The following is a 72089-nucleotide window of genomic DNA, read 5'->3' as shown; positions in this document are numbered from 1 at the left end:
TGAGTTTCTCTGGCAAAGAAAAACAATGGCATTCTCAGTTTTCTAGGATTTTCTCTTAGTTTGTTCCTTCTTTTGGGCAGAGGCTGATGTGTGCTCTGCAGTGTAAGTCCCAGACTGAGAACAGCACTTGAAAGCATGGGACAACCTTCAGAAGATGCCATGGCTCTTGTGTTTTTAGGTGAGAGCATGTGTGTGTCTGTACTGTACCACAACCATAATGATTTTGTGACATGTATTTCTGTGGGAAAGAACTTTAAAAATCAGACTCCCAAGTACTTCAGGTGAAATGCTGATATTTCCTTCCTTAGATAAAAGGATTCCTTTGTATGCATACAGAAGCAAGTCAGTCTCCAGTTGGGCAGTCAAATACTGAATGTTGTTTTATTTCTACTAATATATTTAGAATGTAACTGTTCTGTTTCACAAAGCTGTGAGATTGCTTGATTTTGAAGTGCTTGCTCATAACATGATAACTTTAAAACTTTTTTATTTTTCCCTAAACTCGATTCCAATGAGACTAGTGATTAATCAGAGGGCCCCTCAGTAGGAGCAATGACAGCGTCTTCATATGAGATTCCAAAATGGTACCTGGCAAGGCAGTAATTCTCATATGTGCAAACAGAAGCAGTTCACAGTCTCTGTTAGTCAAAGAGAGAATTTGTTTCTGAATGACAGACAATGAATTTATGTAGCAAAACATGTTCAGTACAGCTCAATACAAGATAGGATGTTCCACAATTATTTAAATAATTGTATTGTTGGTGCTGTGCCGTTTGCTTCAAAGTTACCTGTTCTGCCAGGGATATGCAGGGCCTGCTACATAAAACTGAATCATAGCACCGTGTCTCAACTCGCGACAGAGAGAACCACCAAAATAGAAAGCAGACGCTGTTCACACCTCATTACCTGAAGTGTTTGCAATGAGCTATGCCTAGTTTCTGTTTATCTTAGGGTAACTCACCTAAGCGTTGCTGACCAACGTCTATTTTGAGCCACGCTGAGTTCTGTCATGCTAAATAGGAGGTGAGGTTACAGAAAAAGGACACTATCTAAACTGTAAAATCTCTTGCTGCAGTAGAAAGGTGTACTGGAAGCTCATGACCACTAGGAAACAGTGTTATAGAATTCCATAAAAAAAACACAAACAAACAACATTTCAACTGCCCAAAGTGCACTGTACTAGATGCAGTAATGTCAGCTTTAATCTAGTGATGCAGTAATGATATGATGGAAATCATGTGCCTTAATGTGACTGCACTTGGTATCCTTTCTGAATTTGAGGCACAGCTCAGACATGCAGACTCCTTTTGATTTGCTAGGCACAGCACAATCACATACTGTTTTGGAAAGTACACAAAACATCTTTAAAGTACATTTCAATAATATGGATGAATATCAAGTCAGATTTTCTACAAGGTCTCTAAAAGGAAACTTGAGAAGATGGCACTGAAACTGATAATGGAAACTGTACGAATGTCTAGAACCAGTCAACAGAAGAATTTGCTGTGCTAAAGCTTCCCATGACTGTGGAGGTTTTGGATTTGCCAAATTTATCAGCCATTTGTATTGGTTAGAGCACGTCATGATCACTGTCCTCTGCTGTGGTTACAGCAATGACTTGTGACTTCTGTCTTGCCCTCAACATGTTCCTTAGGTTAAGCATTTTAAGTAAGGAGACAGAGAAGCTGCATTTAAGGAAGTAATGCAGAGCTCTGGAACTCCCCTGGAAGACTGCAGGTTAGGCAGAAGTCAACTTACAGTCATCTGTGTAATTTACATGCACTGCTACAAGTGGGCTGTTCATTTTTCTATGTAGGACAAAGGCAAAAGTAAAAATAGGCTCTGAATTTATGACCTAGAAAACCAGGATAGTTAGTAATGCAATCTTTGAAGCAATTGTATACATGTTAAGTGGGTCATATAAATTTGTGGTATGACAGTTCATACAAGGAAGTTATAAACAGATGGCAGGAGGAAGTAACATAAGAACTGACAAATCAGAGGCAATGTAGACAGAAAGATGACCTTTCGATTTTGTTTTTCCTTTTATTTCTCTCTTTCTCACTCTTTCTCTCTCTCTCTCTCTAACTTCTTTTTCTTTTATATATATGTGTGTGTGTATATATATATGTATATATATATATATTTTGGTAGAAAAATAATTCCAAATCCCATACTTTGATTTCATTAATGGAGAAAATGGAAAATGCAGTGACTGTGACTTTCACAACGTCTTACAGTAGATTCATTTCAGTCATAGGAAGCTTAGCAGGGAAATAGGAATTTCATCTGGTTGGTAGGAAGAATACCTACCAGGTATTCAGGGGAGTTCAGGTTCAGGGAGTTTAATGGGAGCAGCCCATTCAGCAGGAAAGTAATCTTTGATGTGTAGGTACAGTAGTTCAGTGCTCTGAACTACATTTGCTGGACTGGAGACAGGGAATGTGAGTTGTGCTGAGCTCTTGGATGTTCCTGATACTTCAAAGTGGCTTACAAAAAAGAAAATAGATGGTATGACCCTGTATCTTCTTTAATCTTCAGGAACGGTTAAATCTGTAGGAATGTTTATTCCTACACACCTAAGAACAAAAATCGGGCTTTGAGTTGTATTCGCACTGTGATGCTATAGAAGGGACTGATTTTAACATCATGTAAATACACCAAAATATCTAGTCATTATGTTATAAAATTTCTGTCTCAACTAATGGAATTAATTACAGCCAGCAAATTGCTATTTGATCTCCATCTCCAATGGTGAGAGGATTTTAATTCTTCCTCTTGTATGGAACGATGAACTAATATTCCTAATAGTTTTGTCGCAGAGGCAGCTGCACTTTTTTTTTTTTAATTATTATTTTTTTTTACAAAGCATTCCATCATTCATCGGCATTCATTTCCATAAAGATGTACCATAATCTAAATGCGGCTTTAATCTGTTTGGAAAATCACACCAGCCAGTGGATTTATCTTCTGCCACAGCATTTTACAGCAGGCTTTTGTAAGATTTCTCAGGTTTTACAAAAACAAGATACTCATCATTGCACAGGAAATAATTAGGAGTTCGAAGATGCCTGAAACTTTTGAAATGCTATTTAAAAATTTAGATCTTTCATATGAGGCATTTTAAAGCATTTTTTTAGAAGTAGCATTGAAAATACTTTATTTGAGAATAAGCAATAAGGAAGGGAATAAAAGAGCCCCAATTTCTCATAGGGGTTGAATTGTGATGTCCTAAAACAGTCTGAGGTATTGATGATTTCACTTAATTGTTCTTTGAGCATGAAGCTCACCCTGCTGAAAAGAGCCAGTGCAAGACCATATCTTACTTAGCTTCTATATATGTGCACACATTTTGTGCTGGCTTATTGCTGAGTAGAATTATGTCCCCATCCTAAGACTTCTATTAACCTATTAACCTTTTATCACTGGCTTCCCTTGTCCAAAGTAACCTATTTGTCCTTTTCTACCAATACTAGATCGGTTGCGTTTCTTGAATCAGTCAGAGGCTCCATTTTGTGCTTGGCCCAAAGCTCCACATAACTCAGGTCTTATCCCTACTGCACATTGCAGCACATTGCGTGTGCACCTGAGCTAATGAAGCTCTGGAATCAGTAGCAGGACGGCCATGTCAGCACCGTGCTGCCAAGCTCATTACCTGGGTGTGGTATCACACGGATGCTGCTATCCTGTTTCCAAGACACGAGCTGGTAACCTGGCACTCTGCTGTGCCATGCAGACAGACCAGTTTGGATATGTGCTAGCTCAGGATCTCTGCTTTGCACACACTTGCACAATACGGACATGCTTTCTGATTCTGTTCAAAGGGCTCTGCCCATCCCTACCTCTACACAACCCTTACAGTTAAAATCACGCTGATGTTACCATTTGCTAATTATGACACTGTTCACTTAGGTGCAAATAAGAATTGGAATACAGTATGTTGTTTTTACTTGTGCACATTCTCAGTTGAGCATAATACACTGAGGTGTCATGGACATTCAGTCCTCACGGTGTTCCTGGCTTAGCCATGCCTCATAAAAGCTTTTATATAACACAACTTCAAAAAGAGAGAACGTTACTAGATTACGCACCGAAGTGATTCATCTCAGGTGCAGATCTTTGTGCAAAAGCCAAGCCAATTGTGTTATGACATAATTTCTTATTTGCAGAACTATTTATGTGTTATTACAAATCTTGTTACAGCACTGACAATTATCCTGGCCAGTCTGTCCGGGCTGTTTGGTACTATGAAGTGCCAAGCAGAGACCTGCAAGAAGCATTTATTTTCATATGAACAATGTTACCCTTAGGTAGAGAATCTGTATTATTGTTTCTCATGTTAACAGAAAGCAAGCAAGATAGGAAAGTGAAATTTTCAAAAACAGCAGAAAGTCATCTTGATAACTCCTACAGCCTGAGTCCTGTGAGCTGAATCTGCTGAACAACTTCTGGCAACCAACCCTTTCTTGCTTCAAATGCAATGAAATACATCTGATGGGACAGATTGGGTGGTATAGTTGTAGATGTGGAGATAAATCCAGACTTCACCAGTTTACTCCTTCAGAGTGCACGATCATGTGCCTGTGTGATTTATTGTCTACTGTAATATATGAAGCAGGATGATTGTGTCCTTGCCTCTCTCCTTGTCTAGGCTGTATGGAATTGCAGGGAGTGGAAGAAAGGATTGCAGTGATATATAGAAGGTGTACAGTGGAACAAGGGAGGGAAAATCACTTGAAACTGAAGAACTTAACCCACATCTGGGATGACCATGGCTGCGAAAGGCAGTTTGAAACCTGAGTAGTAGGGAACCTCTGTTTCCTCTGAAGCAAATATGTATCTCCGTGATCTAGATCTACATATTTTATTGACTTTGTTAACCCCAAGTAGTTCAACTTTTTCTCCTTCTCTTTATCCTGCATTCTTTCTTCCATTTTCCTACTCTGTTCTCCACCACCCACTCACTCACTACACAGTTAAATCAGTTAAGGAGAGGCCTGTGCTATTGCTTGGAGTGTAATTTAGAACTGACTTTAAAGATATCCACTCGAACAGGCTCTGTTATAGAACATATCTATTCACAGGAACAGAGGCTTAGGTACAGGCTAATTTCCCTGCAAAGAAAGGGTAAAAGCAGCGAGTGAATTTGTGGTGAGCTTTGCCAGTTCCCTTCAGGTATGACAATCAAGTCTTTTAAATATAACACACCCAACCCTAGGGCAAAACTCTTGAGCATAATGATTACAACTGATTAAATGGATGGCAGTCACTCCTTATGTATAGTAAAAGATTTGGGTAAGCATACCATATATTTCACAAGGTCATTCATGACCTATTCCTATGATGTAAATCTAAAGGAGGAACAACAATGTCCTAAAGCTAGCCCAGAGAAGCCTGACTGCACAGTGTCCCAGAATGCAAGCAGTCGGAGAGCAAAGTCATCAGCACAAGTCTGGGGACTTCCCCACCCAGAAGGCAAACGTTGCAGCAGAAATTACGACTTTCACTTCTTATGTGCAACACGCACTTTAGGACAAGCACATGACTAGGTATCATGTGAGCTTTTCACACAGGCACAGAAAAAAATAGACATCTCACTAAAATGGACCTTAATCTACCAGTGTTTTATTTATCTGATTATTTTTTCTCAAATCCCTTTCTGTGCTGCTAGATTACTTCAAAATTTAGAAAACGTGAGCAAATTTTTTTTTATTTTTATTTTTTTCTGTTTTGCAGCATAGAGATGGTGAAAGTTAGCCCTTGGCTGAGTCCTTGTGCCAGCCATGACTCTAGGGAGGCATTTCAAGAATGCCAGAACTGACTTGGCAAGTGGACCATGCAGTTTTCACTGCATAAAACTGATAAAAACATAGTCATTGTTCCACAAAGTATAAGATATGAAAGAAACTATGTTTAAAAACAAAGAAATGGGAAGGGGAAGAAATAAATATTGGAAAAGAATAAATATATTGAAATTTTAATGATGGTGTTAAATAATAGAGTGGAAAAGGGTCTCCATAAGTACCCCTGACAATAATCTTTGCACATAATTTGCAATTCAAGGTCTGTTGAATTCAATGGAATCTGAAAGCTCTAGATGTTACATTATAACATTTGGACCAGTTCTGTAGCCAGCGTTGATCAGTTTAAGTTTTCTAGCTTTAACTGTGCTATGTCCTTTTTCTGCAGCTGAGAATTTTGGGTTAGATCCAGTATGAAATTAAGGTACCCACAGATACGGTGCCAAAGGAGCTAACTTAATCATCTGGGTCCCACAAGCCCCATAAACCACTGATAGCTAGCCAAAAGAAAATATTTAAGCACAAGGACATGCTCCCTGTGTGTGTGTGGCAGGGGTGGGTGTGTTCATGGTAAAACTGGACTTAATGTTTCATTTCTTCCCCAGTTTTTCTTCTGACACTGAAGCCTTTCACTGGACAATGTGCTTGATTTATTTTTTATTATACATGCACCACATTGAGCTTAAATAAGCTTTAAAAGTTTAGAGATCTTCTTTTATTTAAAAAGAAAGCCTTGTTGATAGTACAGAAACAATTAGGAATAAAGTATTGTAAAGAATTGAGTCCAGGGATTCTTACAGGTAAATATACCCCTTGAGAGGCTTAGGATGAGAGAAAACTGCATGAAAATGTTAACTGGTGACTCAGTACTTTCTGTGTGTCTTCCATCCTTTGCCATCGTAGTTGAAATTCCAGCTAAATGACAAATAGAAAGTACTTCAGTTGTGTGACACAATCTTCAGCATTAGCCCACACCCTGGAATAGCATGTACGCTTGCAGACATCTATATGCATACGGGCAGAAGTATGCCAGTCAAGCATGATAGGTACCGGCACTGTGCCTGGCTTAAACCAGTACTAATATTAAATTGGTGATAATTTTTTTTTTTTAATCTCCTAACAGCAGTGTGGGATGGATGTGGCATGCAGGAAGAAGAGCTAACAGCATGGCAAACAAGGATATTGCGAGTGCATTCCACACCTGGATTCATGGAGTCACAGGGTTCCTGTCCTTAATCCTCTTGCTTTATAAGGTGGTCATGGGAAGGTTCACACATGAATCATGCATGGCCTCATCCTTACTTATCTGTAGGTGGCCTCTCTGAGGGCATTAAGGTTATTGCAGCAAAGGCCTCACCTGAGAAGGAAGAGGATTCTTTGGCTGTGTGAATCCTACCATACAACCCAGTATACTGACTTTTATGGAGACAGGAAAAGGAGCCTGTCTGACAAGTAGAACATATAGCCAAGTGTGCATCATGCTGGATTCAAATCAATTGGCTTGACTGGAAAAAAGGATTATTTTGCAATATGGTAAAACAGCTGTCAGGGTTTATGGTCGCTTTTCTTCATGGTACTGCAGAAATGCAAGCTGCACTGCAACGCCCTTGAGGTCTCCCCTAGGTGTACTCTAGTTTTATATATACGGCAAAAAAACATTCTGATTACTCCTTAAATTTATGGGCCTAGCCTGTTCTAATGTCACTTGTTTAAGACCTCCTGCAGTGGCCTTATGCAAAAGTGCTATTTTGCAGTGAATATGTGCTCCCTAGAATCTGGCTATAGACTCCTACTTCTTCAGAATCCTGTTGTGTGATGGTAGCAGCATTATCTCCCATAGGTTCCTGGGAACAGCACATTTCAGAATTTACAAGCAATTGGTCTGACTGGGACATGACACTTATTAATGCATTTGCTGTGGGTTGAACTGTAATGCTACATAATGCTCAGGGCAACAAATGAGCTAGAAACCATGAATTCATTAAAAATGAACAAGATATTAGAAGATCACCCTCCTGATGCTCAGTGTAAATGCTGCAAGACTGAAAAAGACTTCCTTTATAGGGAAGGCTATGCAGACTAGCACTGCCTTAGCTGCATTTTGAAGGGTGATACTTAACACTGACCACTAATAACTGCCAATCCACGTCTAAATGCAGGTGTAATTCTACAGACCGTCTTTTATTTGGAATTGTACTATTGAAACTGGAACTGTTTTTAAGGCCTTACTATCTATGCAAGATCTTGAACACGGAGGTAATTAATTAATTTATTATTATTGTTGTTATCATTGTTATTATTATTATTTTGATGTTTAGTAATATATATCTTTTGCTTCAGTCAAGAGGCTCTATAAAAACCCAACATTTTGGCACTTCCCTATCTGCACTGTTGCTCACAACAGAGTTTAGGAGGGTGTTAGACACCCAGCCCCAAGAAGGAGCATGCTTCTCACCATGCACTGATACTTCATTTTGATGTTGTATGAACTAGAAAAGGTTCCAGGCTTGGTCAGTGCTGGAAAGGATGCTGCCTGGATGCTTTCTTGGAAGTAGGTGCCCAAATGCTGCCTAAAGGAATTCTTGGTCTGTTGTAGGTAGCTCTGATCTTGCCCATTCAGTGTGTAGGACTTGACCCAAGGTGAGGTTACAGTGATCAAAATATACTAGCCCAAGGTATGGCTTCTAGTTTTCTGTGCCTGGGTGGGAAATCCAGAGCTTGGAGAAGGGCACTCAGTCACCATTTGTCACAGGCCAGGTAGGTAGCTGCAAAAGGTAGCAACCTACTGGTGGTTCGTCAGTGCCTTCCTTACCTACCCTGTGCAGTATGGGTTACTTCCAACATAGGTTTTCTACAGGGGCAACAACATTGTTGATTTTGTGAATAGCACCTGTGTTTCTTTCTGCCTGGATCATACCTGTAAATCTCATCAGCATTGTTTCATCACTAATCCTTCTTAGGGTGTAGAAGTGTTGCTGGAAGACCTCTGAGCATCATTCCCTAAATGCCTGAGCTGAAATGCCCATATTAAAGCAAATATGCAAAATACTTCAGCTTGACCTTTGAAAACCAGAGTAGCAGGCTTCATTGCTAGAGGCTACAGGAGATACTACTGTGCAGGTTAGCAGGGAGCTTGAGTTACGGTTACGAGATAAATATAGCTGCAAAGCAAACCAGTTCAGATGGTTTTCCTTCGTTCACAGGCTTGTTTGCAAGTTCAGAGAATCTCTTCAAAAGCAACAAAAAATGGAAATACAATAGGAAAATACCCACCCAAACTATCACTGAGAGCTTTCTTATTTTTCCTATGCAGATGTAAAATATCCTGTAAAATATGAATTACTTTAGATTAAGTGAAATATTATCCTGGTTATGCTTATTAAAACTAACAAACCACCACAACCACAACCACCAACAAAAAACAGCTCTTGAATTTTTCACCTGAAAAATATAGATTTCAAATATAATTTTGGTTTTCAAAACATTTCAAAACCTGAAGTATTGGCTTTCTTGTCCATTCTCTGACTTTCAGCCTTGAATTAGGTTTTCTTCATCCCCATAACCACAAAAACTACAAATAAAATATCTATGAACTGTGGCACTTCTGGTTTGCCACTCCTCTTTAGATTCCACAGCTTTCTTCCTAGTCTTCCTAGTGACTCTCTTCACTGACTCTGTGAATATATACATCTCCTAAACTCATTCATTTGCTCAGGATAGTTGTCTTGCACATGAAAAAATAGATTTTCACTATGTCTCACAGTCATAACTAGACCCAAGTGTTCAAGAGAACAAAGCACACAGGGAGTCTTCAGCCTTTTTTCTTTCTTTTTTTTTTTTTTTGTGAAAAGGGAACTGAATTCTTGGAGTGCTGTGACCCTGACTGGTGCTGGGGGATAGAGGAAGATGTAGGTACCTTTGAAGATAGGATCTAGATGGGACTTACCCACATTACAACGATACAAACATACAATGCATAGTTGCTGCATAATAATGTCAACAAAGGCAGTGAAATGATTCAGGCTTACTGACACTGTAAAAATCAAGGTGCCACAACTGGTTCTGCTATAGACACTGTCTGTAATTTTGGCCAGGTCACCTCTGGTCATGCCTTTGTGGGCAGGTGGTTATGGACAGTAGGAGTTATACACAAATATGCATTTACAAATCCAAGCAGGTTGTTTATCATTCCAAGCAGGTTGTTTATCATTACGTTTTAGGGCCTAAAAATATTTAGAAAGTCTTTTCCCTTAACCTATCAGTAATAATATCACTTCTTTCTCCTTAGCCTTGGTCCATGCCCAAAGAAGGGCAACGAAGGTGGTGAAGAGCCTAGAGAACAAGTTGTACAAGGATCAATTTAGTGAGCTGAGATTGTTTAGCCTGGAGAAAAGAAAGCTCAGGGGAGACCTTATCATGCTTTATAATTATCTTAAAGGAAGCTATATCAAGGTGGGAATTGGGCTCCTCTCCCAAGCACCAATTGATAAGGTGAGGGGAAATGGCCTCAAGTTTTGCCAGGGGAGGTTTAGGTTGACTATTAGGAGAAATTTCTTTACTGAAAGAGTTGTGGGGCATTGGAATAGGCTGCCCAGGGAAGTGGTTGAGTCACCATCCCTGGAGGTCTTAAAGAAATGTGTAGATGTAGAACTTAGTAGCATGGTTTAGTGGTGGACTTGTCAGTACGAAAGGTTGTACTAGATGATCTTAGAGGTCTTTTCTGACCTGAATGATTCTGTGATTCTATGTCATCTGCTTAGACTGACAGTTCCTCAAGGCCTGAACTGCTGCTTGAATTGCAACAAAAGCCAAGGGATTTCAGTTAACGACTTTAAGCCTTTTGATAATATAAAATATTGCAAGCAGTAGTAAAGAGTTACAAACTGCTGTGAAAAAAGTATAGGGCTTTCTTGCTGCAGGGATCTTTTTATTGTATTTTTCATTCCTATCTTTGAAGAAATGACCTTTTACCTTTTCAGAGATATGGAAATAGGGCCTTGTCAATAGCAATAGTAGTGATATTTTATACTGCTTTACATTTTCAATGGTGTTTCATTGCTCTACATTTTAAACAAAAGCAGCAATTCCTATATGGAGTTGCTGATAAGGCAGATCTATTTTCAGTAAATGCATTGATCTTATATATGTCCTTTCTTTCAAAATCTTTTGAACTTTTATGGAAACTCTTGTGCGTTAATCATTACTTGATTCTTTTTTTTTGTTTTGTTTCATTTGCCTTTCAGATAGCTTCAATGCCGGCGATGGGTTCTCCCCACAATGGTAAAACTGCTCCCTGTTACACTGTGAAGGCTGATAAGACTGAACAGGGTAGCAGCAGAAACACCCTTGGCGTGGCATCTCAGTAACCCTTAAGGAATTTCGCGATATTCAAGATGGACAAGATAAGTCACCAGTGAAGTGTTGACGACCCTGAAATATTTGGGGTTATTAAGTCAAGTCTAGAAAGCACAGGTCGTGGAAAATATTTGTAAGCTGAAGGAGCCATGTGAAACACAGAACTACGGGCTATATTGCTCTTTTATATTCTAATATTTTGAAATGTCTCCCTTCAGTAATTTTTGTAAACTGTAAAATTTGACTAAAAAATAGCTGCAAGGCATAATAAAATAAATTATTTTATTTTATTTTATTTTATTTACTTTTTTAAAGTAGTTTTCATGAAACAAATTAAAAATGCAGGTGTTGCATGCAAATACTAGCTTGGTGAAATTGCTGGTTTGTATGTCACAATCCTATACAAGTTTTTGAAAGACTTTTGCTGTTAAGTCTATTCTAGGAATATGGGGTGAGGTTAGAGAAAGATTAACTAACTAAACCTCAAATTAAGCCTAATATAGACACAGTTTATTGCTATTTACCTTGACTTAGTAAGAGACAGGGTTTGCTGTCAATTATGAGTGACCTTACAGCTGCTTAGTATTGTAATCAAACTTGATTGTAGCAACTTGCAGGATTTCTGTAAAACTGCCTTTACAGCAGATGAATATCCTGGCTTTTGCCAACTACTGCAAAAGCTGACATACTGTGCTGCTGTCTCCTGCAGATTTCCCTGAAGTTTGGCAAATGATTCTTACAGTTGCAGGGGATAAAACAATACAAAAAAAAAAAATCCGTGCTGTTTTAATTGCCAGTCAACCATTAAGTAAGCTTATAGACGAACTGTGGAAGGTTCTGAAGCTGATTGTGAGCTGCAAAATGTGAAAACTTTAGCTCATATTAACCACACCTGAGCCCAGCTCTGAAGTGTGCAATACTTCTCAAATACTCTGCAATTCCCAACACATAGTTTTATGGTTACCAGGAAGGATATGTTATAAAATAAGAAGACTTTGGAATTTAAGTATCCTTTGCTGCATCTATTTTTCTTTCAAATAGGTGCATAAACAAGTTAAATTTCTAAGGGCATGTCTGAAGATGCATATAGATAAATGTATCAAGGTTTAATTTGGGAAGGATCTTCACAGTTTTATTGTGATTTCCTTTCTAGATTTTCCTGTCAGAGAGCCTTCAGAACAGTTGCCATTTTAGGTGTCCCAACTGAGAAACATTTTGTTTCTCACTGGGGACAGGAAAATACTCTTTGACATTATTTATCTTCACAAAGATCTTACCAAAAACATGTGCAAAGTGATAACTCTGACTGAAATTTTTAAGACAGGCACCATTTTTAAAATCATTGCGTATGATCATTGTGTGTGAAACAAAGATTTTAAACAAGCCGTTTAGCATGTACCTGTGTATGTCTGGCTGTTCATGGACTTCTGACACAGGTGCTACTGCTTAAAACTATCTGCCAGAAATGCTGTGTATAGTCCAAGTAATGGAGAAAAAAAATACCTCTTTGCATTGAGCCAGACTTTCGCTCTTGTCCCAATATTTTGTGTGACGTTGCTCTTCTTGTCCTGATCTGCTGTCACCTATGAATTTCATTTAAAAGCTTGTATTAATCATTCTTGGGGTAAAAAAACATTTCTGATACTCTGATGTAAAGAACTCCTCACAGAAGTATTGTTTATAACCCAGATTTTCTCTTTTGTAGAGTATTCAACTATGCTACCAGAAAAAAACAACAACAAAAAAAAAAGTTAAAACCCCCAAATACTTGTATTTTTAACAACAGCTTTGAAATGTTGTAAGTGGAAAACCTTATTTCTTCTTCCTCTATGCATACTTCTCTTTTCATGTGGCAAGAAGCTGTGAATCATCCTGGGTGTAGATTACAATCACTTCGTTTTCCTCTACTTACCTTAACATGGATGGCAAATAAGAATCAACGCACAGTATGTGCAGGGAAACATAACACACATAAGAATCAGGATGGAAATTTACTCCTGTTCTAGCATCGCTTTCCCAATCCTCAGATTTCCCCAGCTTTATGAATGTGATGACACAAACTTTTCTTTGGAAAGGTCTTTAAGATTTCCATGTCTGAAAACCTAGTTAACTGTTACCCTACTCAAAAGGGGAAAAAAAAACCAACAACCCCACAAACAAACATAAAAAGCTATGCACCGTATTATCACACCATTGTCAGATACAGTGGCAGTACTAACAATTTTTCCAAGACAAGTGGGAAAGTTGTTTTTTCTTGAAGGCATTCAATGACAAACATACTACTGGTGTCAGCTGAGATCAAAGGTTATCCTGGAATTCATGGGCATGTTTATGTTTTGTACCTTTAAACTTTGATGTCTTCCTACAAAACTGGTTTACAGCTTAGCAATGTAAAAATCTCAGATTTCCTTGTTTATGGGCTTTCATTTAAAGTAGGTTGTATTTGATCCATCTGTTTGATGGACTGTTGTACTTTTCTCTTACTTGTAATAAAAATTCCATGTATTGCATGTTCTTCCAGTCTCAGGAAACTTTATCCCTAACTCCTGAACAATAGGTCTTTCTGAGGACTGCATGAATTGTTCTTTGCAGATCACATGAAATAAGACTTAGGATAGTCATAAACAGTAAATAAAAAGGGAAGTTTGGGGTGAAAGGGCAAAAAAGATGACTAAGATTTCTCTTCATCATGGTCAAGAAAAGATAAACAAGCTACAGATCAAAATAATTGGGTTTTCCTTCAGAGTAAGTATGCCATTTTCTAAAGTATACCATCTTCTATGGAACACAGACCTTGGAGCATTCCTCTGCCTCCTTTAGCCTCTGAGAACTTGTCTATGTAACCAAAGGGCTTTGAGTTGCAAAGCTAGCTTATTTGACCTAATAGGACTTTAACACTAGTCAGCATCTGGTGCAGACAAGAATAATCTTTTACTTAACAATGTCCAAGCTGGAGCAGTAATATGGGACTGGAAGTGGCCCCAGCAGCAGAAGAGTTCATGCCTTGTGCTCAGGCAACAGAAAAGTCACTTGTTCATCACAGCCTTATGCATAAAACATTTTATGCGTAAAACATTTTGTGAAGCCTTTAACAAGCTGAGATCTTTAGTATTAACTTCCAAAAGTCATAGCAAAGCAATTTGCCAACAGAGGAGAGTAGAAAAGATAACTGCCAAGCCAGTGTTCCCAGTCCTGCAGGAGCAAAGTGTTTGTTAGGTGGAAACACCCGCAGGAATTTAGGAAATTAGTAAGTACACTTGTGCAGAATGATGCATCACCACCTTCTCCTGTGTTGCCTACTGGACTTGGTAGAATAATTCATCCGGGGTTAGCACTGATAATATGAAAAAATGCTCCAAACACACAGCAGAGAAACTTTCAAAAAGTTTTGACTTTTCTTTTCAATGAGGAGCATTTGCCTGCTCTACCCAATACCTCTTTCTGTGACCAGTCTCTTATGCTTCAGATCACAGTGGAGATGATAACTTCACATCTACTTCACCGGAATCTAAGCTATCCTTCAAAGTGAAACAAATTTGTAAGGTCCTACTGGGTGTTCTACAGCATTGCTGAAGCATAGCAAGATATAAATATTTTGAAATATCCATTCTTAACACACTCTTTCTAAGATTTCTTAGGTATCAGGTATTTCTTAGGTATCTGTCCTGCATAAGCCTTGATTCTCACTCTGTGAAAGTCATTCTGGACATCCTAACATTTTTTCATTTTTTTTTTTCTAACAGTACTACTGCTTTTGGTAGCACTCCTTGATAATCACAATCGTTGGGGCAACAATAATAACTGGTACCAAGACTAAAACTTCTACAAGATATTTGCAAGAAGTATTGTTGCCTTACATTTTACTGGAAAAAAAAAAAGTGTGTTAAAACAATAGTGAACATTTGTCAAAAAAAAATCTTTGTTTGGACCATAGTGCTGCAAATTCTATATGTAAAGATCAGGAGACAGTATAATGGAGCTCAGTCTATGGAGGAACATGTTTTCTTGATGCTTCTGATGCATTTCATTTTCAGGCTAGCCTGCTTCAGAAAGCATCTGTCCATGTAGAATTATCCTCTGGGAAGCCAAATTACATTAAAAGCATTTCTATTATCTTCTTGAGAACTTTTCTGAGTGAGCTAATTGTTCATCACATTGTGCTGTTTTTAGGATATGATGCATGGGAAGGAGATGAAGATTGTTTTGAGAAAGCTGGAAAAAACATTTTTTTTCTTCCTATGAGAAAACGTATTAAACACACAAACACATATATGCAAACACATTTACTCTTTGCAAGTATTTGGGATGGACGAGTTTATAAAATGGGATAGGATGAGGTGAATTCCCTTGAGAATAAACCTCCCAACCCTGCATTAGCCAAGAAACTTCCAAGAAGGGCTTTCTAGTGCATCTCTGCCAGGGAGGTTTGGACAAATCCTAGACTTTCTCTTCCCAGACTTAATGGCAAATTCCACTCCTCCTTCTCTCTCCCTTCCCTCCCCCCCCCCCCCCCCCCCCCCCAAACTTATTACCAAGGACTAGTGAAAGCTGGAAGAGAAGGAGACACATGGGATTTGGGAAAGAGAGAAAACATACAAGTTTTAGGCTTGTTTGCAGAGTAGATGACACCAGGGCTGGTTTTGACTCTACATTACTCCCTTAAAAATATTTCCTTTAATGTTGAGATACCTATCAGCATGCTACAAATACCACAGATACTGTTGATATTGCTGACAGTGGTGGATCCAGGGAGACCCACAGGTTTGCAACATGCCATACCACTGACAGAGGGCTAAGTGGAAACTTTGTCATTTTTTCCTCATGCCTCCTTTTTGGCTTTGGATTTTTCCATAACAGTTGGAGATTCCAAAGGAAATAAAAGCGTAAGCAAATAAATGAATGGACTGTGGTTAGAAAAGGAAATGTTTATTCAAACACAAGAATAATGCCAGTTGTAAATTTCTGGATGCTTTTTATATGTTACTGTTTCTAAGGACATCCAAATGGATAATATTTACAAATGGTGGGCAGTATCCAAGAAGCCTTCAGTTTCATACCATATTAATTTATCTACTCTCAATATTCTCTGTAGGCTTATCTATACGTGGATATTTACATGGATATATACGTGGATATACATGGATATGGTAAGGCCGCACCTCGAGTACTGTGTTCAATTTTGGGCCCCTCGGTACGAGAAGGACATTGAGGTACCGGAGTGTGTCCAGAGAAAGGCTATGAAGCTACACAAGTCCTGTGAGGAGCAGCTGAGAGAACTGGGGTTGTTTAGTCTGGAGAAGAGGAGGCTCAAGGGAGACCTTATTGCTCTCTACAACTGCCTGAAAGGAAGGTGTGGGAAGCTGGGGGGGTCGGCCTCTTTTTGCAGTGAACTAGTGACAGGACTAGAGGGAATGGCTTCACGTTGCACCAGGGAGGTTTAGGTTAGAAATTAGGAGACATTTCTTCTCAGAAAGAGCAGTCAGGCATTGGAACGGGTTGCCCAGGGAGGTGGTGGAGTCACCGTCCCCGGGGGTGTTTAAGGAAAGGTTTGATGTGGTGCTTAGGGACATGGTTTAGTGGGTGATAGTGGTACTAGGGTTGGACCAGATGATCTTGAAGATCTTTTCCAGCCTTGATGATTCTATGACTCCATGTTTCTATATTTGCATTCTAGCTTTTCAGCTACTGACCATGTTTCAATTACAGTAACTTGAAATCAATATAGCATACATAATACATAGCATATTAGAGAACTGTGCAGGAATGAAGATGAAATTAATCTGCTTGTTTTAAATATATATGTGTACAATGTATGACTTTAAAAATGCTACTGTCATTATTGTAAATGATGTGGCACGTGCAATGTGGATATGCTGTGACCTAAATGTGCTGTAAGATTCTTCTGTTTTATACATTGGAAAGTAATCCATGGCCATTTCATTTTCAAGGAATAGCTAGAGATCATCTTGGAACACAGCAACAGATAAGGAGTTTTTAAAAGAAAACAGTTAATAAGTTACTTTCCCGAATCTAATACTGTGCCAATTTCTGTCGCTTACATTGGCCTTAGAAATGATGAGATTGACGTACACAGCCTGAGATTATTAATAAAAATAACAAAGCTGAAAATGATAACGTATAATAGGAACTCAAGAAATGTTACCATTAACTACATGAAGCTGGGAGCAGGACTGCCATTCTTCCTGAGTGGTTAGGGAGAACCAGTCACCCATTGATTTATGTACAGGTCTTTTTGAGGTTCAAGATTCAGCTTTGAACATGTACACAAAAATATTTTTCTTCCTGTTAACTGACTAAAGATAATTCCTCTTTTCCTTGCTTTGAGATGAATCTACTGCAATTTTGTAATCATTTTGTTGTCCCCTATATTTATTTTTATTATTTCTTTTCCCTTCTTTACCGTGGATAGAGCTGGAAAAAATTTTGCTGTAAAAAAAATCTGTGTAATTTCCATAGTCTCATTTGATGCTGGAAAAGGAGAGGAACTCAATGTCTTCCTGATCTGCAAGACACTTCTGATGCAGTTTAGTTTGAAGCTCTGTAGCAGATACTACCTGTGCTGGATGAGGCCAGGAATGATGTCAGGTCTGGGCCTTCCAGCACTGCAAGTAGCACCTGAACCATCACACAGCTGCCTCTCTGTCAAAGCTTTGTTAAACATTTGCTCTTATGTGAATGGGAAAAAAAAAAGTTTTATATATATATATATTTTTTTGGTTCTGACTCCTTTTTCTAGATTAACATGAATCAACCTACCAGATGCACATACTCCAGGCTCAGCAAGAACACATTGCCAGTTCTAGATTCAATGTGCTACAAATTTGTTCCATAATTTTTAATGATTTTCTGCATAAAATGGTAAAGTGATACAAATCCATTCTGGCAGTGAGATTATGTGGGCCTATGAAGTCAATATTGGATTACTGACATTGTCTCTAGCTCTTACTCCTTAGACTTGACTTTTTTACCCCTATTTTTGCATACCCACAAAGCAGATGAGGTAGGTGGTGGTGGTTTTTTTTTTTTTCTGTTTTCTTGTTTTTTGTTTTTGACTTCAGAGAATCTTAACTCATTTTAACGAGTTAATTAAATGCCAGTCTTCTTGAGAAAATATAATTTCTTTGTCAGGCCCATGGAAGATAACAAATCATGTTAGTTATTTTAGATAATGACAAACATTTGCAACATCCAGAAGTAAAAAACAGCTATTTAAAACAAATCACAAAATGTTATGACACCCTTTTCAAGACCTATTGTATTCTGCTGTCTTTGTGAGCATGACAAGTCAGTACAACATATTTTTAACATATGAAATGGGAAGAGGTCTGTTTCAATATTAAAATGATGAACACTGATGTGATCATATGTTCTACTGTATAGCCGAGTAATATCAGATTTGTACAGTACGGCAGAAGTCAATCGTCCTTTTTTTTTTTTTTTTAGTAATAATAATAAACATTCAAAAGTTTATAGGTAAAGCTTTGTCCTGAAACATTTTAAATGATGTGGCCAAAATTGTGTAGAAGAATATTTCAGCTAGGTTCCTAAATCTCTGCTTAGACATATACTTTATGTTCGGTTACCAACAGCCAGCATTGACTTCACAGCCCCAAAAAAATCCCATTACCAGAATGGAAATGATTTATGTTAGTTTACATTTTTGTACAGAAAAATCATTAAAAATTATGGAACAAGTTTGTAACACATTGAATCTAGAACTGGCAATGTGTTCTTGCTGAGCCTGGAGTATGTGCATCTGGTAGATTGACTCATGCTAATCTAGAAAAAGGAGTCAGAATCAAAATGCCCCACCCTTAATGCTGGCTATGCCAAAAAAACAAGGATTTTAGCTCTGTATTTAACTTTTCTCTGCCTATTCATAATAATCTATCTGTGATTTTAAAGTAAAATGGATAATTTTGTTTTGAGATTTTGAGTTCCTCTGACTTTGAATTTCAGGAGTGGAATGAAGACGAGCAAGAATAGCCAAATACCAAGTCGGTGTCTCATATTCTCTGAGATTTGACCCCCAAGGACACACTGTCTGTCAGGTTAACTCTTCCACTCCTGGATCTTCATGACAACATGGTGGCAGTGAGTGGCAAGAAGTAGCTGCAGCACTCTCCAGAAAGCACCACTATTACTTATTGATGAGTCAAAGATCTGTAAACTCCTTGGATCACCAAAGGAGCAGGGAAAGTGCAACCGAGCAAACCCAGAAAAACGAACAAGAATTACAAGTCCTGTGAACACACACAGGAACCTGTCACACTGGTTGGGCACAGTGTAATACCAGAGGAATAATGTTTAAAACACTGACACTGAAATCAAGTTATTAAATGCATGACAAAAGCTTTTAAGCTGTACATAGGCCACCTAATCTTATTAGGAAACAGTAGTCATTGGAAACAACAGCAGCTACATTTTTAGGTAGTTTTGCAAAGTTTCTCAGAAATGAAAAATATTCAGATATTCAGATATTTTTAAATATAACAAAATTATGGATACAGAATAAATCCCCCAGATGCTCTGAATGGAGGTACGCACCCTAGGCTGGCAGGTGGAACATAAGAGGAAATTCTGTCTCACAAATGTTAATTTCAAAGCATGAAAGACAAGGTTAAAATAAAAGGTTTGATGGTTTATCTGGCAGCACAGCAGAAAAAAAGGTATATATATGCCAGTTAGTGTAGCTGAAGTTAGAAAAAATCAAAGTTCCAGTTGGTGTTAAAATGTAATTTCTTCCCATGAAAGCCTCTCTTGGTCTGAAGGATCAGAGAAACAGAGTGTTCTGATGCAGGTTTGGATGCTTGGCTGGTGCAGGCTGCGGGACTGGGGTTCCTGGGGTGGGCAGGGGCACAGAGACTCTTCTAGAATGAAAGGAAAACTATTCCATTTAGCACTTGCTGAGCCACTTTGAGCTCCTGCCTCCTCCCTGATGTGTTTCACAAGTGGGTGCCGTGCAGATGATTGTGCCTCAGACCATAAAAGGGAGTTTCTAACCTGGCGTGCACCTACGTGTCCTCGCTGGAAAAGAGCTCCTTGTGCATCCGCCCAGTTTGCATGGCTGCATTTGCATACAGGGCTGACACAGTTAAATAAGAACTGTAGTTTGGATGAAATTAAATCATCTGATAAATAAGTACTTCCATAAAAGCACATGCATGGGGTTGGAGATGAGCAGGTCTCAGAGTGTTATTGCCTTGCTGCTAAAGAGCTGCGCACTCCCACACATATTTTTTTTCTATTGTTCAGGAACAAAAGCCAAAGGAAAAAGTAAAGTCTCTGCAGATCCCAAGAATTTTGATAAAACGTATCTGATTCCAAACACTTCAGTTATAAACAACAACACCACATGAAAAGCATTTCCACCATAGAAGGACATAATTATGTACACGACTGTTGCGTGACGCTTCCTGAACTGCACAAACATTTATACATTTTTGGGTGCAAAACTCTGAACATAAGTTATTAAGAAGGAATGCTTATAAATTCTAGGTTTCCCAAGTCAGAGCCTACAATAAAAGCAGGCCGTCTCACCAACTTGTGAACAACAAGCGAACATTTTCATTCAGTTGCTCCCAGCTAAGGAGACTTTAGCTACATTAAAAAGCTTTAGAAGAAAGCTTGACTTGTTTTTGTTCTGTTGACATTAAAAAGAGGCATGTGATATTTTAGAACTGTAACAGTCCTCAGAAATTCATAGTAAATGCTGATTTAATTTTTATTTTTATTTATCTGGTATAGGGTAACGTAGTACTTACAATCAGTATTGTATGAAGTCAGCAGGAAAGATTTGATAGAAAGACTACACTGCAGTCCACATGGCCATGGGCTGGAATTGGTGTCAACACTGTCCATCATTTGGAAATGTACATTGAGTGTAGGCACACTGGCTACTGAGCAAGTAAATTGGGAGTTGGACTTCACTCTCATTTGTAATTCACAGCTACTATTTTGTTTAGCTGAAGGGTCAGTAATCCATTACATAAATTTTCAAAGACTTTAATGAGAAAGCCCTCACTTCAAATTCACGTGCTTCAGCATATTAAGGAAAAATTCCCTTTAACTGTCTGCTATATAGCACACATAAAATCTTCAGGTGTTAATACTCCTGAGGGAACATTAATTCACCTTCCTTGCACAACGTCTATATTCATTAACATACACTATTCTCTAACAGTAGCATCTTAAGGAATTCATTTTAGTTAACAGAGTAAGTTAATATTCCCAGAATAAAAGCAACAGTGCCTAAGAAATTAGATTTACAGTCCCTCACTGGACGTCTGAGTAAGTTAAGCCATAAACTGCTATTTGCTAATGACTTTATGTGCACTTTCATGTATCGTCTTTTATGATTTATATTGTATTTTAAAATTTAGGCTGTCTACAGGATGGAGGTATTCGATCTCTGTCTTTTTGCCCTCCTAACTGAGAAGGTGGGGATTACAGTGTCAAACTTGCAGGCAGGGAGAGCAAAAGCTAGATACAACTGTGTTAGTACAGGGTGGGAGCAGGGTAACAGGACAGGGATGAATGGGGTTAGGTGGAAGAGAAACACTGCAGAGGGACTGAGCACTTTCTGAAGACTGCAAAAGCCTGACCAGAGCATTTCCAAGCTGTTTCCATCTCTTGATTTTTGCTTTTATTAATGCTGCACCTGACTTCTAGTTGCACTGGAGTAAATCTGGAGTAACTCCACTGAAGTTATGTTATTGTGAATTAGCTGGAAGGGACAATGGTACCAAAGCCAGCTCTGTAAAGGGATTAGATGAACTCTGTTTATGGCAGATGCTGAACACGCATAACGAAGTACAAGCCTTAGATACTGGCTGTATGTGCTAAACATTGTGCACTCAAGTTTAATTTAAACATATGCTTAAAAAGAGGCAAACACTTAACTGCTTTAATGAGAAAGAGTTTTGCAGCTGCAGTTTTCTATCTAAAGTTAATTATCTAAATCCCTTTAAATTAAGTGGCCTTGTTTCCATAGTTACTGACTACCAACCTATGCTCGTTGACTTTATACGGAGATGAAGCAGCTTATTATTTAAGTGTATACATATCTAATGCCCAAATTAAAACTACTTATCTCTTTTATAACAATTATAAATGTTTTATTATCTTTATTTCATTGAACTCTGATGTGTTGATGTCATAAGATTAGTCTTGTAGTTAAAGGAAAAATATCAACATGCTGTAAACATCAGTGGAGCAACACTGTTGAAGACTAGCATGCTGTTCTAATACTGCTGAAGAGAGGACGTTGCTAGCTCCTCTGTATAATTTAGTTCATGACGTTAGCATGTTCTGGAGTAGCCAAAACCAATTTCTTTATGTGTTTCTATTTGTTTTTATTATGACAACTTATATTGCTTGTATTTTTAATTATTATTATAACTTTATTATGACAAATTATATTGCAACTTTACTTTTCTAAAATAGAAATCTTCCTTTAAAGTAATAGTGGCTTCTTAAGAAAAGAAGCAAAATGAGACACAGACAAGTCTTAATGGAGGCAGACTGTAAACCTACATATCTTAGGTTTGTACCAGAAAGCATTGGTGGAAAATAACAGTGGGTTCCTAAGTTAAAGACTGCAGTTTCAGTTGCAGGATGCTACGTGTTGTGAAGCGAAGACTTTTAAACTCTAACCACTTCCTGTATTATGAAAGCATTAACTCCTTGTTGCATAGGCACTTCAGGAAGCTAGAGTACAAGAGAAATTTCCTTTTTTTTAAAAAAAAAAAAAAGTAGAGCTACTCCACCCTGCTGAATTGAAGAGAATTGCATTTTATTTTTTTTTTCCCAAAGACGCCAAAAATTTGATCTGATGCATCTCATGCAGCTTTATCTTGTAAAATCATTTGCAGCCTGGCCTCATTTTGCCTGGATATTTGCCAGTTTGCTTAGACGGTAATCTTTTGAGTCTTTGACTGTATTTGTATACTGACTTGTGCAATAATGTTCTGACAGCTGTCTGAGATTTCTTTGAATTACTGCACAGCAGAGATTTCTAAAAAGTTTCTGAAGATAAAGCCCAAATGAAGATGTAGGATATCATGATAGTTGGGAATTATGCAAGAGTAGTAGAGATGCAGTTAGATATTTGGTAAGACGCAAATGCATGTATTATTGACTACTGGGAGATTTGAATATCAAAAAACATTCAGCTATTTAGATTTCTTGTGCAACTTGTATTTTCTTTCATGTATTTACATGGCTGAAATGGAACAGACTTTTGGCTCTTTTACTGTGGAGTTCAAGGCAAGAAAAAAAAAAACCAAAACCTTCTTAATTACCAAAAACTCAATTGGTATTGGGCTAACACAAAGAAGAGAAGTAGCTACAGGACAGTGAAAAGAGCAGACAACTGCTAGCATGTGCTTTTACAGAGAACCTGAGCTCAAATCGAGTGTCAGAAAGATGGGCTGGTTAGCAAATGATCAGTTAGTAAGTTCTTTAATTAGCTAAATGCTTACTGCGCTGCTAAGTCCATGAGAGTCTCAGATACCTTCAGTGAGACTGGGAGACTTGGTTTATGACTGCTCAGTCGAGCATATTCTCTGTTTTTCTATTGGACTTTTCTCACCTTATTTATCCATTTTCTTTATGTTGTTACTCTCTCCTCCATTCTCCTCTATTTCTCCTTGTTGCCTTGGTCTGACAAGCTCAGTTCTTCAAATCCTTCTTGTGTTTCTGGCAATTTGCAATTTGAGTATTGTCTGCTGTGGACACAGAGAAAAGCTCTTTGAGAGAAACACCAGAGCCAGGCAATAAAGGGCATTAATTATCCTTCTTTTAACAGTCTTACCTGCACTCTTTCCTCTGGTATACCTCCCATAGTAAAAACTGCAGGCATTCCAAGATCCTAATTGCTTCAGTCAGATCTGCAACTCATGTCAGTCCATCTTTCCCTCCAGAATTACACTGCCTTGGCCTACGATAGGCAGAATTCAGCTTTGGATCAGTAGCAGTTCTGGTAGATCTTGGTTTATATTTTAAAGGCATGTAAGATAGGACCTGGAAGAGTGCTTCCTTTCCAGGAAGGCACATGAGTGTCTCTCTAATGGACACCAGTCACTATGGTATCTCACTTTACTGGCTGGAGAAGTACAAATACAATACCTTTAACAGTGCTTGTAATAATGTGCCATTGCTGACTTTAACCCTACATTAATACTAACCCTATTTTTTTACAGAAGAAAAAAAAAAGAAAATTTCACTGTAATAAAAAAATAGAAATATATCTTACACCAGAGGAATTACAAGGTATATCCACAACTTCACTTGCCCCCTATGACCCTGTAGCCCTGTGAAGGGCCGTTCTCTATCACTTTCCGTGAGGGAGTACAATTCTCATGTTCATGTTTTTATTAAGCACCGTGTTTGTAGGTGGCTTTTCCTGTCTCTGTGGTTTAATTAAACAGTGCTTTCTGACAATGTGCAGCAGCTTTTGTGGTGTCAATTGGAAAGGAAAAAACACTGAGCAGTGATGTTCAATTGACATCGTAAATAGCACATGCATACGTCAATTAGATGCTAATTTGAGGAATGGCAGGTTGTTGACTTCAGGACTGCAAAATATGTTCTTATTTTCTTTCTTTTGATGTAGAGTTCCAGTAAACAAAATAAAAACAATGCAGAGGAAATATGCTGCAAATATTACTGTTGCACCAGAAGTAGTGCAGAAGGAATTCACTGTGTACTCCCTTTCAGTATCATTTGTGGTCTCCAAAGAGCAAGGAAGTTATCTAATCAAAGGGCAGGTGAAATTATGCTCTTATGTCATTATGGTAGCAAAATGATTTACACAGCATTGATTTGGACAGACTGTCAAATAAAACAATGCAGAAAGGCATTGTGGCTATGCTGAGGACATGTACAGACACTTGTCTAACCAGTTAATGTCCAGATGCATCCACTCTGGGTTTGTGAGGATGCCCGGTTTAAAAACTCTTATTAGCAGGCATTCACTTTGTCCAGAGATTCACCCTAAATGTCACATTTCAGAAGTTTATGTATTCATGGTAGTTTACTGTAATATGAGATCTTTGGTCATTCCTTACCCAAATGAGGAAAGGGCCCTACCCAGATTTCCAGTCCTAGCTGTTCCCACTGTACTGGGCAATAATCTGCCTACTGTTTTTAGATATCAAACTTTCAAACATTTGGGGTGACACCTTGGTGACAGTGATGCTGTTAAGGCTGTGAAATTCTTGCACGAAGAGTAGAGCAAAAATTTTGAAAACTTCAGGCCTCGTGGCTCTTCTTTTATGCCGCTGGGCATAGAAGAGCTGGAAAGCAAGTCAGACTGGCTGCTGAGTTACTGGAGAAATCTGCACGTGGGCAGACCTGGCATAGTGACTTGCTGACAAGCTTCCATTTGCCTTAGGTGTAGAATGCATAGCTGAGAGAAGTCTTGGGTGTCTGATAACCCCAGATGCTGGAAAGCCTCTTGTATAAGTCAAGATGAGCTAAGGTGAGAGTAATTATACCCCTGGGACTGTATGGGATTGCTGTATGGGATTCTGGCATTTGTTCTTGCATGGGGAGATGGCAGAAATATAAAATTTGCAAAGATACGTAGGAAAACATCAGATAGACAGACTAACTTGTCTGCAATGACTCGCCTCTTTTTGCCATCAGAGAAAAATTTAATTGCCAAGCTAATTTGTCTTTTTAACTCATTTTAAGAGGTCATAAATGAAGTCATTGCTGAGGATACAGCCATCCTAGAGGAACCAGTGCCAGGATCCTTTTATCTATCTGTTAACTGTGTGCTTCTGAAATAGCTGTCCAGGCCTTGCGCCAGGTCTGCCTATGTGTGGGTGTGTGAACGAGCACGTTCTTACTTCAGTGACTGGCTGGCACGGGTGAGGAGGCTTTTCCTCCCTCTGTGTCCAAAGGTGTTCACCTCGAAGGACTCATTTAGTGGAAATCATACACACACATATATAAACATGCAAACATGCAAACACAAGCAAACACTGACATATAACTACAATTCTGTGTAAAGAAATTTTTATGTAAGTGAGTTTTTTGTGTTCAAAGGATTTTTTGCAGAAGGTGTTAGACTTTTATGAAACTCTCACAGTATTCTGGTGGTTCTACATCCACTGTAAGATCCATTCCCATATCTATTCCCATATGTGCTAATCTGGCAATAAGTAAATGAATAAGGCTGAAGCAGCTCTCCTTTTAAAGAGAGATGTATAATGGATGTGTAAAGTAATAATGTATAATTTAATAAAGGCTGTATAATGTAATCTAATCTTGCACAAAATGTCAACGGAGTGATTTGATTTGAATGATATGTTCACAAACTGTACATAAAGTCCCTAAATAGCTGTATGATTAGCACTGTTCTTATTTTTAAGTACTAGTAAACAATGGATATCAGAAGATCTTGCCTTGCTTTAGAGGTCTGTTTTCTGTATACAAGAGCATGGAGGGGCAGAAGGACAAAAATCCTAAGGATGAGAACACAGCCCCAGGTGACAAAGTATCATGTGGAAAAGCTAGCCTATATGCTGTTCAGCATGAAGAATAATATCCTAAAAATACATTCTAAAATTATGTAGTAAATCCTGTTATCTGTAGGCTACCTAGATTTTGTGTTTAAGAGTAGGAATACACTCTTAACCTAACACCTTATCCTGATCCTACAATACCATTAGCTTCCACTGGGATGTGAAAATTATTAATCTTTAAGAGCCACCAGAAACAAACATGTACTGTATAAATCAATCACAATTGTAATTTGTCAGGTGGAAATAACTAGAATGTCATTTTTAACTTGTCTGTAACTAGCGTGTAGGTACTAGTTTTTAGATTACTGAAGGAAAGTGAAAAATAATCTTGTTCACAGAAGAGAATCACAAAATCATCTAGGTTGGAAGAGACCTCCAAGTCCAACCTTTGACCTAACAATAACAAGTCCTCCACTAAACCATATCACTAAGCTCTACATCTAAACGTCTCTTAAAGACCTCCAGGGATGGTGACTCAACCACTTCCCTGGGCAGCCCATTCCAATGCCCAACAACCCCTTAAGTAGAGAAGTTCTTTCTAATATCCAACCTAAACCTCCCCTGGCACAACTTTAGCCCATTCCCCCTCGTCCTGTCACCAGGCACGTGGGAGAACAGACCAACCCCCACCTCGCTACAGCCTCCTTTAAGGTACCTATAGAGTGCAATAAGGTCGCCCCTGAGCCTCCTCTTTTCCAGGCTCAACAATCCCAGCTCCCTCAGTTGCTCCTCGTAAGACTTGTTCTCCAGACCCCTCACCAGCTTTGTTGCCCTTCTCTGGACTCACTCGAGTATCTCCATGTCCTTCTTGTAGCAAGGGGCCCAAAACTGAACACAGTACTTGATCACTTCAGCATAAAAGGTACATGAGAATGCATCTGTTGAGCAATGTCTGCTTTTCAAAATCAATATTTTACAATGTATACAATGAAAATGGATTCTATAAATGTATTTTTTCAAAATGTGTATTTGTGTATTGACGGATGAAACCTTTGTAAAAATGAGGCATTCAGATTTCCGAGCCTCTCAGCTCTTCCCCACAGAAAAGATTCAAGCAGACTACTGTCTGTACTGTCTGCTTCCCATGCAACTGCATATGTCTGTCCCTTTCATCCAGTGTGACTGTAGCTTTAATCAGAGGCCAGACAGAACTATTGTCTGAATTCTGGGAGGAGGGAAATAAAAATAAGCTTTTACAGTTTGAGCAAAGATCTGAAGTTTACCCCTACACTTCAAAATTGCAGCAGACTTCTACACACACACACAAAAAAATAATTAAAAATGATATTTTCCTCCAAACTACTTCATGAACAATTTAATCTGCTGCAGCACATCATGATGAGATGCATTGCATAATGAGTAGGAGGAATTTATAATCACAGGTGAAGATGTTATGTATGTATGTGCTATTAATAATATGAAGCTTGTTTATCTGTTTTGTATTAAAGGATATCAAAATTTCTGTCCCATACCTTCATTTGAAGTGTCTGTACACTAGAAAACCTATGCATAGGAATAATTGCATGGCAGTCCATGCAGATTTCATATTTCTCTCTCATTGCAGAAATGTTATCTGTTCAGACAGTGTACTCAGAAGAGTTGCTATCAGGAGACTGACTGATTTATCCCATATACTTTATATATATCTCCAAGGTTGCTCTAAATCACTCACAGGAGATGATAGCCACTTATCTTCTTTGTAGCAGAAGACTTGTCAGCTACCTCGATCAGATGATTGGCCACCAGTGCAGCTCAGACAGCATTAAGTGGGGTGCACCTCATTTCAAATGATCAGAAATTAATGAGAAAAAGTAGTAAAATCTACAAAACTGGTGTGAAAGAAGGAGAGACTATTCCATGTTTCCATAGGTGTGTAAAAAAATAAAGTTTTAAATTCCATATATATTCCACTAGTGGAAAACATTAACAAACGTATCTGCAGAAGAGTAAAGGGCGAAATTGAATTTAACACTAGTCCTTTTAGACAGGAAACACAGTATAAGAGAATTTTAAAAGCAGAAGACTGTTCAACATGTCCACTTTTGTGGATCTCCTGTTGATAGCAGGGTGAGCACCACGTAGCTGGGGGGGCTGGATAGAGGGAAGCTGAGGCACACTGAATGTTCTAATTATAAAGTCTTGGTGTGTCTTTCCACTTTGATGCATAGTCTCCTTTGTGGTACTTCCTTCTGTATTGCCTGTGGAGTACGTTTTGTCATAATCATGTGGAAACAAAGAGCAATGTTTGGAAAATCAAAGCAAATACACTGTGTGAACCTGTAGCATTTTATAAATAAGAAAGCAAACATCATGTGCCAAAATAACTTAGGAAAGTTGGAAGCAATTCCATTCTAGGAAGCATAGTCTAACAGTTAAGAGAAGGTGGAAGTGCATGGTTTTCAGGATGTTACTCTGGGTGCAAAAAGTATTTAGGTTTCCCAACTGATCTCCAGTTTCTGTTCTTCTTAATAAGAAGCTCCCATGTTGTATACAGTCACACAGGTTCTGTGAAACTGTCATAAGATTCTGTTTACAAAATGTTAACTACATTTTCCAGGAGAAAAAGCTTCTTTAGTGTTTTGTCACCTTTATTATTATTATTATTATTAATTATTATTTTTACTGCTACGTCTCCTTGTACTTGTAAATGAAATTATTCGAACAGATTCAAGCATCGTGATCACCCATTTTGACCTTTGATGTGTTTCTGTAGTGTGGTGGTTTTACTCAGCTGTGCAAAGTAAAACAACTGCTCCGTCACTCCCCCTCCTCAAAGGGAAAGGGCAGAAAATATAATGAAAAGGGCTCAAGGGTTGAGATAAGGTCAGGGACATCACTCAGCAATTATTGCCACGGGCAAAATATCCTCAGAGTAGGGAGATTAATGTAATTTATTGCCTATCAAGGTAGAGCAGTGAGAAATGAAAAGCAAAACAAAAACACCTTCCCCCATCCACCTTCTTCTACCTCCTCCCCCTGAGCGATGCAGGGGAACGGGGAATGGGGGCTGCGGTCACTCCCCGACACTTCGTCTCCACTGGCTTCCCACAGGCAGCAGCTCTTTAAGAACTGCTCTCACATGGCTCCGTACCACCGGTTCCGTCCATCCCCCAGGAGCAAACTGCTCCAGCACGGGTCCCCCACGGGTGGGCAGCAGCTCCCCCCAGACCCCTGCTCCTGCGTGGGCTCCTCTCCACGGGCTGCAGCTCCGGCCCGGGGCCTGCTCCTGCGGGGGCTCTCCATGGGCCGCAGCCTCCTCCAGGCCACATCCCCCTGCTCCACCGGGGGCTCCTCCACGGGCTGCAGCGTGGAGATCTGCTCCCTGTGGGACCCATGGGCTGCAGGGGGACAGCCTGCTCCACCAGGGGCCTCTCCACAGGCCCCAGGGGAACTGCTGCTGCATGCCTGGAGCACCTCCGGCCCTCCTGCTGCACTGACCTGGGGGGCTGCAGGGCTGGTTCTCACTCCTCTCTCCCAGCTGCTGTTGTGCTGCAGGTTTTTTTTTTTTTTTTTTTTTTTTTTTTTTGCCTTTCTTCAATCTGCTCTCACAGAGGTGTAAGCAACATCGTTCATTGGCTCAGGTCTGGGCAGCAGTGGGTCCTTTTGGAGCCGGCTGAAACTGGCCTTTGTCAAACATTGTGCAGCTTCTGGATTCTTCTCACAGACATAACCCCTACAGCCCCCTGCTACCAAAACCTTGCCATGTAAATCCAATACATATAGTCACATTTGTTATTCGGGGCAGCAGCTGATATTATCAGCATAATTTCTCCATTATTTTTATTAAAAAAATTAGGAAAATCACAGGATGTTATGGCCAGCATTTTCAAAGTAGCCAACACTTAGCTATTTCTATATGATTTGCAATAAGTCTCTTACATAAAAAATTTGGAAGCATCTTATTATATTGAGTGTTTGAGTCTCTAGATCCAGCTGTTGATTCCTCTTACTTTCAAATCATCTTATTTTCAAATACATCCACCATGACTACTGAAAATGTAGCAGGTCAGTGCTTCTAAAATTGTACTGAAAGTAGTTGCATAATAGAGATTTAAATAAGTTCTTCCAAACCAGGATGCTTCTAAAATGGATTTAGCTGTGCAACTTGAAATCAGCCAGTGAAAGAAATCAGGTGTCTTTCTTCTCTGGTCTAGTACTAAACCCACTGGCCTGTTCGTCAGAAGTTCAGAACAGCTTTCAGTTTGACAGTAGATGGAAATGGTGGTTTTTCACCTGTTAGAGATTTTCACTCAGCTAAGCAGCAGCCTTCAAACTGTAAAAACTTCTCTCTCTCTGTTGGTCTAGAAAACAATGCCAAATAATGAACTGAGTAATCATGTTTTATCCAGTTACCTTGTTCAATGGACATCCTGGAACTAGTGAACCAATGTTAATTTAAAAAATGTTTTTTTCTGCAAGTGGCTTCTCTCCAGCAAATCAGTTCTGTATCATAAAGAAGCCTTTTTTTTTTTTTTTTTTGTTCTGTTTGTTTGGTTTTGTTTCATTTTCATAATAGATAGTGTTGTACTTAGCTATCCAAAATGCACTTTCTTGTCTATGCTGTACAACACTGTTCAAGTCTGGGATACAAATTAAAGCAAAATAAAGCTGATGGACATTTTAATTGTAGTGGTGGTAAATTAAGTTCCCAAGACTCATGTTAACATGGCTTTGTTTTTATTATTCATCCTGCGTTTGTTTAAGGGTTTTCTCACATGCCTTTCAAAAACAGTGCAAAGCAGTCAGATCATGGGACAGGGGGGTTAGAATCCAAATGGAACTTGAAAAAATGAAGATAGAGTCAGAGAGATCAGGAAAGGATTTTCTCAGTAAAAATGCAAAGCTTAGTCTTAAAGAATTGCATAAATAAAGGATGAGGCCAGCTGTTGAAATTGCATTTCTTGCATCTTGGGGTTATGGTGGATCCTCAGCTGGACAGGAGTGTCAGTATCATATCACTGTGGAAAAATAAGCACGAGACTATACTGTATAAAGCAAGACATGAATTGTACTTGTGTTCTACCCAACAGTAGAAGATTTAGAATTACTGAAAACATTACACATGAAATAAATGAGAGTGATCAGGTTTCTACAAGATAAAATGAATGAACTGAGGGGTTTAACTTGAAGAAGGCAAGATAGTGGTGGTTGGGAGAAAGAAGGAAGCAGAAAGGCACCACATTTTAAGCACAGAAAAAAATGGTGGGAAGATGAACAACATAATTATTCAACAATTCTATAGATATTAGGAAGAAATTATTTCCTATGAGGGAGGTGAGGCACTGAACCAGGTTTCCTAGAGAAGCTGTGGATGATGCATTCCTGGAAGGGCTTAAGACCAGGCTGGATGGGGCTTTGGGCAATTCGTTCTAATGAGAGTTGTCCCTGCCCATGGCAGGAGACTTAGAACTAGATGATCTATAAGGTCCCTACCAACCCAAACCATTCGGTGATTCTATAGATTCTATGTTTCTATATTTTTCCTCCCTCTTCCCATGGCACAGATGCTTTCCATGTCTGTAGTTCTTACAGTGTCTGTTTAATCAAGATATTGAATGGAGAAATTATCAAATTGTCCTTAGCAGCTCTCTGACTTGCCTTCTTACTGGCCATTCTACCTGACCGTTGCCTCGGAAGAATAGGATGCCTGGGGGGTCTAAATGTGAGGGTATTTTCTAGATATATTAGAAAACACCATGAGTGAGGCCTAAAGAATGAAATCCTTTCCTTAGCCACAAAATGGATATAGAAAAATAGTAACATATACATATATATATATTTTTTTTTTTTCTGTGATAGGAGTGAGACATTAAATCTAGTCTTCATTTGTAATAAACCCCTGACATTGCTCCTGACATTATCATCATGTCAGCTCCAGCAGGATAACCTAAAACTACCAAGCTCATATTTGCAGATATTAAAAGAAAAAGAACCAAAATACTGTCCCACTTTTCTTCCTAAAAGGATCTAGAGATACCTTGTGACTTCACTGATCATCACTTACGGCTCAGCATAAACAAGCACTGAGCTAAATTTGAACCAGGGAGTTAGAGTAAAGATTTATCATTCCCATAATCATCCTAACCTTCTCTGAATTATTTAATTTCTGTGTTCTAGTCTAATTGGTATGAGTATGCATTAAGTTATTGTGCCTGAATGAAGAAGCAATGTAGAGAGCAACCAGCAATATTTTGTGCCATGAATGGTTTCAATTAAAATAATGATTTCAGTGCCAATAATATGTAATTTTTAGCAAGTTTTTCAGTCTTTCATATCGTTAAAGCATAAAGGAAAGTGCATTTTGCAACAGAAAACAGTGTCGTGCAAAATAATATGACACAGATATGGGAGTCCGAAATCCTTAGAGGCAGTTAAAACAGTCACACAGTTAAGGTAACAGTTATATGTGCTTCAGAGAAAGAGGGACTGCAGCAGCTCATGAAAGTACATCCCACTTTCTTAAGAGAATTTAGTTCAGTTGTGCCATGCTGCTATTGTTATTTCCACTTCCAGTGACTTTTTTAGCCATTTTTACAGGTCCAACAACATTTGATAGAGCTGTGAGTTATAACCTTTGTTACCTGGCCTTTTTCAGCTCACAGTGCTTTTGTAGCTGTGCAGACATCACGTGTCCTGCTTTGGATTCAGCTTCACCACACTGGTGGCTGCATCTTGCATCAGGAGGCAAAATGGTTGTAAATACAATCTATGGAGAAGAGCCAGAGTCAGGACATTACTGAGCAACCCCAGGACAAAAAGCTGTAGGGAATCAGGTTTCGTCTGTACTTGCTGCTCATGAAACTATTTGTTTTTCAAAGATCAGTCAGTGTGCCACAAAGGTCACAGATAGCCTTTTTTTGTGGGCAATTTCTATCTTTCCAGAGGTATTAAAAAAAAAAAAAAAAAAAAGTCATTTGTTTCGCTCTCTGTAACAAATGAGCTGATGCACATCTGGACTTCAACTCAGAGGCCGCCCAGCAGTTTATTCTAACATTGTCTAGAGCCAAACAAATGGGACTAATTCTCCTTCCCACTGTGGCCAAGCCCAGATTGCTGAGCTTGGTGCCAGAAGACTCCTGAGGGAGGCAGAGTCAACTTCCCCTGGGTCACAGACAGTGCTTGTCTATGGCATGGTGTGATACCAAGGCTGTCACAGCCCTTCCTGTCATTCTGCCTCTTCTGTGGTGAAAAACAGCAAGAAGACCATGCAGCATCAGAGCCTTACTCCGTTTTTCCTTAGCTTGTCTGTTCCCCATCAATCAATAAACTCCCCAAGTCATTATTCTTCACTGATTTGACTGGTGACGACCCTTTCTGTGAATGTCTAGAAAAGGGGAGGACTGATTGCTCAGGCATAAACATATCCATCATGGCAAGAAGGCTTAGGAGAGTGTGGAAGCTAACTTGGAGCTAAGGGTGATCTTGTGGTTGTGGAAATGTAAAAATGGAAAAAAAGTGAGTAAGGTGATGGAGACTGTTCAGGTATCAATAGTCTCTGTGTTACGGTGTTTCTGACCTTGCAGCTGTGGTAATGGCATGTCTCTACCTCACATATCCTAGGCAAGAAATATTTCATTAGACTAAGATAGTGTGGCAAACGGGGTGTATGTTTCTGGATGAGCCAAACATGCAGGAACATAACTCCAGTTTTTTTTTTTTTTTTTATCTGCATTATTAGAAATTGGAGTAATCTGAAGCTCACACTTGGGCCCTGATTTGGACTGTTTCTCTATGAGAAACAGAGCAGCTTTTATGGCTCTTTCACTCAGCAGAGTAGAAGTCTGAATGCTGTCCCCTGATAATCAATTTATCTGGTTTTAATTTGCAGTTAGCAAATCCCCACTTTTTTTTTGTGGATGATTTGCATCCTGCAGGGACCATTTGCCACCCCCGCTCCCTCCCCCCACCCTCAAACTGATGTTGCAACTGGAATAATGCTTAGAACATTTATAGGGCTTTTTTTTTTTTTTTTTTTTTTTTTTCCCCATGCTTTTTATAAACAGTCTGTGAACAGCTTTTCCTTTTCCTGTTTCACTGTCTGTATTTCCAGGCCACCCAAAGGGACACTTCTTATTAGTTAGGTCTATTTAGCTTCCTCTGAAACCTGGCAGTGTGCTAACCTTGATTTCTTTACTCAAAAACAAATAATTTTTTTAAAGGAAATCCACTATTCTGAAAATCAGTTCAAAACCAGGCTGCAATGAACCAAAGCTGTAAATTGTATTCACTTTAGTATTTAATTAGGTTTAGAATATCACTGTTCAGTGGCCACTAATACACTTCTTTAATATTACCTCTTCTTATTGTGTGGTATTCATTGCTACACTGTTACAGTCACGGCTACTACCTATTACCATTATTTGATCAATAACTTTGCAAAAATGTGGCCAGAGTCCTCATAAAGGTATTGTGCAGATCATACCTTTAATGACCATATATATAGGTATACATAAAATATTTGAAATTGGTGAAATACTCTGAAATAGTCTTGAAAAACCTCATAAACACTTATAAATCAAACACAGTGGAAAATATAGCATGAGATGTTGGTGTTTGCTGAATTGACTGTAACTGGTCTCATAGTTCCAGTGCTGAATTTGACATTGCCCTTTTCTAGACTTTGTCACTTTATCACTGTAAAGAAGTATTTGTAAAGGGGTTTTAGCTGCAAATGTTCTTGTAAGAAATAAAGATGGTGACAGTTGCCAGCAACTTCATTCCAGACAAGAAAACAAGTTTCACAATGGAATGAAATATTATATGAGCAATAATACAGTTAGGATGAAGGAAAGAACTGGAAAACATTATGAGAAGATTAACTGCAGTTATGATATACTGTAGATGATTTTGTAAGCCTTTCACATTAATGTTCTGTGATCTCTGAATTCCATTTTTTTTTCTCGGTGTGAATGTATGAAGGAAATATATTCTCATCTGATATAACTACTTACTATGAGATTATTTTAAATATCAAATTGACTAAGTCTGTTAGCTTTGTGTTGCTTTGTTAAGTAAATCAGACAGAACTTGATAAATTAATGTTATATAGCTATGTAAGTGAATGAAATACAGCTGCAACTTGACTGGCAGTGTGTATGTATATGTAGATATATGTGTATATATATGGTATATATATGTATATGTAGATATATACATTCACCTGCAAATCTAGTAGACGTGATTTCTCTCTTACACACACAGACACAGATTTAACACACTTGGTTTTCTTCTTCTTTTTGGCTATGTCTGCCCTGGCAACTTTTGGCTTTCTCAGAGACTAGTATGGACCTAACCCTGTAGGGTATTTTACGTCATTACTTCTTGTTGAAAAAGACATATAATAGGATGGATAACATCTTTTTCTTGAGCTTCAATTCACCTTTCCCAACTCGTTGCCTAGCCTCAGTGAAATTTCATAGGACAAAAAAAGAGACTTCTCTAGCTTATGTGGTTTTACCCATAGACTAGTGAAGTCATTTTGCAAATAATTGAATTGCTTTATAGAGAAAACACATAAAATCTTATCTAATAGAAAATGTCGGGCAGCTGAAGCCTATAGGTTAGTACCAGCTCTCCAGTACCAAAATTATCTGAATAACAAATAGAACAATAATGAATAACCATTCAAATGCTTACCTCAACTGCTGCTGAGTCACTGTACAAATACTTTGGACATATATCCTGTCTCTGAAGCTGCCCTATTTATCTACAACTTGTTTTCCAAGTGTCTTGGCTGGAGGGATATCAAGAGATCCACTAAAGACATTGTCTCACGTGGAAGAGGAATGACTATACTGGACCATTTATAACAGATGGCTGTCTTAAAATCTTCTAGTAAAGGTCTTTCTCCAACATCCATAGGTAGCTTTATCCAGTGCTAGATTTTCTCTATTTTTAAAAGTTTACTCTTTGCAGCAGCATTTTTTTTTTTCAGAACAAATTAATTGAATTCTTCTTTTCCTATCCCCAGTGGGCATGAAGAACTGTTGAATGCCATCATGACAGTGCTTGGATTTCTTCTTTTTACTCTCTGCATTCCTAACCTAAGCAGTCCATGTCTTTCAGGCTACTCATTTTACCCTGAGGAAAGACCTTGGAAAGCAGACCAGATATTTTTTCTTAGTCCCTGTCCAGTTGCTGGTGTGATGGGTATTAAGCCTAAAGCTCTCTTTACAACAGAAATACATTAAATAGAGCAACAACTGATTTTCAGGACTGTTGCAGAACTAGCTTCATTACTCATTAATATGAAGCACACATATTTTCATGGCATGTGAGTATCCTTGCTTAGCTATTTCTGAACTGATGTGTGCAGGCTTCAGATGGACTCCTCATGAGGTCTCCTTGGGAGACCTCATTGTCACCTTTCAATGCTTAAAGGTGTCTTACAAAAAAGATGGAGAAGGATTCTTTATGTGGGTAGATAATGATAGGACAAGGGGGAATGGTCTTACACTAAAAGAAGATAGATTTAGACTAGGCATTAGGAGGAAATTCTTCACTGTAGAAGGTTGGTGAGGCACTGGAACAAGTTGCCAAGAGAAGCTGTGGATGCCCCATTGCTGGAGGTGTTCAAGACCAGGCTGGATGGGGTTTGGCCAACCTGATCTAGTGGGTGGCATCCCTGCCTATGGCAGGGGATCTGGAGTTAGATTATCTTTAAGGGTTTCCAACCCAAGCCATTCTATGATTCTATGATATCCTGTTTCTTTCTACTTTCCAGAAATTTTACAAAGACTACCACGGAGTTCTTCAGTTACCCCAGAGCCTCAGTAATCAGCTGGGTCCTCACCTTCCATCATTTCATGGATATAACAAAGAAACATCTATTTAGTGACTTTTACATTCTGTTTAAGACAGTGCTGTGAATTTTCTCCCTTTTCTGTAGAATTTTGATTATTAATATATATTTGAAAAGTGTCAGAAATAAAAGATTATTTAAGGGGAAAACATCCTTATAGGTCGAACATCTTTGACTTTCTTTCCAGCTGAAATTACACATAAGAAGAAAAATGTTAAAATAATCAGTAGTAAATACATCATGAGATAAGTATTTTTATTTGTAGGGAGAGTAATTTTGTATTTTATGCCAGCTGGTGTGAAGGAGAAACTCCTATTGACTTCTCTGATATTGGAATATGACTTCAGGGGATACACAATCGTTTCAGGTAACATAGGCCAAGAGCCACAGAAAAACAATATTCCTTCTAGAAAGATGTTCATTTTTGTATCTGATTTCAGTTCAGGCTTCCCCTGTTGTGCTGCAGAGTCTGTGCAACCAGTCCAGTGTCTCAGCAGAGGATGGTGTGTGCCTGGTCCCCATTGCTGGAGAGGACTAGCAAGATGCAGGGGCTGCACACCGAGGAGTGATGGGGTATGTGGAAAGGCCCCACAGTGGTCTAAGCACCCTCAGTCCCTACCCCACTCTAGTCTCACCAGAGTATGAAAAGCAGCAGGAGGGCTAGAACATAAAACAGTAACAGTATTCCTTAAATTCATTAATTTCATATCCTTTTGATATATCCTTTCTTTCTCCTTCACAGCTCTCTATGTAGTCAAGTCCCGCTGAAGTGGTTTGCATCTCTAGGAGATTAGTTGCATACTGTCTGGTTCAGTAATCCCCAGGCATGTCTTTATCTAACATAATCTCTCTTCTTCTTCTGCAGAAGAGACATTACGAATGATCCTTTAAATAAGGAATTTCTAATATTAAAAAGTGCTTTTATGGCATACCTTGTGAAGTTGCAGTTCAAATAAGAAACTGGTACTTGGAGCCAAACAGCTGCGAGAAATAGGCCAAATATATTTAGCCTGAAAGATGCAGCAAATTTAAATGTAAAGCTATAACACACACAAGATTTATAACTCCCCCTCCTCTCTGAATCAGGAAATTCAGCCAGCAAAGTTGACAGCTTCACACTGATTTAATTAAACTTTTAAAAAGGTATCCCTTTCTCTCTGAGCATTATGTGTAGATGTCAGCCATCTTCCTTTTAGCTCATAATTTATAGTCATAACGAACATAAATATAATGAACCTATTAGCTGATTTATTCCTGTAAATATTTTTACTGTGTTATAAACAGAATTATTTTTTTATCCTAAACATTGATTTCTCCTTGTAAAGTGTGAAATAAACTATTAGTCTTATTTGTATCAACCTTAATAATAGCATCTATGCCATGCTTGCCAGAAGCCCCATTAAAGACATGTGTCTTTTGACTCGGTAGTTCCAGTGATAGAACGAGTACCAGTTCCTAGCAGCTGGAGTTAAATTGGTTTCTGAAAATTAAACAAAACAAGCTAAGAACTACTTCCAAAGAACATTTTTTGTAGTCTATCTAGAGTTTAGCAAAGTATTAAAGTTTCAGGCTTGAGCTTAAAAATAACTCTCCCTAAGACTTATTCCAATCAGATAGTACCCACAGCTTGCTAATTTGTGCATGAAGGACACATTATTTGAATGTGGCTTGTATCAGTGATTATGTGCTCACTTGATTCACCCAGCAATATATAATAAATGTAAATGATTCTTATCTAGAAGCAACACTATTCTTGGAACAGAGTGCAAAATGATTCATGAATGGAAATGAGAAGAGAGGAGCAATTGCTCTTTTTTCCAGTAGTAGCCTCACTATTTTATTTACCCACCTCAACATCACGAGGTTGAGAGACTGGATTTTTGAGTGGATGAAAACTCTGGCCATATATTTAACGTTTGCATCTTTAATTTAGAAAACGATTTACCAAGCAAGCTGATGGAGTCTTGATTTATACCAAAATTTCAATGTGTCTAGTAAAGTTATTCAAAAGTGTAGGGGAGCCTTTGAAAAGGTGGGCTGAAATGAACAGGAATTTACTTCATGAGCAGTCTGGATCACAGCTTACACAGGACAAAGAAAGGAGTGCACTACAGTGACTACAATGATTTATAAACAGGAATGAAAAACATTGTGCTGCTCTGAGGGCAACCCTGGTAATATCATGAATAAAGAAGAATGTACTTCAGACTATATGCCTTATTTCTTCCCCTCCTAATCATTACAGTTTACATTCTTACTATTACCTGCAGTATATGCATCAATAACTTTTTCCCAAATCCTAACAGAACTGCACAGAGCATAAAACCAGAAATGGGCACATTTTACTCAGTTTGTGTCTGGGGTCATGAAATTTTTAAAACAGATGCTCATCAGAGGGAGGGAAGAAAGAAAACTGATGCAGCCAGATCACAAAATGTCTGCTAATACAGATATATTGCAAAATGCTCGCTTATTTGTCATCTTGAAAAATATTGTGATAAAAGGAATATATCAGCAGCAAATGTCTGGAAATATCAGAAGAGGCTCACAAGAATTAGGAACTTATATTCCATTAAATCAAATAAAAGCTAGGTGTCTAGCTCATTTTGCCTCCAGTCCTACCTTTTATATCTAGTATTATAGACAAAGATCATTTCCCTGTGATGGTTAGCATGCAGCACTGCTTTCATTGAGGAGGTGCAATCATTCATAAACCTGAGAGCATGACTTTCTTAGCAGGGTGTAATTTTAAAAAACTGCACCACTAATGAAAATAAAATTAGATGCTTGAACTATAAGTAGTGGAGTTCAGTACAATGTTACCATTTTTCAGAACACAGCTACACAATTTGAATTTCCAAAGTAAAGAATGGTAAGCACCAAGGAAAATCTAGCTGAAGTTTGTTGTGATTTATAGGTTGATAAAAGATAAAATCTTTATTTACCTCTCTCTCTCTCTTTCTCTGTCTTTATTATTTTATTTATTTTATTTCATTTATTTTATTTTATTTTATTTTATTATTATTTTATTTTGATTTTATTTTATTATTTTATTTTATTTTTATTTTTATTTTATTTTATTATTTATTTTATTTTATTTTTTTAATTGTATGTGCCCACATCATATAAAGAGAATGTGCTGTGGAAATAAACTCTGTGGGTTAGTGAGAAACAACATGTTCATCCTGCTCCCAGCTGCTTGGTGAAGTGGAAATGCTGAGAGGACTGTTCCCTATCATCCCCTGTGGAAGAATGGGGTTGCTGCTACATGGCCTACATTGTGTATTCCAAACAGCCAAAAATAAAGATAGAATGTAGTCAGTATGAACCGGGAACAAGAAAAGAGGTGCCTGACTTGCTCCAGAGAATTGTTTTGGCTTGCTTTATCTACTGCCTGAAATGCGAAGAGTAAAATCTCATCTCACCAAAACTTCCTGCATTTTCTTCTTAAAGAAGGATTAAGGAAATTAAGATTCTGTGAAAAGTCCTCTTCAGTTACGTCCTTCAGAAAAGTCAAGTATATTTTTCTATTTTGTTGTTTTGAGACAGTCTGATAGTGAGTCACTCTGGACATCTGGGTACATCTTACAACCCAAGAAGCTGTTGTAAATGAATCATTGTGTGATGGCATCTTAATACCACATCCATCCCAGGAAATCTCAAGACAAAGTGAGATTGTTTAGCAGAATACTAGTGGGAACTATGTACTTCTAATATTTTTTTACAACTTTTTTTTTTTTTTTAAGGAAAAAATGAATGATAGTTGCAATTGAATTTCTACTTTCTGTGGATGCTCTTCACCCTATTTCAATTGTTCATAACACTGAGAAGTCCCTTTGGAGCTGAAAATTAGTAGGCTTACTCCAATTCAGACTTGTTTCTTCTTTCAGATTTCTCTTCTTAGAAGTAGGTATAAAAATGGTCTCCTTATGATCCAAGAGGCCTAAAAGAGCAAACCTTTCTTGAGTGGATGTTTCATCCATGGGTCCTGCTCTGGGAAGCATTTGCAATCCAACCCTTTAAAAGCAGCTAATGAACCCTGGATGCTTTTTAGAGCTGGAGAAGCCTTCCCAGATGTCAGCTGGTGGTAACACCTCCAGGACCAAGGTAGCATCACTGAGGTGTAAGCAAGATCCTGTTGTGCTCCCATGTGTGATGCTCACCTCTTCTGCACTCGCAACCAGGTTGAGGAAAATATAAGTTATTTTCCCAAGCCCTCTAAGGGACAGATCAAGTGCATTTGCTGCAGTCTATACTACTGGTAAGCTCTGCAATCTATACTGTTGTCAGTGCCCTTTCATTGACCATGTTCAGTGCAGTGTAATTCATGAGCAGCTCATGTTTCCTCAGGCATAGCACCATTCTTCAGAGGAGCAAAGCAAAAGGCAGGGCCAACAGCAGCTTCATTTGCTTGATTTTAATTTGCCTCTGTGTATCCATCTTACCCTGAAGGTCATTTGAAACAGCCTGGCTACACTGAAGGGCTGACCTAAACTCAACAAACCTTTTCATTTTCCTGAGATTCCTAAGGGAATTTCTCAGCAGTGGCTTCTGTGCATGCAGCATTGTGTGGAGTAAAGGACTAATGCATAAAGTCACTTCTGACTTTTGGTGCCATATCTGTCAGTGGCTGGCCTTAATTAAAATTTATGTATCTTACACAAGCAAAGCTATGTTACAAAAGCAGCACTGCCAGGATTTTTAATATGAGCAAAACAATGTATTTTTTTTTCTTTGTCTTGTGCTTGGAAATGACTGAATCATGTTGGCTACATTTTCACAAAAGTTTTTCTACAAAGGTTTTTCACTAGAGGCAGATATCCAGATGAGAAAAATTTACTGCAGAAGTTTTATGACAACATGATAAGCAATGAAAAGAAAAAAAAGTCTTTTAAGGCAGGCAGGCGGGCGTCAGATGCTGCAGGAACCTGGTCTCCAAGGAGGCATGTTTACCTGTAATACTAGAGTAATAAAACAAAATATTATTTAAATCTGATAATGATGCAAGGGAATAACTTTTTTCATATGCCCAATTTACAGGTGGGACAAAGATCCCCTGAATCCTTGTCCCAGCACTAAGAGTCCAAAGCACTTGCACCTGGATGACAGTCTGCTGTGATTTATGATTGCCTGCAGAAGATTCAACTCTTCAGCTGAGCTTTTACTCCTGGATCCTAATGTTGTCCATCCCCCCATTTTAGCATGATGCACCCTGGCTGCATGGTATCATTCAGTGCATCTCAGCAGGCGAATCTTAGCTGATTTTATAGAAGAAGCCATAGACAATTGGCCTCAGTGACTCTCAGACACAGCTGAGGTGTGACTCATGCCCTAAACAGAAGCCTGGAAGTGGCTTCTTCGCTAAGATAGGATGTTCTCTACAGCAAGATTTTTCTGTGCACTACTCATTTGGCTTCTGAATAAAATTAGTTCCCCATATTTTCCAACTTCTACTTTCTAGTGAACATTCTAGGAAAATAACATATTGGCACAAATACTTTCAAAACTGGGTTGTTTTAAATAGACAAAAGGACTGAAAATGGTAGATGAAAGATTTGTACTGAAATCACACAACTTTTTTCACTCTTATCAGGTCACTTAAGGCATTAGCTATGTCATACCACTGGAAAGTGATGGAAGAACTGACCTCAAAGTGACAGTGTTCTGTCTCTATACCTGTGCCTGTCCTCAGAGATGTTTTCCTAATCTGTTCCTAAAGACACCTGGTGGTAATGATTCTCTAGCACGCACAGGTATTTAACACAATTTAGGATTAGACAGTATTTTTTTTTTTTTTGTGAGTTTTCATGGCAGTAAAAGTATGGCACTGTTTTGTCCTTATTGCTGAAGATAAGAACTATTGTCCCCCTCGTTTCTTGAGGAATCTTTTGGGCACCTGAAGGGGTATAACTGCCCAAACAACCTAATTTCATTCAGCTGGTTCCTCCGGCTAATGTTTTCTGATTCTCTGAGTATCTGACCATTCTCTTCACTCTTCATTTTGTTCACACAAAGGTAGTGCAGCACCTCAAATGGGGCAAGGGTTGGGGCTCTGACGGTGCTAAGTAGGGCAGAGAGATTGCTTCTCATCTGGTGGCCTATACTACTCCAGCTTGGAGTATGCATTTTCTTTGCAATATTATGATGTGATTCTTGTCCTGCCTGTGCTTCATAGTGATCTTTAGATCCTTTTCTTCAAAGCTGCTGCCCTGACTGATTGTTCCCAGGTCCATGCAGTTGACACTTCTTGCCTGCTTATGGTACCCTGCAGCTTTTTCGTTTTGTCAGAGGTGTTTTTATTTATCATCATCAACTCTAACACAGTGGAGATCTCTGTCAATGTGTGACAGTGCACTTGTAATAAACTTGTTCTCTGTTCTTCCCAGTCATCACTAGGAATATTCAACAGGACTGGGCCTTGGGCAACAGTCTTCTAATCATCTTGCTGTTATCTTCTTGAGGAATATATATATAAATCCTGTAACTGAAATTAAATTTTATGTTCTGCAATGCCTTCATTCTTCCTTTTACAAAAGAAAGAGTCCAGTATCACCCTTTTCCAAATGTTTTGGTCCAAGAATTTTCAAAATTAATCACTAACCAGTTCTGAGATTGCTTTGGCCAGTTATTTTTTCCATCTTATTTTGTCAGGTTCACTTTTTTTTTTTTTTTTTTTTAATACTTTTTGAAGGACATGATCTAATCTGTAATTTGTTTTTAATGATTTAAGTCTGAAATTTTATTTTTGTCACTGGCATTAGTCAGCTCTTCTGTTGATATTTTAGTGAAGATTGATACCAAGGAGACATTAAGAATTTTTTTCTCACTCAGCATCATTTGGCAATACTTTTCCCTCCTGCTAAATATCCAGCCAGTGCTCCTCCCTGTCTTCTTTCTACTTCCAGAATAAATGTGTTCATTTTGTTGTTATCTCTCTCTATCCCCTTTAGTGTCTTGCCTTTTCTGGTCTCAAACCTGCATTATTTTTATGCATGTCCTTAGAAATCTGTCCTAATTTTCACTTTCTGCATGTTTACTTTTGTGTTTTATTTCAGTGTAAAGAAGACTCCTCTGCTCCTGCATCCATCCTGTATAATTGGGGATTTAATTCAGCTTCCACTTCTTCAAAGTACTAATAGATGTTTTAAATTTCTTTATTCCCTTACACTCGTTTCTCTGGGCATTTGAAAGTATTTCTTGGAGACCAATGCTTATCTTGTTTTTTAATTTTCCTAAAATTAGTGTTTTATTCTTTTTCACCCCCATTTTTTTAACCTTGTCATTCTTTATTGGTTCCCACCCTGCTAGGTTATAACCCAGAAAAGTTTCCCGACCAGCCTCCACTTTTTCCAGTCATGAAAAAACACTCTTGCTTGTTCCAAGTACTTTTTGAATAGTTCATTATTTTTTTTTTTGATATCTCTTGTTATATCTAATACCTGTATGACCGTACAACAAGGAAAGTATCAGGGTTACATGCGGCAGCATCTGTTACACTTGGCAGCCATGATATACAGTGCAAATTGGACTGATTTCTTGTGAAGAGTGCCACAAGTTCTGACTTCTCATAGGCAAACTGGCTGGAAATATCAACACTCTTTAAGTAAATATTGCCTAATAATGCTGGACTGAGTAATAAAAATTACAAAATGAGACAGCCTGAACAGAGTGGGAATAGGATCAAACACATTGCTTTTCATAACATTTCATGCTCAGCACCTTTTAGAATAAACTTGCTGATCCTCTGAAATATAGGTCATAGGAAAAAGGAAACCAAGTGGTAATTTTGCACATCTTCACTGAGTAATTATGGGGAAGTTCTTAATAGAGGGCATGAATTTGTCTGATATCACATGCCTGTTATTAAATTCTAGCGTACCAGAGGGCTAAAAATAGAAAAGAAAGTCATTTTGTGATACTTTAGAAGCTCATGTGTTTGTTATCATATGTTGACTGACACAATACGGTTAGCGGTGTGTGACTGCTACTGGTTTCTAGTCTCATAGCTAACTCTATCGAGGAAGCACTGTATAATTCAATTAGTATAACCTGTGAACCTCAAATTCTTTGCTTTTAGGATTTAGACTCCTTAAAACCTAGCAATAGAAAAGAATGATTATATTTGAGGAAAGTCTGTGAGGAAAGTTTGGAGGAATTAGGTCTTTTCACCCTGCAGAAGGGAAGGCTCAAAGGAGACCTCATCCCAGTATTCCTGTATTTAGAGGGCAGCTGCAAAGAGGGTGGAGTCTCTCTCTTCACAAAGAGCCGCCTGGGGAAGACAAGGGTCAGTGGGTACAAGTTGCACCAGCAGAAGCCTCACCTTAATTTAAAAAAGAAACTTTTTACAGTGAGAACAACCAATCACTGACACAACTTCCCCAGAGACATGGTAGAATCCTGATCAATGGAAGTTTTCAAGATGTGATTGGACAGGGTGCTAGATGGTCTCATCTATGCTCCCTTTTCCCATGAGAGGTTGGATATGGTGATCTTTACATGCCCTTCCCAACCCTGCTCTGTGATTCAATGAGAGCACTTCAAAAACTTCAGTTAAATTTGGGAATAAATTTTAGATTCATCAAAACATTGTTTATTCCTTTTGAACTCAGTCACATCTGATCAAAATCTATAGAGTACTGAGCGGTAATCACAAACATGTTTTTGCTAAGCGGTTACTGCAAAGTACAGTCAAGACATACAAAAAATGTACGCACACATCCATCCCCTAAGATGCCTGACTTTTTTTTTTTTGATGTTTACCTCTAAATTTTGTTTATCTAATTTTATTTTTAGTATAAGAGTTTAATCTGGGAGAATATTTATCATATCAAAATAATGCCTAAGTTACTGAGAGGTACTCAACCTTCACTCCATCTCTTCAGAGCACTTTAGAAGAGTGGAAAGAAATAAAATGCAACTGTGGAGTGCATTAAAGGTGCCTAAAGAGGGAGGGAGAGTCCGAAAGACAGAGCCTACCCTCTCATCCTCTCATTTTCAAAAAGCCAGCCTACAATGTTTCTGCTTTTCTGTTTACCCTAACTCACATTGTGCAAGATACTATCTTCTCAGAAAATAATTTTATGTGCTCATTCCTGAACAAACAGACTCATTTTTTAGCAATTGTTTTTAGCTGCATTCCTGCTTTAGCAGCCTATATTTGTATTTACTTATTTATTTCTGTTCACTTTAATACAGAAAAGTGCTAGTATTGTTTTTAAAGAGGATTAGACCTTGAACATATATGTGATAAAAGTTGTCTTCTTGCGCAGTAAAATATCAAAAAATATCTATGTGCGATTGATTTTAAATTCAGTTACCTATAACAATATAGATGGCATTGGAAAAGTATTTGCTGTTTTTCCCTCCCAGTTATATTTAAATATTTAAGCACATACACTTGCTCAAGTGGAATCTGTCAGCAATGTCAACAGCAGTTTTCCACAGCCAGTATAGAAACATGATATTTTTATTTGAGGTACATATGAAGAAAAAATATGTTAATTTAAAGGGATTTTCAGAAGTACTTCATACCAATCAGGAACACAATATTCATTTGTACCTCCAAAGAAACATTTCCTTACTACAACTAATGGAGGCCACCACAACTTTTAATAGATTTTATCCACATTAATGTTCTCAGGAGATAGGAAATGTAACTTCATTTAAAGATAGAGACATGAGAAAAAAAAGTGATTCAGTGTTGTTTTCATTTTATTGTGATATTTTGCAATAACTGGTATTTTGCTGGAAAATTCCCAGATCTGGAAAACAACATTAAAAGAATTGTAAATAGGAACTTCAACATGTGAGGTAAAAACAATACAACCAACCAACTGAAAAAAAAAAAAAAAAAAAAAGCTAAGCACAAAATCAACAACAAAACCCCCAAAACCAAGAAAATACAAATACATTTTTTTCCTTCATTTCCTGAATTATTTTTTTTTCTTTATTATTATTATTATTTCTTTTTCCAGGGGAAGATGAAGTCATGCTAATGAGTTTTGAATGTTTTACTGAGACACCTCTTGTGATTAATATGAAAAAAATAATAAGATAGAGTGACAACTTCAAGACTTTAAAGGTTTTCTTCAAGTTTTTGAGGCTCTGACACAGCATTGTCATTTACACTCCTGACCAAGACAAGTCTGAATATTGTCGAGAATGGAGATTGTATGGCCTCCTGGGCAAACTGCTAAGTGCCTAACCACTATCACCATGAAAATCGTTTGTTTTTTCCTTTGTTGCAGGGTGTGGCTGTTGTCCTTTCCTTTCCCTGTGCACCTCTGAGAAAGGTCTGTCTCAGATATCCCTGTTCATGAGCTGAACACAGCAGTGGGCCCTCCCTTGGCCTTCTCTTTGACCTAAGCAAGCCCAGATTCCTTGGCCTCTCCTTGCACAGCACCACTCTGATGCAGTGGCCCTTCACTGGGCTGATGGCAGTAATCACTTCTACCTACCTACCAGCTATGCTCTTGCTATTACAGTCCTTCATGCAGTTTACCTTCCAGAGGTAGCTTCTTAAAGGGGATTCTTACAATGCAAAACTTAAATCAAGTTCTTTGAAAAATCAAAACTTATATATCCCTTTTTTTGTTTTGAACAAATATGTCATTTGCAGAGCTATATTTCTCTGTGGGATTTAGGCAAAATCTGAGACTCTTCATTAGATTTGATTTGCTTATTTGCTTGACTGACTTCAAGAAGGAATATTCAGGCAGTTTTAATCTATGTGAGCTGAAACACGCTTATTTTAGTACAGCTGTATTCTTACAGAAAATATCTAAAAATCAACATAAATTGAAAATGCAGATTCTACTGTTCACAAACATAGAACAGGAGTCAATCACCCATGATATATGAAAAATATTTAAAACTTTTACTGAATTTTAATCTCTTAGCCTCTACCATCTCATCAGCTGGTTAATGTTTATCTATCCTAATGCAGGTTCAGTCAAGAACACTGTAGTTTGTTGAAAGAAAAATTGGACACTTATGTCAGTCTGGAGATATATTCAAGAAAAGGAATATAAAACTCTTAGGACAAAATAAAGTCACCTGGTCCCATAAAACGTCTTTGTATGTTTTACATTAGAATTATGAAAAGAAAGCTTATTGAAATCAGCATAATACTTCAGATGATGTTATTCATGTTATATCCTTAATCATTTGTTGGTCTGTACCAAAACTTATCCTTTCCAGTGGTTAGGTCTTCAGCTTGCAAGTCTTTTTATTTCCTTGTGGCATCTACTAGCAGAAGTACCAGAACAGTGGGAGAACGATATTTTCGTATATTTCTTATTTAGCCAATTCAGGAAACACTGAAAATATTGCAATATATTCAAATTTTCTCATGAAATTTCAAAGCTGGCTGACCAAGGAGCTGAGATGATTATGCAATCCGAACCACTAAACAACAGTGTGTTTATCATTCATTGTTATTAACAAATCGCACTCTCATTAAACAATCGCTGACTCATTTAGTTGACACAGCTAGTGATTTTAAATAGTGCTTGTAATAGCAATTGCACTGCAGGTCTTACGAAATTGTTTGTGACTTTCTAACCTTGAATATTTGTTGTTCATAACTTGAGCTGTGTGATTTCTTACTGGAGCCAAGCTGGTATCATTCACTGTTTTTGGCTGAGTGACAGAAACTTTGAGATTTCTGAACAGTCATTTGAATTGCTAAATATTTTACTGGATGAAAAAAAAACCTGTCCCCAAACTGATGAAAATTATTGAATACATTAATATTTTCATTAGGTCTCAATACTATCAGTTGAGGAATACGGCGACCTCATAAATCACAGAGAAGTATGCTCCAGGATTAGAGACTGTCCAGCTCTGATCTTCTAGATTGTCTATAGGGATTTTAGTTTTCTTATCTCTTTTTCTTATCATACACTCTGACTTGTTAGGACCAGGAAAATACCAGTAGAAAAACAAAATAATAATTCATTCTCAACTTTCACACAGAGACTGAAGATGAAAAAAAAATATATAACATATATATATATATTTATATATATATATGTCTAACAGTTACTCTAAGGCCCATGCCATAGAAAATAACTGTCTCAGCACCTCTGCCACCAAATAGAGATAATTTGTACCTCAGTTTTAGGTATCCTGGAAAAATGCATTGGGGTGCCTTGTTCTGCAGCAGTGGGGCAGCACTGAGTGTAAAGGTCAGCATGCCTGACTGGACTGTGCGTTTGATGTTTACAAGATGCTTTGAAATCACCCTTACTCCTGGCCAGGTTAGTGTAAAATCAAATAAACACATATAATTTATATTATTTATAAAATCTAAGCACAGCCAAGATAGTTACAGAAGCTATGAAGAAGGTTGACTAGAAATAAAAATAAACCATACATGTATATGGTTCTCCAAGGCTTTTCACCCTGTCTGGTAACTGCCAGCAAGCTGTTCAGCGTCTCTCAGCAAACACGATGTACACAATACAATCTTTACATCCTAATATCTGCAGTCAGAGAAGAAAGATGCAGTTTCAGTGAGGCAGGACATTTTCTACCCAGTTCCTTCACGAGTTATTCAAGGATATATTCAGACTCAAATCCTTTGCTCTTCCACACCATCTTTTCTTTCTCAAGTAAAAACATATTCCATTTCTTAATTAGGAGGTAGGATTGCAATACTTACTCCAGGATTCTTAACTACTCTTGTGCTTACTTAAACAATTAATAAATCATTTTCCTTTGTAATGAATCAACTTTTCTGTCAGGCCAGGGGCTATTCATAAGCTACTCACAGCATTTCACACATTGTTCTTCATGAAAAGCATGCAAAACAGCAACCGCATTTACGTGCAACTATGTCATAGTATTAATTTGGGATTAATGGGATTAATTTGGGATTAATGCCTGTGGCTCATTGCAAGCTATTATTTGTGATAAAACCTGCCAATAATCATTTACTCCGGTATGATAATTTCAGGTACCTGACCCTACTACTGGCTGGTCTGATTTCACCATGTTCTGTCTCTGTTATAATCTGGGCAGCTCCTTTTTGGGGCTGAGCAGTCTTGGAGCAAGTATCTACTACCTGTGATAGCACAAGCAGCTCAACAACCTGAAAAACCAGCCCATCCAGGTCAGAAAAAAAGGCCTTCCAGAGGCAGGCAGCAGCTGATAAGTTTGGAGTGGTCCACACCACAATCAGTGCTGTAACAGCATCACAGGCATGTTCAGTATCACAGTTCTTTCAGGTCTGCTACAGGATGTCAACTGCAAGCACAAGAAGTCTAATTTTTTTCTTTTCTTTATATTCTCCCAAATTCATGATTAAATGAATACAAATAATGAATAAAATACACATCCCTTGTCGTTTATGGATTTACCATTTTTCCCCTGTGAAAAGGACTATCTAATGAAGCCAAACTATTAACTTTTTGTGTCTGTGTGTGTGTGTCTGTGTCTGTCTTCATTACTTAATCATTTGCACTCCAGCTATCCTTGTGAAATTTTATGGAGTTTGTTTTTTGCAAACTATGTACTTAAGGGACCTTAAGCAAACTGGTGCCTTTCGTAATGCCCCTCCTGCCAGCATTTAAAATGCATTGATTCATCTGATGGATCATTTAAATTAACTTAAGTAAACAGCGACTTCAAGCAAAAAAAATAAAAATATAAAAAAAAATAGCAGCCTAGGATTTTCCAAAAGGAAAGAAGATTCATTTTCTACAGGCTTTCACCTCTAGAACACCTCCTGGAAATATCAGGAGAGATGACAGCAGAAAAGTTACAGATTTTATCTTCCTGATAACCTTCGCACAGATACCTGTTACATCATTATAATTTAGAGTCATAATATAACTGAGAATTGAACTTGCCCAGACTGTTGGCTACTGTTTTTGCTATGTGGAGATGGAAATTTTATCTCAAATTTGTGTGGATATTTTTTCCCTTTTAAAATGTACTAAGCTATAAATTACTGTGCCCTTATGGACAGATTTAATCATTTTACACACCAAGATGACCATTGAATTGGGGTTGGACCCTATGATCTCTTGAGGTCCCTTCCAACCCCTACAATTCTGTGATGCTGTGTGAATCGTGATTTACATTTTGCTGCCACATAATAAAACCTCCAGCACAGATGAGTTTAGAGCTTAGGTGCTACACCTGAAGGGACAGACCTGCATTCATCACCAGCATGCTACCCACTGTGCTGCACATAAAAGCAGAAAATGCCCACGACTCATCTCTTGAGCAGCAACATTCTCTCATCATACCCTGATATGAAAGTCTACTTAAGAAGTTGGTCCAAGTACTTTCAAAATTGTCCAACATTAGAATTGGAGAATCTGCCTGATTTTGTTCACACAAATTTTGCTGATTCTGCTGATTATTCATTTCATCCATCTCTTGTACTAAGCCTTTTGACAATTTGTCATTGTGTTATTCAAAGCATGACCAAAATCCTCAAAGATATCAACTGCAGAAACTTCTCTCTCTGCTCTCTGACAATGCACAGCAACTCACTATTCATTTTCATCACTCTGGCATGTAAACACACAGAGGGTGACCAGGGAAACCAAGACCTTACTGCCTTTGTGGATTCCAGTGTGGCTGCTTGCCGATGCACGTGCATTGCCAATGATCCCTGAGAATGAAACACTAGCATAAGCCAACCTACGTGACTGAGTGGAAAGTTTTTTTTTTTTTTTTTTGTATTTAAACTAATTCAGTCAAAAAGTCGTCAGAAATATTCTTTTGATTCCTTCAGACTTCTTTGTGAAGCAGTGATTCATTAAGTCTGTGTTTAGTATCATATTCAGTGTGTGAGACAAGCAAAAATGGACTGGCTTAACACAAAGTAACCTACATTGCTGCAGATTTTATATGCTTTCAAATGGAAAGCATGCTCAAAAGCACTACAGAATATGCATGCAGGCATTGACAAAGTCTGTGATTACACATTTCTGCATCAGTTTTGAGGTATGGTCTCAGGTACCTTGCTCTGTTCTCTGCAGTCAAGCTCATTTTCATCAGCTAGGTTTAGTCTTAGTTAGGTACCAGTGGAAAAACAATGAAATAAACTTATTTTTTTTAATCCTATCAAATGAATATAGAAGGCCAAATTAACAGCAAAGACAAGACCAGCAAAGACAATTAAGCTTGGATTTGGGGACAATGCATCTAATAGAAACTTGATCCTGGGGAGAAGCTACTGTTGATAATGGTTAATGGGAGGAAATTAATAATTTGAATCATTTTTTTTTTTTCTCCCAAAGCAATGTTCTTCAATAAAGAAAAAAAAAAAAGGTTCTTTATTAAGTTTTCAACTGAATTATTTAGAAAGAGGTTAGCTAAGAAGAACATGATCGTTTGGTTTTAATTGATCAGATTTTAGGGTTTGCCAGGCTACTTTTCTTCGTGGCTTTCACCAGCTCAGCAACATGATGTGCATTGCTTCTGGTTACCTGAGTTTTAACTGTTGGCTGCTTTTCTCCCTCACTTATGGGAAGTGGCTATGCATCATAGTGGTGACTATGTTATCTAGACAGACAAGCCATCATTTTTCAGTGTAGGGCTGGTGTGGGACTGGTCTCACTGCTTTAGTGTGCCACGACTGGGGCTTCTTCGGTCCTGTGCCATAGCCTTTTGCAGCTTTATGGATTTGTCCCACACTGTCTGCCTCTCATCAGCTTCTGCAACGAGCCTCCCCACTACCAGTCACACCAGAAATGCTAGAAATGCATAGAAATGTTTTGCTTCCTCCAAAAGAAGACGGAGGAGGTTTGTTCTGTTCACATACTCTCTCACAGCTGTCTCACCACAGAGTGTCTGCATCTTCATCCTCCATAAGAGAAGGTCTAACCTTAATTTCTTCTTTCCTGTTCTGAGAAAGATGCTAGTTGAAAGGTTAAGCGTGTAGGGTATTCTAAAAGTAAATGTTTCAAGCAAATATTTACCTCCAGGTAAAAAAATCACATGTTGAAGATGTGAAAAGCAGATACTTCAGTGTTTTTAGAAACTAATATATTTTGACTTTGCATTTAATAGAAAATTAAAAACATGGGGATATTGTCATGATTCAGAATGAAATGACTTATTCTGTTTTTCATCTTTCACTAGTTATATCATATCTCCCTCAAAATACAATGGAACTCAGAATTAAAACTGGAATTATATATTCTTTAATGAGGACATGCGGGAATACTCAGTAGACTGCAGAGAGAAAAATTCTAAATTGAAAATATTAGTGTATGGTAAACTAGACCTTATGATTTTCTTCAGTTCTATATTGTAGTAGAGAAGGCAAATGAAAAGTAGGACAAAAAAGGATACACAATTCAATTGGTTTAATGATGTGTCTCATTTATTCAATGCAGTCCAGTTCCAGAACTTGCATTTGCATTTTATCTTCAAAAGCAACATTTCAGCTATAAAAGATACTACTAGATGTTAGGATTTTCTCAGAAGAGAATTCTCATGAAAGAAATACAAAAAGTTTCAAAAATTACAGAAAAGATTAGAAAATAGACACAAATGACTGAATTTTCATAGCTAACATTGAATCTTGTAAAGTTAATAATTAAATCACATAAATCTGTCTACAGACACATCTGTGATTTTCAAGAAATAAAATAGAAGGAAGACATACACAAAGTGAAAAAATAGGAATTACTCAGGGGAACAAGCAAATTCATATATTTACAAATATTAACAAACAGATCAATGGAACTTTTTATGCCTTTATTACAGTATAAGCCCCTCAAAATATCTGTAGAGATGCTGTTCTCACTATAGTCAAATTCAGAAAAAATGTAACCCATGCACTTTAGGTGGCATTTACCATAACATAAATACCTTAAGAAAAGGAACACAGTCTCCCATGAAAATGGAGAATTTGCTTTTAAATGATGTAGTAAGTTTTCCTCCCTTAAAGAGGAAAATCAGACTTAAATAAATTCTAGGTTGAACAGGAATTTTGTATTGACTCAGCTGTCATATTTTTTCCTCATGACAGAGTGAGAGAAATCTTTATGAGACTCCACCACGAGTTGAGTTTTGTTGTGAAGTCACCACAAAAACAGGGGGTGATCAAATTAGGGGAAAGAAAATTAAATCACTCTCTTTCTCTCTCTCCCTCTCTCTCTCTCTACTCTCTCTCTCTCCCTCTCCCTCTCTTTCTCTCGCATATCTATATGAATATATATGCCACAAATGGTTTAGCTGTATTCTTAACTGAGATAGCTCAGTCTCAGTCTTCATGTCTGTGTGGATAAGAAGAGAAGAATAACTAATCCAGTATAATATGCATACTAATACTTCATTATTAAAGGCACAAGCACATGAATGTTTCAAAATAACTTGAGGTAGACTTTGCAATATGATAATCTTGATGATACAAAAAATGCAAGAGACGGCTTTAGTGTGGAAAAAATGAGCAAGGAATGTACACTTGGCAACATACAGCTTAATGTTTACTAAAACTTACTGGCATTTCTTGCAGACTGAGTGGTCTCACATTGAAAACATGATCATGTATCTTTTTAGATTTTCCACAGTCAGACCTATTGGTATCAACCCCTTGCTAATGAATAACTTGTGATCAGATTAGAAAGTGGAAACAAAAACTGTAAATGTGGTAGCTCTCTATAAGATTATCCAAACAACTCATTTCCTTTAATAAAGCAAACATTAAATACAACATTTTTTTTTTTTTTGATAAAGGTATACTTTTCAGAAATGTCAAGCATCCACCTGTGCTGTCTTTTCCAGAATATTAAACATCATTGTTTCTTAACTATACCTAGAAACAGTTTAAGAGGCAAAGATCTGCTGCAGAGTATTTCAAGGGTGGACTAGTTGGAGACTTTAAAAATGTCATTTTTTCTGTATGTGCATGAAAACTAAAGAATATTTTATTTGATGCTTTACTTTTGTAATACTAGGAATGTTAGGTCTTTTCTCACCTGATTTTACTTTGTAGTTATTTTAACCTAAATGGTTACTGTTCAGTTAGATCTTTTTAAACATGTTATATACTGAAGTGAGTATTTATGGTCTTCTGTATCATTTTCACAGGCAATTCTCTTGCCTCTTTTACCTGGGAGAAACTCTGAAGAGGTTTTAGGAATTTTACTGTGACCTGTCATGCCTTAGTTGAACTGGCAAAAATATCATTCACAGTATTGGAGTAGTTAAACAGTCAGAAACAAAAGGTTGTGTACAGTCCAACGAAAAGTCGGGTTTCCTGTCAAATTGCTCAATTGTATTCTCCTTAGTCTATCATGACATCATCATTCAGCAGTTCCCTTGTCATCACACAGTCTTGGATGAAAGACAAAACCTGAATTTATATTGCAAAAATAAGGCAAATAAAGAGAAGATTTGCATTTGTTTGGGGAAAAAACAAAACCAAAACAAACATATTTCAGAACAATTTAATGTGTTACAAAGGCAAAAAAGGCAGCCCAAGTCCAACTCATTTTTTTTCCACTGCTGAAGAATTCCAAATAGTATGAAGTTTTCCTGTACAAGATGCCCTAACTAAGGAAGGAAAACAATATATATCATGCATGGGCAGAGACATAGTGAAGTCAGCGAGCCGCTGTGTGGGTGAACAATACACCACAGCCCAGGGAACCATACTTCAGGGGCTGTTTAGGAACTATGTTGTAATGAGGCTAGAAGTCTGGGGATGACTGTGTGCTGGATGCTTCCTGCCTTTGGTCAATGCAGATCAGCTGTGACTGCCAAGCCTGAGTAAAGAGTCAGAGCCGATCTAGACCAAAGTCTCAAAGGCCAGCTGCAGAGACCAGAGTTATGGGAATTTGGGGAATTTTCAATTTTTGTTTTTTTTCTTTAAGCGTAGGAACTAGGCAAAGAAAACTAGCAGTAATATGACAGCAGATCACCAAAGGAAAGAGGATACAAATAAACAAGTAAAATGTTTGGCTATGGAAGCCTGGATGAAGAGTCACTTGATGGAAATTATCTAGGTATGAAATGTAAGTGATATATCCCACTGAAGGAAACAGTTGAAAAATAGGTTGGAGGTGATGATGAGTTTTAGATGGGGGTTTGAAGACACCATGAAGGTGAAAAGAGAAAATTTCACACAGACACTAGGAGATTTATAACAACTAAAGCTCCTAAAAGCAACCCATCAAGGTTGCTCTGACATTTTAATAAAATTTAAAATTTTTAGCCCACTTCTTCCAGGCAGTCATTTTTTATACTATCACTTCTCTCTTGTGTTTAGAATTTTCCATCTGTCACTGAAGTAAAGAACATAATTTATTTCTGTGCAGTCTCCTACCTTTTGAGTTGAGTTTGTTAATGCAAATATTTAACAGCCTTGGTCATGCGTCTGAGCATGAGAAACCCCACTAGCATGCAACCTGGTATCTTCTCTTTGAGCTGTACTAGCTATCATTTCCTCTTTAATATTACCAGTCCCATATATCTGCTGAAGAATACAACATCCAGCTCCTTTCCCCTCTCCTGCACACTCCTGCTTTCTGCTGCCAAGACAGCTCTTCTCTAGCTTCACTCTTCTCTTGCTTTGATTCCTGGACCAAATGTCCTTGTTCTCTTGTAATTATTCTAGTCAGAAACATTCTCAGTTCTCCCAGTTATTCCACTGTTTCATGATTTTGAGGGGTAGTTTATTTTGTCAGGTGGAAATCCACTCCTGTTCTAATTTTTATGATCCCCATATTATGGAGCTCCTGCTGTTGAATTACCCAGATCTCTTACATATATATAATTTTTTCTGAATGACTTTCAGTCCATCCATCATCCACTTCTCTCATGAAGTTGACAGTTTTAAAGATGACAGATGATGATATGGCACATAGACGAGGCGTATCTATCTGTGAACAGCTGCCTGTTCTCAACCTTATCCTCCCCCCACCAGCAGACAGTCATTCCTCAACTGTTCTGCTCTTCTAGTCCATCTCCTTATACAGTGACATGTCCCCATTCTTTTCTCTCATTTCAGTCATGTCTTTTTCCATTTGCAGAAAAAAATTTAAGCTCAAAGAAATTGTTTGTTGCTGAACTGTATAAAAACTACTCTCTTTCTCTGAGAATTTTTATTCTGTTCCCACTCCTTCCTACTCCTTTAGCTTGTATTATTATGGTCCTTCTTGCAGAAGTCACTCTGCATGTTCCTGTAGCCAGCCAACCTGAAGCCCCTTCTCAAGGTCTTTGAAACATAGGATCTACAGTTTTAGGAAATGCACAGGGCTGCTCACTTAGCATGTTTGACTCAGAGACAGAAACTGAATTTTAGTAGCTCTTGGAGCATATTATCCTCCGATGCCAGGGTAGAGCAAAGACAAGACATTTAATCAGCTCTTCCCCAACTAGCAGCACGTGGCACAGAAGCAGCAGTGATGTGCCACCAGTCTCTAAGATCCACAAACCAGAGACAGAAGGTCCTGGAAGCAGCTAGCCCTAACACTGCCATGCAAATGGGTGTATCACCTGTACCACATCAGATACTTATAGCACAAGTATGTCACCCGTGCCAACTCTGTTATGTCTTCTACTTGCTTCTATAAAATGGGCATAAAAATATATTCTCACAGACAAGTTAAGAAGCCACATTTTATATATATATATATATATTTCAAATAATATCCAAAAATACTTCTCTTTATGGTTGTGATTGCCTGTAGTTTCCTGTTGTTCTTAATATTTTATTTTTGCATTATGAAGATTAGCATAAATCCTCTGTCATGGCCACCACTTTTTGTTTGTATGTTTGTTTGTTTACCTCCTCCTCGGTAAGCTTGTATTATCTGTACTTCTTGTGATTCAGGGGTGTATGCTTTATTCAACCGTCCAGTGACTGCTAATGGTTTCTCTCTGCTTTATCCTTATCACTTCAGAAAAACAGCTGTCTGCTACACGGAGAACAATTACATCAGTCTAACATGGTCCATGTAGGTCTTAAGCATATTTTGTAAGTGAATGATAATAAATCCCTTCTATATTTTCCAAGGTTAGATCCTTCTATGTTCCCAATTCATTAGCATTACAACATTTTTAAGAATAGCTCAACACCATTTTTCACCATTTTGAGCTCTCTGGGACTCCTCAGCAAAGTCAGAGTTCAAAAAAACCATCACCTGAGCAAAAGCAGTCTGAAGAGACTGAGATCAGGCTCTCATTATTGGAGTGAACATCTTCACTGTTACTTCTGTGAGTGAGAAAAACATGACTCCAAATATTGTCTCCAGACCACTGAGACAGCACTCTCAGTCATAACATCCCACTGGCAAAATAAGAAACTTAAGAAGCTGTAAATACAAGCTTCTAAACAACGTGTGACTCAGAGCTGATGCAAAGATTTCCAATTTCCTGGGTGAATACACAGTTTGGTTTGAGCAACATTCCTTCTGAATCTACTTAAATTTTAATGCTCTCCAAATAGAAATGGAGACAAATAACCCAGCTATGAAAAGTAAAACACACATGCAATTAATGTACTTAATATCTCTACCTATCAGAGATGGATTAACTTTTTCATGCAATATGATATATTACTGTATAACCTTAAGTATCTTTGCCCCGTTCTTCTTTCTCTGCCGTGCTCTCATGCTTTGTGTCGCTCTGCAGAGTATGCCATTAAAATCCAGCATGTATTTAATGTAACTAAAACAAGGCATGATTAGTTGAGGAATATCTTCATAAGGAATATCCACTTATAGAAAGTGTCCTGTTTTGTCACTTTGTTTGTATTTCATCTCAATTTAGAAATCTTGGTGTTGGAGCTGTGAAAAACATCCAGATAATTATACCATTCAATACAGTTACTCCGCTGGCAAAGTTTCCGTTTCCATACCTGGACTGCGATATCCTCAGGCAAGAACAATCAGTCTAAATTAACTATTAAATACAATTACATTTTAAGAATGAGGGGATAAATCTATTGTTAGTTGCTAATTAGGTAAAATCTCTAACCAACTTGGGATTCTAAATTTCTATCTTTGATTGTGATCTAGGCTGCCCGTGCCTTAAAAAAGGAGTTACGTACCTCATTCTTTTCAGATATCTCAGAAAAAATTGTTAGGTATATGCCTGTCTCTTAGGGCACTTAAATATCTCTGTAAATCTGTTACTAGCCATCTAAATTGTTTTAGAGAAATGGACATTGTGGATTTAACAAAGTATCTAGAGGAATTGCATAACAGGTTTGACTGCACTAGCTAAAAAGCTGAATAGTAATTAAAAATTAAAATGCATTTATTATTAAAGTTACAGTTCAACAGCCATGAGAGCTTATTCTTTTCAAAATGCAACCTACCTGCCTTAAACAGTTATCATATCTAGGTGACCCATAAGCGGCACTTTTTAAAACAGAGTTACGTTTAACCACTAGGAGAAGTGCTTCACCAAAAATGTTTACCATCTTTACAAATTGAATGAAGAATAGAGCTGAGAAGGAGCCTTGGCCTCTCCCATATGTCATGTGCACAGCACAGGGGTCCTTGTGTGACCTCTTTTCTTCAACTACCCCACTTAACTGGTATCATTCAAGCCTTTGTGCCTTACTGAAATTCAGCTTATTTCTGTGAACTTCACCATCACTGGGAAATATAAATAAATAAATAAATCTAGCTGATGGAATTGTTAATACTTTATTAGCAATACTTTAACAATACTACTAGCAATACTATAACACAGGCAAAATAAAAATAAATGGAAGCAATTTTTGCTCGTGCTGTGATATGCTACATTTCTCTCTTGTGGAGATAACTATTATGTTAAAAAGAATCTATTTGAAAGACAAAAACAATTGCTTCTTCCACTGGCTCTGAAATTCGATTTAAGAGGGTGCTTTTTGGGCAGAAAGTGCCTCTCTGTGAAAGGTACACAACTGTGTGTTTGTTGGATACTAGAAATTCACACAAGACTCCCTTCACACCTTTCCTTAAAGAAACCAGAAGTGATGTGTGTGGAGACTGTGCTTGGAAATGGTGGCTGCTGCTCAGATCTTTAATTCATGTTGGCTGTCATCGATGTAGGCAGCCTCCCCTGCACTTACACCTCCATGTGTAAACAGAAAAAATGTAACTGGCAAGAAGTTATAAAAAGAGTCAAGGAAAAGCAAACACGCAAAACAAAAGATGGCCTCTGTGAAATGTCCCAAAGGTCACTGCTGTTAGCACCATAGAGGAAAGAAATCCCAGAGTTAATTTGTTTTTTTAAACTTTGGCCGTCAGTGCAAATTGATTCTAGGTACATCTGTTCCTTGAACCATGAAAAAAACTACCTGGAGTGTTTACGAAGATATTATTAAGATATCCAACACAGCATATCAAGCTATTCCTAATTTTTCATGTTTGACAATGCTACAGTATTCCTGCTGTTCAAAAAGTAAATGTCCTTTGAGGTACTTTTTTTTTATTGCTTCTCAGACTAAGGATGAGCATTGTAGTTTCTTCTTTGATAGAACCTGAATGCTACACTGATATATGAATGTTTTATTTATGATAAATTATCATTTCAAGCTTTATTGAATGCTTTCAAATGTTCCATGTATTATTTTGAGTGTGGGCAGAAGAAAAACAGGTTGCCATTTTTTTCATGCAATTCTTTGCCTCAGTTTTTAGCAGCAAGACCAGTTGTTCTCTAGATACTCAGTACCCTGAGCTAGTGGAAGGAGATGGGGAGCAGGATGTGGCCCTCACAATCCACCAGGAAATGGTTGGCGACCTGCTACAGCACTTAGATGTATGCAAATCGATGGGGCCAGATGGGATCCACCCGAGGGTACTGAGAGGACTGGCGGAAGGGCTGGCCAAGCTGCTTTCCATCATTTATCAGCAGTCCTGGCTATCAGGGGAGGTCCCAGTTGACTGGCGGCTACCAAACGTGATGCCCATCTACAAGAAGGGCTGGAAGGTAGACCCGGGAAACTATAGGCCTGTTAGTTTGACCTCAGTGCCAGGGAAGCTCATGGAGCAGATTATCTTGAGTGTCATCACACGGCACTTGCAGGGCAAGCAGGTGATCAGGCCCAGTCAGCATGGGTTTATGAAAGGCAGGTCCTGCTTGACGAACCTGATCTCCTTCTATGACAAAGTGACGCGCTTGGTGGATGAGGGAAAGGCTGTGGATGTGCTCTACCTTGACTTCAGTAAGGCTTTTGACACCATTTCCCACAACATTCTCCTCAAGAAACTGGCTGCTCTTGGCTTGGACTGACGTATGCTTCGTTGGGTTAAAAACTGGCTGGGTAGCCGGGCCCAAAGAGTCGTGGTGAATGGAGTTAAATCCAGTTGGAGGCTGCTCACTAGTGGAGTCCCCCAGGGCTCAGTACTAGGGCCAGTTCTCTTTAATATCTTTATCAATGGTCTGGATGAGGGGATTGAGTGCACCTTCAGTAAGTTTGCAGATGACACCAAGTTAGGTGTGTGTGTTGATCTGCTCGAGGGAAGGAAGGCTCTGCAGGAGGATCTGGATAGGCTGGAGCAATGGGGTGAGGCCAACTGTATGAAGTTCAACAAGGCCAAGTGCTAGGTCCTGCACCTGGGGCGCAACAACCCCAAGCAGCGCTACAGGCTGGGAGATGAGTAGTTAGAAAACTGCCTGGCAGAGAAGGACCTGGGAGTATTGGTTGATAGTCGGCTGAATATGAGCTAGCAGTATGCTCAGGTGGCCAAGAAGGCCAACAGCATCCTGGCTTGCATAAGAAGCAGTGTGGCCAGCAAGTCTAGGGAGGTGATTGTCCCCCTGTACTCAGCTCTGGTGAGGCCGCACCTCGAGTACTGTGTTCAGTTTTGGGCCCCTCACTACAAGAAGGACATGGAGGTGCTCAAGTGAGTCCAGAGAAGGGCAGCAAAGCTGGTGAGGGGTCTGGAGAACAAGTCTTACGAGGAGCAACTGAGGGAGCTGGGATTGTTCAGCCTGGAGAAGAGGAGGCTCAGGGGCGACCTTATCGCTCTCTATAGGTACCTTAAAGGAGGCTGTAGCGAGGTGGGGGTTGGTCTATTCTCCCACGTGCCTGGTGACAGGACGAGGGGGAATGGGCTAAAGTTGCACCAGGGGAGGTTTAGGTTGGATATTAGGAAGAACTTCTTTACTGAAAGGGTTGTTAGGCATTGGAACGGGCTGCCCAGGGAGGTGGTTGAGTCACCATCCCTGGAGGTCTTTAAGAGACGTTTAGATGTAAAGCTTAGTGATATGGTTTAGTGGAGGATTTGTTATTGTTAGGTCAGAGGTTGGACTAGGTGATCTTGGAGGTCTCTTCCAACCTAGATGATTCTGTGATTCTGTGAATGCAGACACAGTTAATGGATTGTTATGCAGTTGAATGGCCCAGGGAGACAGCTGTGCTGCTAACACAGGCAACCCAGAAGACCTTCCAATTAGGTATCGAGGTAGCAAGCCAGATTTTCAGCATGTTGCTGGCCTCAGACGTTGTGGTGACAAATCCAGAATTGTTAAGAAATCCAAGGGGACCTTCAACAAAAGATTTCAGACACATTGACCTTGATCCTAGGGCAACCTGATCTAGTATACAGCATCCCTGCCCATGGCAGGGAGGGTGAATCTTGATGATCTTTAAGATCCCTTCCAACCTGAGCCATTCTACGATTTTATGATCTGCTGAAGGGTTTTGAGACAATGGAGAAACTGAGCAGGACAAGTAATAGAAGTCTAGGGCAACCAGACAAATCTTCACATAAAATATCTACCGTGCTACCATATCTGAGCACAAATATGTAGAGCTGATTCAGATAGTTCTGCCCAGCTCTGTGTCAGGTCTTGTGGGCTGACTCAAGCTACCTCTGAAGCAAAACTTCAGGATATGAACATCACCTAACCAGGATGATGAAAAGCCCAGGTTACAGGCAGGGCTGAGGTGTCTCAGATGCTGGCAGTGCTGGGAAACAACCTCTGCTTCTCCTCATCATTGAGGGCAGGGGTGGCTGGAGGCCTCAATCTGCAGAGGCTGAGAGATGAGTAATTTTCTCTCTTTTTAACTAAACATTTAGACATAATTAATACCAAGTACCTCTGGCAGATAAAACAGCAACCACAGGTCTTTTTACTGCAAGATATGACATGGGTTTGGACTAGAGTCTGCAAACAGAAGGAATTGGGAGCTTTTTTTTTTTTTTAGTATATTTTATTTCATACAGGATGGTGTGACAACACAGAAGTAGAGTACCTCACAAAATGATGGCAGTCCCAAGGCCTCTCTAGCTCTATTTAGGGACAAGAATATACAGGTTCTTCTGTACAGAGCAAAAAGCAGCCAGAAAGAGAAGCAGGAGCACAGCGCTCAAATCTGCACCCAAACCATGGCGCTTTCTTCAGAGAAACCTTGCTTGAGTGCCATGGCTGAGCCTGAAAAGAGAGGAGACACATTGGTCCATGCTTCATTTGTCAGCAGCCACCCAGTATCCTGGGAATAAGACATGGAAATCTTCAAGCAACCAACAGTACTTCTCCAGGCCTCAGCCAGATTAACCAAGCAAGCATGGACTGGCCCTGCTCCAGTAACTAGGAGTCATAGGGAATAGCAGAAACATTGCATCCTTAGTTTCACTCCTCTCTCTCATTCTGTATTTATGGGGTCTACTCAGGCCTGTTGTGAGCTCCATCCTGGCCAGGTCTCAACTCTGTCCACTGTATGAAATCAGCCAAGCTTTCAATTCCCTATGTAGACAATAAATGTGAAAGCAGTCATGGTGTTACTGAAATTCTCGTTTCCTAACAAAGGAAGGAAAATAGCTCCAAGGGGTACATGTGCTTGAGTACAACAGGATATCAGCCAGAATGCATTTTCTCTTCAAGTGCCTGAATGTAGCCTGCTGAAACCCAAATCACAACAAATGGCATCACCACATGAAACCTCTGCAGATAGTTCCTTGATATGTGCTTTGAAATATCATTTGCTGTTGTGGGCAGTAAGGGAAAAATAAAATCAGTTAAAGCTATTTTCTTACCCTCCTTCCAAATATGTTAACCTTTATGCTGAGTCACATACTGTTAATATTCCTTTAACCAGAATGGCATCACAGTAACCTTCAGTTCCGTGCTGTCACAGCAGAGGGCTTTGAAAGGCCAGATTTGCATGTCTCTTCCCAAGATGATTATTTGTGGATGGTTTCCATGGCAGAGTGGTGGCACAGAGCTGATGCTGCTTTCCATGAAACTGTGAGATTCCCATTCCCCACCTCAGAGCAGAGTTAGGACTGATACAGTGTCAGGTCTCAGTACATCAATGGTACCATAAGCCCCCCATGGATTCTTGGCTTATGTTCTTGCTGTGTAGACTTTGACATTTGAGATGTATTTTGTAGCATTTATCCAAATCCATGCACACTTGCATTTACCTGTCCAACTGTTTACTCACTGAAAACACTGCCTTTGAGCTTGCTGTATTTCCCCAAATCCAAGGTAACCCTTTAGCACAAGCTTAAAAATTATCAAGGCTGATTTAAGAAAACGGTTTAAAATCTGTTTTTACTACTAACCAAAGCACACAACAACATCAAAAAATGTATCAAACCAAAGAAATCCTAGAGGGAAGCATTGCAACACGATACTGATTTCTCCAGTGCAAAACTCTTTACTCTGATACCCAAACAGACACCTTTTCTTGGAAAAGTGTTTTTTAGCAGTCATGTAAGACATCCAAAGTGTTTCAGGCCAAATTAAAAAACAAAACAAAACAAAACAAAACAATACATTTTTTCCAAAAAATCTGAAAATAAATTTACTCTTTTGAGAAAATAAAACCTATGTTTTCCTTTTGTACAACCCAAAATATTTATGTACTTCCCATCAATACTCTTGACTTTCTTTAGCTTCTCAGTAGATCTACATGAAGTCACTGTCTACACAAACAAATTGGAAAAAAAAATCATAACCATAATCTTACTACGTTTTGGAGGTGGATTTTAAGCTTGTGAAAAAATCATTTCAATATTCATCTCCATGTTGGAAGAAAAAAGCAAATATATTATGGTATTACAACAGAAACAAATGGATTTATATTGCTCATCTTAATCACAAAAGAAGATGAAGACTTAATTTGGGCCTTGTGCAAAGTCCATTTAACTCATGAGACTCCTAATGACTTTGGTGAGTGCAACCCATATCTCAGGAAGAAAGGAATTTTCAAAAATACCCAGCTGACAGCAGAATAATGCCTTTTATACTTGCTTGCAACAAAGTTGAAACATTTGCATTTACTAGTGCAGAGATATGACCTACTCCACCATAAATATGAAGACCACTTCTTGAATTCCTACAGAGATGGTAGAATCATAGAATAGAATGAATTATAGAATGACTTGGGTTGGAAATGACCTTAAATATCATCTAGTTCCCTATGGGTAGGGACACCTTCCACTAGATCAGTTTGCCCAGGGTCATGTCCAACCTGGCATTGAACACCTCCAGGGATGGGACATCTCTGGGCAACTTTTCCCAGTGCCTCACTACCCTCTGAGTGAAGAATTTCCTCCTAACATCTAACCTAAATCTCCCCTCTTTTAGGTTAAAACCATTCCGTCTTGTCCTGTCATTATCTGATTGACCAAAGAGTTACATTCCATCTTTTTTATAAGCACCCTTCAAGTACTGTAAGGTAACAATGAGGTCTCCCTGAAGCCTTCTCTTCTCCAGGCTGAACATCTCCAGCTCTCTCAGGCTGTCTTCACAGGAGAGGTGCTCCAGCCCTCTGATCATCTTTGTGGCCCTCCTCTGGACCTGGTCTAACAGCCCCACATCCTTCTTGTGCTGAGGGCCCCAGATTCCAAGTGAGGTCTCACAAGGGCAGAGCAATAGCCTTGTTAGCTGGGAGAGCCTGGACATCTTGTGGGCCAGGCAAGATGTCTATCTGCTGAGTCCTGGTGAGCATTTTAGCTCCCTGCTAAGTTACTGTCTGATGAGGCCATGCCATGACGTTATCACTCCATGGAAGGTGACACTTGGCTTGTTATGGTGTGGGTCTGAACAAAGAGCTACAAAGTATAGATAGTCATGATCTTTTTCAGTTACACAGATACATTTAGGCACTGGGGGTTAATTGCATCCTGAAGCCCACCTGTACAATGCAAAGAAATGTTGCTCAAGCTTAAAGTAAGAGGAAAATGCAGGGAGTGTTTCTCTTCAGTATTCATCTGAAATGGCTGCTTTAGTGTCAGGGAATAATGACCCTCAAAATGCGCAGCTCTGATTCAGTCTCAGGCTAAACTCCTCATTAAGTAAATGTTACAGCATGGGGCATAGTATCTGCGTGGCTTAATATGAGCTGCTTTTAGATGCTGAATATTTCTTTCTCTCTCTCTTATTTTTTTTAAAGCAGATTTCTTACCAAGCAGTAGGGGCAAAGCCTGCAAGGCCTGATTGGCATGCATGGTGAAGCTAACCCTGCTCATTGCCATAGAAGGAAGGAAATGGGGGGAAAAAAAGTCAAAAACAGGAGACAGAGAAAAGCAGCATAAAAGAGGATCACGAAACAAAACAAACAAATAACAACAACAAAACAAAAACAGAGGAGTAATGGACAAAGGGATTGGCCAGCATCCCACATTCCCTTATCTTTACAACAAGCAGTTCATAAACACATGTACACACTTTAACTGAAAAAGGAGAGATCAGAAATAGAGATGTGGTAAACAATAAAAACAACATCCCACTCATGACGCTGTTGGGGACGGATGCTGTAAGAGAAATTTCCAGTGACTGCAGGAGCATCTGCTTGCGCACAGATAATGTGGACCCAAGAAAGAGAAACATGGCAGGCAGAAAGAGAAGTGGCAGTCATTACTTCTCCAATTATGCAGCAAAAATATCTATTTGAAACAGAGCCAGGCTCCCTAGAAGCACACTCCTCCTCAGTGTGCCCGTTCCTGTAATAGTCCACAGCATCACTCACACCCCCAGGGACACTTCTGGGGCAGGAGCCCTCAGAAATGGGCTTTGCTCCAAAACAGCTGCTTTTGGTACACTCTGCAGTTCTTTTAAAGGGAAACGCAATAATTCAAAAGGAATAAATCAAGACTTTCCCAGTCTTTTGGACATGGGCTTATGAAAGGCACAGACCTTCTACCTGTTGTGGTACTGGGGCAGAAGTCTGTGTCACTGCAGTGCTGTTCATTAAGCTGCTCCTCACTTCAGTTCCATTTTTGAAAGCTTAGCTCATCTGCTCTGCTCACTTACCCATCTTAAACGGTAAAACAAACACAACTGAAGGAAAAGTCAGTGCTAATGTCCCTCTTGCCTTGACTGATTTATGATATCACTTGCAGGGGGTCAAAAGGCTCCTTTTTTGGCTGTGGTTTTCTGGTAGTTTTTTCTTCTGTGGACATGTGAGAAGAACAATATTGTCCTAGGAAAGGGATCAGCTATTACACTTCATTTTATATATATATATATATACATATATATATATATATATATATAAAAGTTTGCAAATGTCCACCATTTTATTTTATTTTATTTTATTATTTTATTTATTTTATTTTATTTTATTTTATTTTTTATTTTTTATTTTATTTTATTTTTCCCAATATTGTTACACAATGCTGTTTGTGTGTTTGTTTGTTTTGTTTATTTGTATGTTTAAATTGGGCAAATATTCCTGTACTGAGCCCTTACTGCAGGATTTTAGTGTAGGAGCACACCGATCAAGCTGTCCAACTTCAGGAAGTGAAGGAAAACTACCTGCAAACAATCTTGGTTCAAAAGAAAGTCCATAGCTGCTCTGCAGTTCCACACAGGGCAGGAATGAGGCTCTAGTTATGACTTCTTGAGAGGCTCATCAGCAAGAAGATGCTGGATCAACACATGTGATAAGGTAAGGTCAGGGAGGACTCCTCAGTAAAGAAGTCCCTTTACTATGGAGATATTGCTGTAAGTGAAACCTGGCTCGTTTATTCATCTTAGGCTTTGCCTCCACCTGTGGTATTTCACTGGCAAAACAGCACTTCTGCTCAGCAGAACCTGAGTCCATTACACTTACCTCTTAAGACAGGATTCAACCTTGAAAACCAGAGCTAGTGCTCAGGAAGAAGTTCTGGTTGTTCTCTTCATCTTTTCAGGATACTTTGATGATTCCAGTAGCATTTTCAGTCCCTACAGGTTTCTTCAGGCTCTTGTATCTGTTTATTGGGTCTTTTAGTGATAAATGAGTCATATTGCTTTGAACTAAAAGTAACTGGCCTTTGCTCTGCACAGCTCCTGAAAAAGTGCCAAAGAACCTCACTGCAGCACTTTACATAGCTTGACTATATTTAGTATGGGCTATACCACAAACTTTAAGACAGTCTGTGAACCTTGCCTTTTGTTCAAGAGGTGCAATTGACTGCAGACTATGGTCTCAATCACAGGAGAAAAATTCCTGTCTCCTGTTTGTCCACCTTCTTCTCTTTCTTACTAGTTTTTCATTACTGTGTGCAACATAAGAGCAAGATCTCTGGGTCATACCCTGTGTGGGAATACGGGAGAAAAAATTAGTAAGTTTTTTTTTTTTTTTAATATGACATATTAATGAATACTTTGGCAGACTTCTCCACAGTTTTCTCCTTTTATTCAGAGATAAGTGAGCCTTTATAATGTGAATGAGTTTCTTCTTTGAATTGGGATAGTTCTTGAAGGCAATCACCACATGCTAGTTTACTGCTTGCTCTTTTGTAGTTTTTCATATTTAAGAGATTTAATTTTTGAAAGATGAATCAAAAGTATGTTTGAAAAAAAGGAAAATTGGGGATTTTTGCATTGGGAAGCTTTTAATTTTTGTTTTTCCTTGCAATATATCTACTTGTCTAAATGGAAACATTTTCGGGGAATGTGTTCGGAATTCACAGAACTCCGATGGAAAACAGGCAGTCTCTGATTACTTAAACACCCAAACTTAACCTATTTATTGCCATATTTTGGAAAAAAATTGTGTGGTCATGCTGTTTCTACTCCAGGTTCTCTTTTCTTTAACAGGATTGTCCCATAGCCTAGAAATACCAAGTTCACGATTTCTTAGCATTTCAGCGGTCTTGGAGCTGGTCTAGGAATTTGCAGGCTCTTGCACTACCAAGTTTTCAGAAGCTTTGAACATTTCAGAAAGGTGGAACTGAGATATAACTGACTTCCAGAAATCTGGGAATTTTGCAATTGCAGTTCAATGGAGATATTTTACATTACCTTGAGAAGGACTGTTTCTGTTGGAGTCTGAACTGTCCTTCCATGTTGGAAAGTCAAGTTCCAGCTGACTCTGGTTAAAACCTCATATTGCTTTGCATATTCCCAGACCAGACAATAATGGCCCATAGGTTACAACACATATTTTTCAAAAGTGGGCTCTGATTTTGTTTTTTAGCTGCTTCATTTATGAAAATTGGGTTTTCAGAGAACAGTTGAAGGCATGGAAGAATTCCTTATAACTAGCAACTTTGAACTGGTATGTTCAACTAGAATGGGAAACTGATGCATCATGGCTTCAAAAAGTGTTATGTAACATTTTACGGTCATATATGAGTTTTGAGCAAGTCCTGGAATGGTAGACTATATAGTGCAATGACCTGTGATCCGCTTGCTGTATTTGTAGAAAGAGGGAAAACTAGTAAAATGCTTACCTCAGCACATTTTAGGGCTTTTTTTTTTTTTTTTTTTTTCAGTTTTTACTGCTTGTACCTGGAATTTATGCAAGATCTTCCCAGAAATTGGTTCACAGAAACAGATTCCCAAAGTGGTACATTTGGAAAACACCTTGAAAATAATTACTGTGACAATTTTAGAAGCTCTGCTAAGAAACTTTGCAGCATTATTCAGTGGCTGGCACTGTCTTCCGATGTACTGAAAGTTCAAAACCTCAAAATTTTGCTCACAGCAGGAAACTGATCTCTACCAGTTACTCCCAAAGTCTCTCTCTGAAGCATGACCATTAAAAGGGTTGTGGCAGTTTCAGCACATCTGCGCTTATGACTTTAACACCAAAATTTCTGTATTCTAATTTTATCTTTAGTATCTGAAGAAATGTGAAACTAGAAGCAGATGTCTTTTGAAATAATATTAGCAGAAGCTTAGGAACCAGTCCAGATTCTTCAGGAATCCATACTTTCCTAGTTGAGTTTGGAGGGTCCTGTTTTTTGCACAATTCTGTTAAAGGGAAATCGTAATTGTTTTTGAACCAGAAAATGTTAATGTTTTTGGAGCCAATGCAAAAATGATGCTGCAGTCAGAAGACACGTGTTCCTCTTTTAGAAAATGAGATCTTGTCAGCCTCTGGGAGAAGGTGGTGGCAGCTCACAGCTGCCTGGGAGAGGGACAGTTTTGACCTGCCCTGCAGCACCCTTCAGGGTGGCTCAGGAATTTTGATGATGGGTTTGGTGTGAAGCCATGTTCATTCCTTGGCTGGCAGGAGAGCCCGCGTGATGTAGGAAATTACTGAAGAAGGAGCAGATAAAATGGAAAGGGCAAGACATTTTAATAGAGGCCTGAAATAAAAGTGTTCCTGTAATCATCAAATAATTGCAAAGTGTCAGAAATTCCAAAACTTGAGAGGACATTAAAGATGGCACTGCTCAATGAAGAGTGACATATGCTTTCCAAACTAGTGTTCACTTTCTTGGTGTGTATGAAATTGGGCATGCATACTTCCTCCCACTCCGTCTCGCCTTTTTCTTGCTTTCCTGACTGTATGCAAAAAACATTTAAAAAGTAATGAATTAATGGAAATTACAGGGCACTGAATTAATGGAAAAGTTCTCTCTGTGGATTTCTATTACTGTATACAGCCATGCCATGTTAGCAACACATGAGTTATTCTGATTTACAATCTTCATCTTGCTAATCAGCGTGAGTTATTTGAATATAAGTATTTGCAAATAAATGTTGAGCCTCTCTGTTCATGAGGCAGAAACTCAGTATTTCAAATGTGCACATAACCAGTTAGAAAAAGAAAAGGGATGAACTCTACAGATTAAAGATTTACTGCTAAATTGCTATTTTAGTTTATTTGTAGGGTTATTTGATAGAGATATTAAGTTATTTTTCACTATTTGAGTAGACAGTCTTTCCTATATATGCTGTATACTGTACTTATGTAAATGTCATTTTTTTTCATTCATTCTTTGTTTCCATTTCACATATAAAGAGCTTTGTGCAAAAAAAATAATCTTACTAGACATTGCCCACAATGATGGGGTGCTTTGAGAGATTAAAAAAAAAACCACAAAAAACACGCATGTTTTTGTGCTAATCATAATGTAATACAGATGTTTGTTGTCCTCCATTTTTATCAGTGGCTGCATTTCAGAAACTTAGATCTGCTAACAGAGCTGTTAAAAGTATAACTGTATTCCCAAGAGCAGACACTTCAAAGCGCAGTTGGTCTGAAACAATGTTTGTTTCCATTATTTGCACACAAGAAAGCACACAGTCAAAGGGCTGCTCATATTTGTGTTATACGATCATTTGACCTTTCCTCCCTGTGCTTAACTAAAGTATCATTTAAAATTAAAAACATTTTTATGCCATGTTACTAATTCCAGATGCAGCAAATAAAAAAGTAATATATCAGTCCACCATGTTGTCATGCATTTACCATAAGTTTTTCATTAGTAATGTCCTCCT

Source organism: Cygnus atratus, chromosome Z (assembly GCF_013377495.2).
Source record: "Cygnus atratus isolate AKBS03 ecotype Queensland, Australia chromosome Z, CAtr_DNAZoo_HiC_assembly, whole genome shotgun sequence".
NCBI lineage: Eukaryota > Metazoa > Chordata > Aves > Anseriformes > Anatidae > Cygnus > Cygnus atratus.
Note: the sequence above shows the minus strand (reverse complement) of the source record.